At 42.6% G+C, this 72,089-nt stretch overlaps 2 protein-coding genes across 2 annotated transcripts; both read right to left on the bottom strand.

Annotated features, from left to right (window-relative positions):
* Nucleotides 1–20,167: 20,167 nt before the first annotated feature.
* Nucleotides 20,168–30,317, bottom strand: Bcas2 (BCAS2 pre-mRNA processing factor). The gene is made up of 7 exons (XM_051198949.1): nt 30,151–30,317; nt 29,976–30,068; nt 27,434–27,504; nt 26,742–26,903; nt 23,700–23,750; nt 22,021–22,101; nt 20,168–20,621 (listed from the first exon to the last, which is right to left on the bottom strand). Exons 1-7 carry the CDS (start codon nt 30,241–30,243, stop codon nt 20,495–20,497), a joined length of 678 nt encoding a protein of 225 aa, XP_051054906.1. The 5' UTR covers nt 30,244–30,317; the 3' UTR covers nt 20,168–20,494.
* A 3,369-nt stretch (nt 30,318–33,686) lies between these two features.
* Dennd2c (DENN domain containing 2C) lies at nt 33,687–71,828 on the bottom strand. Its single transcript, XM_051198803.1, has 18 exons — nt 70,836–71,828; nt 69,590–69,720; nt 69,085–69,197; nt 68,163–68,333; nt 64,344–64,440; nt 56,741–56,785; nt 54,326–54,513; nt 50,789–50,898; nt 47,579–47,648; nt 46,722–46,799; nt 45,045–45,185; nt 43,922–44,070; nt 42,568–42,745; nt 39,271–39,312; nt 38,263–38,368; nt 35,856–36,092; nt 35,034–35,120; nt 33,687–33,929 (listed from the first exon to the last, which is right to left on the bottom strand). Exons 1-18 carry the CDS (start codon nt 71,642–71,644, stop codon nt 33,898–33,900), a joined length of 2,784 nt encoding a protein of 927 aa, XP_051054760.1. The 5' UTR covers nt 71,645–71,828; the 3' UTR covers nt 33,687–33,897.
* Nucleotides 71,829–72,089: the final 261 nt, after the last annotated feature.

Here is a 72,089-nt window from a genome sequence, read left to right as displayed (position 1 = left end):
CGTCAAAGACAATAACTGCCTCTGACGATCTGCAGGACATTCAGGTGAGTGTAAGCTGTCAGCACTGGACAAAAGATGCAGAGAGTGAGTCACTGACACCTGTGGGAATGGACAACCCAGGTTAGCTGACCCAAGACAGAGCCTTAGGGGACCCCGCCACTCAAGCAGTGAGTAAATGAGAAGTAGCCTATAGCAATCCATAGACCGGTAAAACAGGTAGGAGATCATTAAAACATAAAGTCCAAAGCAATAAACACCACACAAGAAGTTCAAAGTCACATGGGAGTTCAGAGGAAGACCTCCACTTAATAGATGTGAGTCTTGGTTAACTCATCTGTAACATTTGGCTGAACTAGATGATCTCTGAGATCCCTTTTGTCTCTAAACTTCTCAATCTATTCAGTTTGACCTGTACTTTTCAACATGACAGATGCCATGAGACACAAGGGACAACTTCTTTTCTAGGAGCCTAGACTCACACACACACACACACACACACACACACACCACATACGCACACACAAAACACATACATGTACACATATGCACATACACACATGTGCATATGCACACACACACATTCACATACACACACACATTCACACAAAACACATACACACATGTGTATATGCACACACATACACCCCCTACATACACATGCATGCACACTCACACACATATGCACATGCATATGCACACATGAGCATGCACACACTCGCACCCTGCTGGAGATAGAGATAATTTGTGACAGAGGGATGAATTTAGAGACACAATCTGTAGACAGCAAATCCAGAGACAAAGGCAGAATACTGAGCATATGATGATTCCATGGAGGAGAGAGTGGACATGGGCTGAGGTGACAGAAGCAAAGGTCTGAGTTTACTTACTGACTGAACTTGAAGGTCTTAGCTAGGAATTCATGAGAAGTTAGCCAGGTAAAGCCTGTCTATCTTGTGAGCCAGAAAATGGGATGGTTAAGTCTCAAACCTGGGACAAATGGCAGAGATGCCTATTTAACACATCAAAGTAGACCTGGTTGCCAGGTTCTCCCAGCATCCCACAGGCCCTACTTGCTACAGGGTATGGCTGGCACATCCTGCCCTCTACCTGAATTCTGCAGCCCAGGGGCTGGGCTTCCCTCCCCCCCCCCCAGAGGCTCTTCCCTATATAATCCAGACATTTTGGTTACCTGCCCCTTTTTGTACCTATGGCTCCTGGCTGTGGCACCAGGTTCCCCGCTCTCCCTTCTCCGTCCCCTCTCCTCTCCCCACATGGTCCAGCTCAGCCTGGCCACGTCCACTCTGGACTCTCCCAGATGTCCCTGCCTCTACTACGCTCTCCCTTTTATCTACAGTAAACTTTCTCCTCCACCAAACCTAGGAGCAGTCACACCCTTTTCTTTCCTTCTGATTTCTTTTTTCCAGATGAAGAGCACTAAAGAATCTCTGGCTGGGTGGTATGATTATGCCATAGGACACAGTATTATTTATTTGTTTACTGGTCTTCCGGATGAGTCTTTTACATGCCAACCACAGCTTCTGCCACTGAGTAATAACACAGCACTGGGATATAGTTATTTTTAATGTTATCATTACTGGACGGAGATATTGAGACAAAACCTCACTCTGTAACCCAGGCTGGCCTTGGCTTGGCAGTGATCTTCTTCCCCAATGCTGGGATGACACATAAGTGCCACCATTCCCTGCTATTACTATTACAGTGTTGGTGACTGAGTCCAGGGCCTTGTATGTGCCTGGCAGTGCTCAATCACAGAGCTACAAGCCTGTCACTGATTATTTTGTTTTTGCTCTTATTTTAGCCCAACAGGGTTTCATGTAGTCTAGGCTGGCCCTGAACTCTTGATCTCTTTGCCTTCACCTCTCACATGTTAGGATTACAGACCCTCAGCTACCACATATATATATATATATATATATATATATATATATATATATATATATTTTTTTTTTTTTTTTTTTTTTTTTTTTTAAAGACAGGGTCTCTCTACACGTCCTAGCTGTCTGGAACTCACTGTGTAGACCATACTGACCTTGAATTTACAGAGACCTAACTGCCTCTGCTGCCAAGGGCTAGGATTAAAGATGTTAAAGATGTTTGCCACCCAGGCCTATAGCAGGCACAATTTACAGAAAGCAGGATTGTTAAACCCCTGGACTTTCCTCTTCAGTGGGAGGGGTGTGCATGCCTGTTTTCCATCCAGAAGGCTGTGAATGGAAGTGTATATATCTGCTGATCTTTTGCTGTTCTATGGAGCCAGCTTTCACCTGAATCTCTGCAAATCCTGAGCAATCCTGTCAGTCAGTAGAACCCATCTTTAGATTTATTACAAATCCTTCCTCTCTAGCACTCATCCTGAACACTGCTTCTCAGTGAGGGGAACTCATTCTTATGTTAAAGGTCACAGGTGCTTGGCTAAAGAGAAGCACTTTGCAAGAGAATTTCCTTGTAGGCATGCCTAAAGCTTTGTGGGGATAATTGTCATGTAGAAACTCTTTCCAAAGTTTTACTGTGGTTTTTGTTTTTGTTTGGTTTTTCAAGACAAGGTTTCTCTATGTAGCCTTGGCTGTCCTGGATTTCAGTTATTAGACCAGGCTGGCCTGAAACTCACAGAAATAGGCCTGCCTCTGCTTAAATGTGTAAGAAAACTAAACTGCTTGGTCAGACTCCAAATGATCTTGACCAAGCACTGGCTGTGTGGTTTCATTTTTACCTTACCCATGGCACTTGCAGGGAACATCACAATGCCTGGCTTTAATTATGTGTGTTTGACCCATGTCAGAGTATGTGTGTAGAGGTCAGAAGACAACTTGTGGGAGCAGGTTCTCTCTTCTCACCATGCGGATTCCAGAGATTGAATTCAGGTCGCCATATTTGGTGGCAAACACCCTAATCCTTTAAGTCATTCTCAACCCAGCTTTCTTTGACACATTGATTTTTATTTTATTTTATGTGTACGTACATGTATATACCACATGTGTACATCATGTCCATAGAGGCCAGAAGAGGGTGTGGGATCTCTTGGGATTGGAGTTCTATACGGTTGTAAGCTACCATGGGTGCTGGGAACTGAACCCAGGTCCTCTGAAAGAGCAGCCAGTGCTGCTAACTGCTGAGCCATCTCTCCAGCCCTCACATTCCCCAGTTGTTTTTAGTGCTCCAAATGTCTTACTGTTGTTACCCCTGCCATCACTTCCAGGTTCACCAGCAGTGGCTGCTTTGGGTGTGGAATATTTACTAGCCTCCAGACCTGAGGCGTTCATGGCCCCAGTTTCCCTGACTGAGATGAGTCCTTAGCAGACTGGTCCTCGGCAGAAGAAAATCACCTTGCTGCCCTCCAGCTGCTTCACAATCTGCATTCAATGACTGGTCAATGAGTGGGCCAAGGCCCAGCCTCCCCACCCCAGGGAGAACCCAAAGCATTCTCCCAGCTCCAAGGCTACTTGGAGGGATTGTAGAGGGCCTTCCACAAGCACAGTTCACATTAGCTTCTGCTCACTCTACCTTCTCTGTGTCTCACAGTGCCCACTGAAGAGCATTCTCTACCAATAAACTTCCTGCATTCCATAGTTCTACCTCAGAGTTTGTTTCCTGGGGAATGAATTTAAAGCTCACATAACAATCATAATTTTCACTTAACTTTCACTGATGCTATTTAACAGTTTAGCTATAGAAACATTTTATATTTGTTTAAAGCAATGTTCCTCAATAAATTTTGACATCTGTAGTTCTAGACTCCAAGATCTACTTTTTTGCCATTGCTTGGTTATATGCTTATCTTGTTGCTTTCTTAATGCTGGAGATTAAATCTAGGGTCCTCCCACATCCTGGGACCCATCTACCACTTGTGCTGTGAGAGTCAAAGTTATATTTTGAGTTTTAATTACTATGCCTAAGAGATCCATGAAACAAAAATGTCACTGATCTTTGGAGCCCCTTTCCCAAGAGCAGACAGTTCCTGAAATGCTGGAGACTATTGTTTAAGGGAGATAAGAAGCCACATGTTTTTCACTTCCCTAAACAAACCTGTTTGCCCCATATGCACCAGATGTACTCAATCACACTGTGGGCAGGAGTTTCACGGGCAGGAAATATGTCAGATGTACACTTGCCCCTGATTGGATAGGCTGAAGGTACTTCAGGATGTATGCTTGCCCCAATTGGACCTGATAGGAAATGCAATGAATTATGGGTTTTCCTTCTTAAACTTCTACAAACTATGACTCAGGGCCATTTCCCAGGAACCTGAGTATAACCGGGCCAGAGCCCATCCACCTGGCTAGTATTTAAAGCTTGCTTCAGTTTTGGCTTTAAACTGCAGTAGTGGTCTTATTCTCCATCGCTGGAATTAACAGTAGCCTCATCCCCGAAAGATCACCATATCTAAGATTGCATATACCCATTTTGGCAAGACACATCAAGCTACATGTGTGTAGAGGAGTAGCCACAATCATTGAAGCATTCATAATACATGCCAATCAAAAGAAAATAATGAATTGGTAACTATAGCTTGGGAGGATATACCCTTGATTAACAGAGTATATTGCTGGGTATTTGTATAGCAATCACCTGAAGGTACTTGTAAATGTACACTAAGAGAGAGTTTATAATTGGACTCACAAAATTGGAAATTTCAAATAGTTTTGTTTAGGGTCCAAAGGAATTGTGACATCATTTTCTTTTTATTTTGTAGTTAGTTTTGGTTTGAGACAGGGTTTCTTGTAGCCTAGGCTGGCCTTGAATTGGCTATGTAGCTAAGAATGACCTTGAACCTCTGCTATTCTTTGGCTCCTACCTTCTGAGGCCTAGAATTACAGACATGCGCCAACACAGCCAGTTAGTGGTGGGCATTGAACCAGGGCTTTATGCTCGCCAGGCAAGCATGCCATTGAGGTATAGTTCCAGCCCCTGCATATCTCAATTATACACACTTTGCACTTAGCACTTGGAAAATCACTGACTGTTGCAGTAGCAGACAGCGCTCACCTTAGGACACTACTCAGTTTTGCTTTAAACATGTCTTAAAAGCTGGCAGTGGTGTTGCAGGCACACCTGTCACCCTAGCGCTCAAGACACCAAAGCATGAGGGTCACAGGCTTGCTTGGAGGGTCCAGCCTGGGCTACCAAGAAAAACCCAGGAACAAAGTTCTGAAATAAAAACAGGCCTTTGCCAGATAACAGGTGGTAGTTTTTCAGAGAGAAAGGGGATGGGAGTAGCAAAAGTGGTCATCAATGATTATTTTTCTTGGTTTCTAAAATGCCCTGTCCTCCAAAACACAGACGGATGCAATTGGAGGGCAATAGCATCCCGTGCTCACTGAAATCATCACACTTCTTTATTTTTACTTTATTTTCTTTTTTGAGACAGGGTTTCTCTGTATAGCTGACTGTCCTAGAACTCACTCTGTTCCTTGAATTCACAGAGATCCACCTGCCTCTGCCTCCCGAGTGCTGTGGTTAAAGGCGTGCACCACTATACCTGGCTTTTATGACCATTTCTAACACTGAAGTAGATGTGCTTACATTTCATTTTTTATATTATATACACATTGTATAAAGGGAAACATACTGAAAATGCTGGCTCTTCCACTGACATGCAGCCAAAGAAGAGATTATGTTTTATGCTGTAATTATGTATTCAGCAGTAATGAACCCTAGAAGAAGAGAGCAAAGTAATAATTATATGAATTATAATCGATTAGCTACATTAACAAAAAAAAAAGTTCTCATTGTATTACACTTATATGCCACAAGAAAGATCTGACATGGGGATGGAGAGATGGCCCAGTGGTTAAGAGTGCATAATGCTCTTAAAGAGGACTGGAATTTGGCTCCCAACACCACTATTAGGTGGCTCACAACTGCTTGTAATTGTAGCTCTTAGGAAATTCGGTGCCCTCTTCTGGACTCTATAAGTAACTGCAGTCACATATGCACATATCCATATGTAGCCATACACATATACATTTAATCAAAATTAAAACAGCCTTTTCTTTTCTTTTCTTTTTTTTTTTTTTTTTTTTTTTTTTTTTTTGGTTTTTCAAGACAGGTTTGTTTTTTTCTTGGGACTTACCTTCACTCATCATAGAAACAGTGACTTTTCTTTCTTTTTTAAATTTTATTTTTTACTTATTTACTTTTTATTTTTTAAAAACAGGGTCTCTCTATAGCCCTGGCTGTACTGGAACTCACTCTATAGATCAGGCTGGCCTCAAACTCAGAGATCTACCTGCCTCTGCCTCCCAAGTGCTGGGATTACAGGAGTTTGCTGCCATGCCCAGTCTAAAATAAATCTTTAAAAAAAAAAAAAAAACACTGATATTTGATCTTTAAAAATAAAATGTAATCTGGTAATGGTGGTTGGATCTATGCAGAAAGTTCTAGGACAGCCAGGGCTACACAGAAAAAGCCTGTCTTGAAAACCCCCCAAACAACAATAACAGTAATAATAAAGTCTTGTGAGTGATGAGATTCAGTGACTTTAGGAGGAAATTGGGAACTAGAGTGATTATTTGTGATGTCTATATGCATATATTCCATAGCATGAATGTGGGGTCAGAGGACAACTTTCTGGAGTTAGCTCTGTCTTCCGTGGCTTCCCAGCATTCTCTTCAGCACAGCATCCCCCTTTGTTATCCTCCTGTGACTCTGGTAGTGTGAGTGAGTGGTGCCATTAACACAGGCAGACATGGTTTTGTATTTTCACAACTCATTGTTGTTCCATAGATTGACATTATGGATTTTATTGCTATTCAGTAAATTCATGGCTGGAGAGATGGTTCAACAGTTAAGGGCATGTACTGCTCTTTCAGAACCCATTTTATTTCCAGAATTCACATCAGGAGGCTCACAACCGCTTGTGAGACCCAGAGGGGTCTGTCTCTTTTGACCTCTGCAAGCACCTGCACTCTAGAGCACAAACCTGAATGCAGACACACACTTACTTATACGTAATTTAAAATAATACAGAATTAATTTTAAGGGGGGAGCAATCATTGGTCAGCAGTTAAAGGCCCTTACTACCAGTCTTCAAGTTACTATTGCTGTGATGAAACCATGACCAAAGCAGCTTGGGGAGGAAAGGGTTAATTTGGCTCACACTTCCACATCACTGTTCATCATCAAAGGAAGTCAGGAACTCAAACAGGGCAGGAACCTAGAGGCAGGAGCTGATGCAGAGGCCATGAAGGGGTGCTGCTTCCTGGCTTGTTCCCCATGGCTTGCTTTGCCTGGTTTCTTAAAAACCCTTAACTTCTTAAACTACCTGCCCAGGGATGGTACCATCTACAATGGACTGGGCCCATCCCCATCACTTAGAAAATGTTCTACAGGCTTGCCTGCAGCCCAGTCTGATGGGGCATTTTGTTTGTTGAGGCTCCCTCCTCTCAGATGACTTTAGTTTGGTTCAAACTGACATAAAACTAGCCAACACACTACTCTTCCGGAGGACCCAGGTTCTGTTCCCAACACCCACGTGGCAGTTCATACCTATCTGTAACTCCAGTTCCAGAGGAACAAATGCCTCTTCCAACCTCCTCAGATGTATGCATGCATATGGTACATATACACACACACATACAAAATAAAATAAATGTTAAAACATTAATTCACAAGGTATATCAACTTCATTGCCAATCCCTCTCCACCGAGGATTGAACACAAGACCCTGCACATACCCAGCAAATGACCCTCCATTGGGCTACACTTCCACTCCTTTTCAAAGTCCCAGGCCGGGTCTTATTAAATTACCCAGGTTGCCATGCAACTTGGAATCCTGCTTGAGCCTCCCAAGTAGCCAGGATTATAGGGGTGTACCATCACATAGAATGCTTTATGGGATATAACTCATCAAGTACTCTAGATTTGGCTTGGCAATCTTGATCCCAGCAATTCATTTCCTTTATTCCATTCAAATTTTAAATACTAGCATCAAAATCTTTCATATTACATATTATACTTTATCCAATTTTATAGAACATTAGAGTTAAAGAGTGCACAGGGTCCATGGGCCCTCCTAGAAGGTAGAGACAGGTAGCTGATACAGGTGTAAAGCAAGTCACTGCAGGTGGTTAGATAAGGACAGATTTAAGGAGCCCATCACAGAGGTTATGGCCAGAGAAGTCAAGCTGTAGCTGAGGCTGAATCAACTGGCATATGGGGCTGAGCTGAAGCCCTGGGGCAGAACTGTGAGTTGATGTGGTGATTCATGAACCAGGTGGTCTGGAGAGCTGCCACACCTGTCAGCTGTCCTAGTATATGATCCAGGTGGTGAGGCTGTATCAGTCACTGGACCAGTGTGTTTACTCACAGGCCTGGTTTCTCTGATATGATATTGGCATACACATGCACCTGTATGTTCTTGATTTCTTTTTTATTTCATTTTATTTTTTGTTTTTTTGAGACAGGGTTTCTCTGCATTGCTTTGGAGCCTGTCCTGGAATTTACTCTGTAAACCAGGCTGGCCTGGAACTCACAGAGATCCACCTGCCTCTGCCTCCCAAGTGCTGGGATTAAAGGGGTGTGTCACCAATGTCCAGCCAGTGGTGATTTTTTAATTGCATTAATAATTTTTTTTGGGGGGGGGTTAAAGACAGGGTTTCTCTGTGTAGTCCTGGCTCTCATGGAGCTTACTGTATAGACCAGACTGGCCTCAAACTCGGAGATCCGCCTGCCTCTGCCTCTGCCTCCTGGGGGCTGGGATCAAAGGCATGCACCACTGCTGCCCCGCCCATTAATAAATTGTTTACCAGTGTGTTCTTCATGGTACGTGCATGAACAAGCTGCAGAGTTGAATAGGGCTGGAGAGATGGCTCAGAGGTTATGAGCATTGATTTCTTTTCCAGAAGCCCTGGGTTTGATTCTCAGAACCCATATGAGGGCTCACATCAGTCTATAACTTCAGTCCCAGAGGTTAGGTATTGCCTATAAATGGTATAAGTACGTGCAAGTAAAACAGACATACACACAAAATAAAATAATTGAAAAGATACAGAGTTCCTTCACCTTAGCACTGGTATTTAGCACATGAGTACTGCAAACTGCTGCTTTATAAAATTGAGTCACATGGGGCAAGACACAGCCTGTGCCAGCCACTGTTCTACACATCATGAAGTCACTCTGAGTCAGGGCACAGCCTGACCTGTGCTTGGTAGTGATTCACTGTATTGTAAGTCGTCACTATCCGAGCACAAGACTCCTGAATGGTGGAGTGTGGGGACTGAAGGTGCAGTCTGTCTGTACTATATGCAGATTCAGGGCCTTTATAAAGGATTCAGTCTAGTCTCATGCCTAAGTAAATAGCTGGATGGGAAACTAAGAGGTTAGGTGTGTGATAGTATTTTGTTTGTGCTATAACAAATAAAGCTCGCCTGAAGATCAGAGGGTGGAGCTAGCCGTTATTTAATGATGGGGGTCTGGAGGTCTGTACAGACAGGAGACAAAAAGTGACAGGGTTGGGTGGAGAAAGGAGCTCATCCCTTTCAGTCTGAGGAGTCCTGAAGGATGTTCCTTACTGCTCTGATCTTTCAGCATTTACCCTCATATTTGACTCTGCGTTTTCATTATTAATGCCAATTAGAATTCACACTATATAGGTGAGACTGATTAAAGTTTTATTATCACAGACAGAGATGTATGTATACACATGTAGGAGCCTTGGGAGATGGTTCAGTGGTTAAAAACACTGGTTATTCTTAGAGGACCTGGGTTCAATTTCCACGTGGTAACTCACAACCATCTGTAACTCTAGTTCCAGAGAATCTGAAGACACTGTTTGAGCAAAAGGTTCACATACATATATTCAGGCAAATCAATTATACACATAAAGTAAACAAGCAAAGCACAGATAATAAATAAAATAAGAATCCCAGCACTCAAGAGGCAGAAGCAGGTGGATCTCTGTGAGTTCAAGGCCAGCCTGATATAAGTAGTAAGTTCCAGGTCAGCCAGGACTATGTAGAGAGACCCGTTTCAAAAACAACCAAAGATAAATATTTTTTCTTTTAAAAAGAAAAGTCACTGTTTCTATAAATGGATGAAGGTAAATCCCCAGGACAGAAACAAGTTGAACAAAGTAGGTCATGGTCTGCTTTAGTTTCACTGTTGGTTACACAGATTATCTTGAATGAAGTCAGAGGAAAAGGCCATACCCGAGTCCTGGGAAACAAAGGGCATAGTATATTCTGAAGCCTCTGGCAAGGCTGGCAGGCAGGGTGGTTCTCCACCTTTGGTAGGAAGAGGTCCTGAATAACTCGAGCTGCTCTACTTTGTAACACACCAAGAATAAAACTGAGCAGATCACTTCCAGCAGGTGGAAGGGAGACCAGGAACGTTGCCAAGGCAGGGCCGCAGTGAGGCAGGCGGACTAGGCTTACCTGGTCTACGTCTCAGTGTAAAGGATGGTACAATGGTGTAGCGCCCGCGCTACCATCTCTTCCAGGACTCGGGCGAAGGCCTAGAGATTGAAATAAAGACAAGACAACGGGTCATTCGTTCAATGGCAATGTCGGAATGCCAAATGCTTAATGCCGTTTATTGAGGGGCAAGAACGGGCTTAAATACCGACTTATAGCACAGTGGAAAATTACAGGAATTTTTAGGCTTAGCTCCTTCCTACCAGGTGTTTGTCGTCATGAGGTGTGTGTCACGAGGTGTATGTCATCAAAAAGGGAATAGTACCAACAAAAGCCTTAGGGCAAGGAGTTCTGGCCAACAGCTTCAGGCTAGCTCAAGGTGCCTCAGGGGTCCATGCAGGGCCCTACACATTGGTAGTGGGCACCCTTGTGATAGCAGCTCTCACTCTTCCGGTCTGAACCAGCTGTCTCCTGGAAGTAAGATGACTGGCAGAGACAGGAAGTGAGGTGGCTGGACGGAGAGAGAATGTAAGTGGGAAGAAACAGCAACTCACTCTTTTCTCTGGGAAGAGAGGTAAAGGTGGCTATGGCTTGCTCCTTCTCTCTGATCTCTCAGCATTTTCCTCTATGTTTGACTCTGGGTTTTTATTATTTAGACCAATTAAAACTCCATTTACATTTTGGTGCCCAACATGGCCAGAACACTAATGGCAGAACAGGTGTGTGTCACCCTGCATGGGCCCCAGTCTGCCCCAGAAAGCTGCCAGCTGCATGCTCAGGCCAGCAGGCCACGCCTGCCTGACTCCTTGCTCCTCCCCTCCGCCCAGTGCCAGTGGCTTACACTATCCTTTGAACATTTTTCTTTGAATTCAGTGGTTTGACCGGGCCTTTATTTAGACTAAAGGGGCACACTCCCAGACTTTGAGACTTCCCGGAGCCAGCAGGTCTACAGCTTCAGCCCAGCACACATGGCTCCAGCCCATGCCTGGGCTCGCCTATGTGGTTTAATGGCTCCAACTTCCTGCACTGTGTAGCCATTCTGCTCTGCTGTCCGGATCAGCAACTGGCAATCAGCATGCACAGGTTGCTCCTTTTTTTCCTTTCTCTGTAACAAAAATCCATCAGGCTTGGTTTGTTTGAGTTTCTGTTCAGAATCCAAAGGTTGGACAATACAGGGACAAGTCAGACTGAAGCGGCAGTGTCTTTGGAGTTGCTTTGGCAGCATACCTGCGACATCTGCTGCCCAAACATCATCATTGCAAATTAAAATTAAGAGGCACGGATATTTTTGTGTTTTAAGCTGGTTAATTAATTAACTAATTAATTAAAAGTTTTAACAATTTGTTAGCTACTGCTACACCAATGGTGGATAATATCACCATCCAGGAATTTAAAAACCTTTTTGCTTCTACTATGGATGGAAATTTAAAAGAGGTATACAATCTACCTGGGATGTACACGCTCTTTGCCATAACTAACATTAGCTTGGTAATCTATAACATATCCTTAAAGAAATGGTTTGATAATAGATGTAAAAATGAGCAACTTACAGAAATGATAGGCTTTACAGACTGGTAATGAGAGCTTAGCAAAAAAGATTCATACAGTTAAAAATGGCAATCATAATCTGACAAACAATTCACAAAATGGAACATGGAAATGAACTCTTAACAGGAAAAAATTCATTCCATGGAAGTAATGACAAGCTTGTAGATAAAATGCTGCACCTGCATGGCCAGGGTACCGAGCTTGGCGGAGGGTGTTGAGATTAAAACACTCAACAGACCACCACGAGAAGTGAAGAAGAAGCTGCTGCCACTGCCACTGCCACTGTTTATTACAGAGAGTAATGGGCGTATATATCCATGCCAGGGGATGGACTAAGCATAGGAGGAAGCCATGCACCACCCACTCCTGGGGTCAAGGTATGGGCACTGCACACTGGAAAGTTCTGAAAACAACATTGTTTGCTCAACCTTGTTTACACGGAAATTCTACAGCTGGGTGGGGAGGAAGAGAGCTGTAAGGGACAAGTACTTAAATTTCCCAACAATAAAACAATGTTTTTGGAAGGCAATCTGCATGCTATACAAATAATCTCTAAGGATTAGAATATTAAATCCCTGGAATAACATGCAAATGATAAGAACAAGAAACTGATTTGATGAAATCATTGGAAATGGTTATAGTTCAGGAGATTAAAATGCTTCAAAAAAAAATGGTGAATAGATTACAGGCCTTAGAATATCTTCTTAAAACCAGGAGTTAAGGTACAAAACAAAAGAGAATAGAAAAGATTTAACACAGCCAGAACATTTCAGAGTCAAGGATAACTTATCAAAGGTCATATCATCATCATCATCACCTGCTATGGTCTATCCTGTTACTATTACTCAAAAGCCAGCAAAAGATAGACACCCAGAAGGATTTACAGAATGCAAATGGAAGCCTAAACATATGAAAGATTTAAAAGAAATTAAGGAAGTAGTAGTTTGGCATATATTCACCATATGTGAGGGCAGTTAGCAAAGGCATGGGCTACAAGAAATAGAATTACTCCAAATGACTGGCTTCAGTTAGTCTCAGCAGTGTTAGAACTAGGCCCACAGCTACAGTGGAGATCATATTGGAGGGAAGATGTCAAGGCCCTTGAACATCAAGGTAGAATCAAAGGTTATGAGGATTCCCAAGATCAAATTCTTGGTTAGGGCTGTTATGCTGATGCAGATATTTAAGTGACATACAATGAACACATCTTGTCCCTATGCCATACAGTGGCCTTGAATGCTTGGAACAAGATTCAAGAACCAGGAAAAAGAATTGAGTCTTATACCAAGGTTACACAAAGCCCAAAAGAATCTTTTAGTGACTTTTTGCAAAGAGTGACTAAAACTGTATACATAGGGGTAGCAGATCCAAAAGCTAGATGAATATTCCTTGAATCTACGGCTTTTGATAAAGCTAATTTAGAATGCAAAAAGGTACTTGGGCCCTTAAAAATCAGATCAGCACTAATGGATGAATGAATCCCGCAAACAGCCAATGTCGAGTCTTTTGATGTAACAGAGGCTTGGGAAGGAGAAGTGATCTCCAAAGGTATGAGGAGACATCAAAATACCAAATATTTTAATTTTGGTAGAATAGGCCATCTGAGAAGAAATTGTAGACAAGGCATTTCTAGAAATAATGCTTCTTCTGGGAATGACCCAAATAGAAGGCCCCAACCTTCTGTATTATGTGGAAGATATGGCAAAAGCCAACATTAGACCAATGAATGTAGATCAACAAGAGACAAACAAGGCAATACTTCACCATCAGGAACTTCCTTGGGGGGCTTTCACAGGCCCCTATGTTGAACATCCCAGTCCCTGTGGAGGACTATCCTCCCCAGATCAAGAAAGAAGAGATAATGGAGTATTTTCTTTGAATTTGTTAAATGCTAATGAACTAGACATCGTTGATGTACTTATTGCCTGTATATATTGTATACAGTTATTATATATATTGTGTACAGTTTTTCTTATATTAGTTGTAACTTTTTTATTTTTAGACAAAAAGGAGAATAAGTGGTGATATCTTACTTGTACAAATAAAGTTTGTCTGAAGATTAGATGATGAAACTTGACACTATCTGATATAGAGGTCTGAGACAGGAAGTGAGATGATGGCTGGGTGGAGAGAGAGGATATAAGCAGGAAGAAACAGGACCTCATGCTCTTTTCCACTGGGAAGCTAGTGAAATAAAGGTGGCTTTGGTTTTCTCCTTCTCTATGATTTCTCAGCATTTTCCTGTGTATCTGACTCTAGGTTTTTATTATTTAGACCACTTAGAACTCCATTTACACTTACAGTTATTTTTGTTACAGAATACTGTATGTTTCTATGCTTGTTTAAGGTATTGTACTTATGCACCTCATTTTTTAAAAATGTAATATAAAGTTAGTTCTTGAAAGCTATTATTATAAACCATTTAGAATAATCAAGAAATGCAGGTTAGTAGTTAGCATTTATAACAATGAAACTTTTAGTAATGATGGGTATGTTTTCAAGTTGAAATACAAACATATTTTAAAACAGTACAGAGATCTACAGAATATGGCATTTAAGATGTTTTAATAAACTAAGGCTTTTCATGACAGTCAGATATGCCTGCTTCTAGCAACACCAATCTATTTCAAAAAAGGATGATGAGCATCAAGGACCCTCCATATGAAGCTTTTATTGTGGCAAAGTTAGCCACTGGGCAAGAAACTGCCCTTGCCTTGATTGCTGACAGTATGCTGTCTAAACTGAACAAGCAGGGCAGAAACAAAGGCAAAGACAAAGTAGGCAAGTCCTTCAAAATTCCTGCTTCACAGAAAAGTCTGGCAGATATTCTAGGCCTGTAGGCTGAAGATAGATGCCCCAGTGTTGTACCTTGGGTGACTGTCCAGCCAGTCAGATGTCTCTGTTATTTCTATAGTTTTAGAAGTTGTTTGCACTGCACTTCCTGTTTACTTGAGTAATATTTTATTATTCTTGAGTCTCTGATGGGGTTACCAAATTCAGAAAAGAAACTTACAAAAGAGATGTAAAGTAGTGGTGGTATATATGCCTGTAATCTGGCACTTGGGAGCCAGAGGCAGGCAGATCTCTATGAATTTGAGGCCAGCCTAGTCTGCAGAGTGAGTTCCAGGAAAGCTAGGGCTGTTATACAGAGAAACCCTGTCTCAAAAAACCAAGTAAAAGAAGAAAAGGAAAAAACAAAAAACAAAAAGGAAGAAAAAGGAAGGAAGGAAGGGAGGGAGGGAGACTGTGTGTCATCATCTAACCCAGGATAACCTTCAACTTTGGATCTTCCTGAATCAACTTATAAGATTGCCTGACCCTTGATCCCTCCTACATAACAGACTCTCCACTTACTGAAAGCGTGTAAAATCTTCTATTGTGCTTAGTATTCTGAAAAATCGAACAACTATGTTTTGGAACACTTCTATTTTCATTTACTATACTGGGGGGATCTTTTAAATCTGAAGATTCATGGTGGAATGTTTGTAAAATTCCCAGAAAAAGCCATACCTATGTTCAAGATTCTCCAAGACTGAATGACTCACTAGAACTCGGAGACTGTGGATGTTGCAGATCTAGAATCAAACCACTTGACTGCTTTGGGTTCTTTTTATAGCAACCCACTGTCTACCTCTGTCTGACCTAATGTCCTTTCAACTATTCGGCAAAATTTTGGAATGTATTACCAGACCACATGCTTCTACCAACCCCAAAGTCCAGCATGTCATTGGGTCAGGTCGCTTCTAATACATCTTGGGTTTTTCCACTTCATGGCAACTCACTTATGTGACGTTCACACCAATGCATGTAGTAAATTACCTGATTATGACCTTTTTGCTCTGCCACCATAAGAACTTCATGTAGCCACTTCCTCATTGGAACATTCTAGCCAACTTGAATCCATGTTTCTGGTCCATTCTCACTAATGTTTGATTCAGAAAAATACTTATTTATTACCTTGAAGTTAGACCTGTTTTGCATCAAGACATTTTGAAACAGTCTTGTTTATGAGTTCTTCTCTACGCTTGCTCTTTTCTGGACCCCAGAGTCTTTTGGATATTTATATTCTAGATTTGACCCTATTTTCTTATCTTTGATCTGTCCCCCCTCCCTTTTATTTTTAATTTTGATTCCATTTTTGGAAGTCTGTTAAGGTTTTTCTTTTTTAATTATTTATTATGTATACAGTGTTCTGCTGGTATGTATGCCTGCAGGCCAGAAGAGGGTATCAGATCTCATAGATGGTTGTGAGCCACCATGTGGTTGTTCGGAATTGAACTCAGGACCTCTGGAAGAACAGCCAGTGCTCTTAACCCCTGAGCTATCTCTCCAGCCCTTGTCTGTTAAGTTTTCTGTTGTGTGTTTGAGACAAGATCTTACTTTTAGCTAAAGCTAGCCTGGAACTCCCAATTGTATGGTTTCAGTCTCCAAAGTGTTTGAATTATACCCCTTCATCTGTGTTTTTAGACAGAGTCTTGCTGACATAGGAGAATGAGACAGAGAGTGAGGTCCCGAAGGACTGACACGAAGTCTGCAAAGTTAGCCCAAGATATGATGCTTTGTGCTCAAGTACCTTTTAAGTTGCTATCTGGAATTATGGCTAACAGATCTTAATATCCACATTGAGCACAAACCCCTAATGACCTAATGCTTATATAGTAGGTTTTGACCACTAAACGTTCTGCCAGCCCTTGGGAGCATAAGAATGAGCCTCTGATACGTGGATTTCTGGAGGGGACATTCAAGATTCAAACTACAGTATTGAGTCTGGCTCCAAAGGCTCACGCCCATTTCACAATGTAAAATGCATTCAGTTCATCTCCAAGATTCCCGAGAGTCTGAAAAGTTCCCTTATTTCAAAGTCCAGGTTCGAAGTCCCCTCTGGCAGTTCTGAAACACTGTAAAAATCAGAAGTTACATAGGTCCAAAATACAGCAGCATAGGCCAAACATTCCCACTCCCAATAGGGATAGGAGCCCAGAAAGGGAGGATTTAAGTAGAAACCTCAGAAATATAAACTCAGTGGCACTAACATTAACTCATTGCTTAGTGACTAGTAATGGAGGATCCAGTGGTGTGACATGACTAGGTTAGTCGCACACCTCTGGCTTTGTTTGTAGCAGGCCACACGGCCAGTCTCAGACTGGTTCTGCTATCTATCTCCATTCGGCAGGCATTTCTCCACTACAGTTTTGGCCTCACTCCCAGCTTCTCGCTTCACCGCCAGGGGCTGCTGTGGGACATGGCCCAGGCACAGTGGGCCTCCCTTTCATTTGAAATTTCATGCTAAGTCTCTATAAGCCCTAACTCTTGCATTCTTTAGCAAAACTGGCATCACAAGGACAAGAGCGAGTGGCAGCGGCACTGGGGGTTGCTGGTGTGGCTAGTGGACTGGCCCATCTCAACCTCACAGTCTCTGAACGCCTTAATGGCTGAAGATGGAGGAAAATCCCAGAGAAACATTTCCCTAGATGACTCAGTGCAATCAGGGTGCCGCAGGATCTCTGAAACTAATTTATGGGAAATCGGTTCAAAGTTTTTTTGTTTGTTTTTTCCTATTGTCCTTTTCTAAGCACTTCCTTTGAAGACAGGGTCTCAACTCTGTAGTCTAGGCTGTTCTTAAACTCACACCGAACCCTGAAATTCTGGGACCTCATGCTGAGCAACCACATACTGACTTTCTTCCTTTGAATAGCAATGGTCTCTTAATAATTGTGCACTTGGTGCTGGAGAGATGGCTCAGTGGATTAAGAACACTGACTATTCTTTCAGAGGTCCTGAGTTCAATTCCCAGCAACCACATGTTGGCTCACAACCAACTGTAATGAGATCTGGTGCCCTCTTCTGGTCTGTAGGAATATATACACACATGTTGTATACATAATAAACAAATAAATCTTTAAAAAAAATGTGCACTATTTGGCAGTATTTGTCAACATGCTTCTTTTCTGGCCAAACTCCAAGGTTTCCCAGTATTTCTGCTCCAGTATGTTGCTCCTGATTCGCATAGGAAAAATATGTCTACAAGGAGCCAGAAACACCCAGGTTAAACCCTGAACACTGTTGCTGTGTCTTTCTCCTACATTAGTCTGCTACCCTCAAACTCAACAAAGCTGCAGGGGTGGCCTCTGGTCCAGTTCCTGAATCCTTATTCCCACTTGGAAACCCCGTGAACATAATCGTTACAGTGCTGTGTAAGCCCTCACCAGGATTGCCCATGGAGCTCTACTTCCAGGGTTCTAATCCCTTTCTTGACTGTTTTTCCATATGGTCCCCAATTCCTATTGTGTTGGAGGAGTGCAATAAAGAAACTATCACAAACCAATTCCAGGGTCTGAATAGTGCCTATTGTCAAGGAGTCATTGTCATCTCACTTCACAACTTTCTAGGGGCCTTGCAAACAAGTCGACATCAAAGATGAATCAAAACATTTGCTGATCAAGAAAGTGCTCAAGTCCTCTGTTCTCCCTCATTCCAGAGACAGCAGTGTTTTCTTGTGTAATCTAGCCTAGTCCTTGAGACACGATGGTGAAGATAGAAATGACTAGATTTGGCTGTATTGGGTTATTAGGGCTGCCTTCAACTCTTGGCAAAGTGGATATTGTTGCCATCAATGACCCCTACATTGACTACAAACACATAGTATGTATGTTCCAGTACAATTCTATCCATGGCAAATTCCACAGCACGGTTTAAGTTCAGAATGGGAAGCTTGTCATCAACAGAAAGGCCATCTCCCATCTTCCAGCAGTGAGATCCCACTATCAAATGCTGTATTTTGTGGGGTTTCTGGCATCTATACCACCATGGAGAACAAGGCCCACTTGAAGGGTAGAGCCCCTTCTGATTATACCCCTCATGTTTGTGATGTGTGTGACCCATAAGAACTACGATGACTAGCTTGACACTGTCAACAATGCCTCTTGCATCACCAACTGTTTAGCTGCCTGTGAAGGTTATCTGTAACAATTATAGCACCATCAAGGATCTTGCCATCACCACCACCCAGAGGACTGCAGATAGCCTCTCTGGAAAACAGAGAGCTGCCTAAAACACCATCCTTGTACCCACTAGCACTGCCAAGGCCATGGGCATGGTCATCTCAGACTTAAATGGGAAACTCATTAGTACAGCCTTCTGTGTTCCTACCCCAATGTGTCCATTGTGGAGCTGACATGCCACCTGAAGCTGCCAAGTATGATGACATCAATAAGGTGGTGAAACAAGATAAAGGGCATCTTGGGCTACATTGAGGACCAGGTTGTCTCCTCCAACTTTAACAGCAATGCCGACTTTTCCACTACTTTTTGTTTTTTGAAGATAGGGTTTCTTTGTGTAGATCTGGTTGGCTGGCCTCCAACTCAAAGAGATCCACCTGCGTCTGCCTCCCAAGTGCTGGGATCAAAGGTGTGCACCACCACTGCCAGGCACTTTTCCAGTTTTGGTGCTGTGTGTAGTGGGAATCTGGTAGTCATTCTATCTAGGGTAAACATTGGATGAAATGGTTGCTTCTCATTGTATCCAGGGCAATATTAGAATGAAATAGTTGTTTGTTGGAGGTACTTAGACCTTGAAGAAACCATAGTAGAGAACAGTGATTGTTTTCTATGTTTCAGAGTTGTTTTTTCTGAAGGACTTTTCCATTCACTGCATGACTCTGGTCATAAGACTATCCTAGCACACCTGTATGTAGTATCTTGTATGCTGGGTACTGCAAACACTACAAATTAAAGACCGAAGTTGCAGGGGTGTGACCTTTTTCTTCAGAGAACATATAGATCAAAGAGGTTTTGGTTAAAGGAATTTGTTTTACAATCAAAAATTCACTTCTGAATGGCTGGAGGTTCAGTCCATCAGAGGCTGGACCTCCCTCTGTGCTGCCAAGGAGCCTGAATTACATTCTGGAGTGGCCCTTTCTTTGATTGTCCTGTGCAACACAGAACACCAGCAGCTGGGGCTGCATTGCTTCAGCGCCTCTGTCAACCTCAGTTCTTTGTGTGACAATGAATAAGGCTATAGTCACAGGGTGGTGAACCTCACAGCCTACATGGCCTTAAGAAGGAGTATGAAGCTCTAAACCACACACCACAGCAAGAAGAGAGGAAGACAGGCCCTCGGCTGCTGAGGAGTGTCTATCCCAGCTCAGCCCCCAACACCGAGCCATGGCCTGTTTCTAACATAGAACCCCAAAAAGGAGCCGCACTCTCAATAACACCACCAATACAGTTTACTGTACCCACCCACAAAAATGCTTAGAACTGTACTTTATTCAACAAAAACATAAACTCAAAGTTCGCACCTTCCCAAACATGTTGGAAGTCTTAAATAAAGAAGCTTAGTTACAAAATCTGAAGCCTTCAAAAAAGAACTTCTGCTACAAAATATGACAAGATAATTGTAAAGTCATACTCACTTTAAAAACTCAGATTTTTATAGCTACAAAAATAGCAACATGTTGAAAATCTTCATTTTGCTAATACACACATAAAGCAACACAACAGTCCACATTCCACAGTCTCTAAACATGCTCTGACAAAGCCCAGGGGCCTGAGGTGTCTCTTCCCTTCTGCCCAAGGTCAGAAGTCTTGGCGGATGTTTTCCTTGTTTGCCTCCCCATGCTGCTGCTTGATTTGATAGATCTCGTTCTCCAGCTGCACAATAGTCCTTTCAATCTCATAGTTCTTACTTACCAGGGATACCCAACTAGGAAAGGGAGAAAGATAAGTTAAAAAAAAAACAAAAAACAAAAAAGCTTGATATAAAATTTCAGAGTTTATCTTAAACATATAGTTTCATTCAGGGCACTAACATTTTAACTTTCTGTTAAAAAAAAAAAAAACAAAAACATGAAGCACACTCTTGGGAAAGTAGTAAAGGGTATATAGGATCTCTCTGCATTACTTCTTTTTTTCCCAAGACAGGGTTATGTAACATCACTGGCTGTCCTGGAACTCACTCTGTAGACCAGGCAGGCCTCAAATTCATAGAGATCCACCTGCTTCTGCCTCCCGAGTGTTAGGGTTAAAGGTGTGCCCCACCACCACCCAGCTTTTTTTTTCAATTTACTAATTTATGTATACAGTGTTCTGCCTGCATGTAACCCTGTAGGCCAGAAGAAAGCATCAGATCTCATTACAGATGGTTGTGAGCCACCATGTGGTTGCCGGGAATTGAACTCAGACCTTTGGAAAAGCAGCTAGTACTCCTAACCTGAGTCATCTCTCCAGCCCTCTACATTATTTCTTATAATCATAAGTGAATCTACAACTGACTCATAAGTTTTCCTTAGGAAACAGAAGAGAATTAGTGAGACAGAAGAGAAAGGAAGGGGTAATGGAAGACAGCATAAGGTTAACAGAAAACAGGGCAGTCTTAGAAAATGGTGGACAAGATTCTAGAATTGACAAAGGAAAAAAAGAAAAAACAAATACCCAAACCAAACCAAATCCATAAACTTAAGGAAGTCACTAGTTTCTGTAAATAAATCTCAAGGACAAATTTAAAAGAAGCATGAGCTTGAAGAAAAATGTGGAAGGGACCAGACACTGAAGACACTGAAGATGGGAAGAGGGGCAAGGAGAATGGTGTGGGTGATGAAGGGGAAAGTAGAAAAACAGAAATGACATAAAAACCCATCACTAGATATAGGTATTTAATTCTTCCTTTTGAAATTGGGTCTCTTTCACTCTGTAGCCACGGCTGGCCTTAAATTTAAGATCCTTCTTGCTTAACTTCTCACATGCTGGGGCTAAGGTGCTCATAGCCACATACCACTTATAGTTAGGGCTTTCTATAAATGACATATGTAGAATAATATTTTAAAAATAATATGCAATAACAGGGGTAAACAAATTAGGCAAAGTATGAAATTCCCCTTCCTACAAGATTAATGGTCTCAAGTTGGGGGCTGTGACACCAGCACCACTTAGCACTAGCTCAGCCCTTGTCTGCAGCCCCAGCTGTTTCCTAAGGGCCTCCCTCAGCAAGGGCAGGCACATGAACAGCCTTTGATTCCTGTGGCACCCTACGTGAATATTACTGTAATTGTAAATCTGCTCTTAGAACACATGAGACTTAAAACACGGTGAAATTATACACTCACTTTGACTCCATTTCTCTCAATTTAGATCCAGCTGAGAGTTGCATGTTTTTTCGCTGCCAGTTTAAATCTTGAATATGTTTCCTGTAGAAATATTTTGTATAACCCATTGACATTTTAACATATGACAAAAATCAACAGAACAAAATAATACAAGAAATTATCTTTAAGCTCTTTAGGCTCACATACACAATTATAGGTTAATTTCAGGAATTAACTTTCTTCTAATTATTTAATTACACCTTTCAGAGAATATGCTCATTATGGGAGAAAACATCAACCACCCACAAACATGTACGTAGATTACAAATTCCTCCTTCCATTCCCTGGCAATGGCTGTGGGATTTTCAATGAGTACCACGCTTTGAATGCTTACCCTGTCTAGCATTCACCCTGGAGCATAAATGCCGTTATGAGATGCTACGGGGATGGAAGCTGGTCCAGTCACAGTGCTTAGTGGCAGACTTTAAGGTGTAGGTTATGTAAGATTACCAGAACAGAACTCCAAATACAGAATACTAGTTAGAAAACCAGAACACACATGCAGCCTCCTTGTCTTGTCATGTGAATCCATCTACACCGTTGGGATCTGTCCCTAACAGGGTTGTCAACAGATGAACTCCTTCAGCTTCATCGATCTACAACTGTACGCCAAAATAAAGGTCTTTTCCTTCAGACTTCTCTAGTCTGTGGTACTATTAGCAGCAGAATGTGAACTAAGACAGTGGACATCTTTCCAGGTTCTTTCCCATATGTGCATGTGTGCAGTGTGTTACTCTGCAATGTCCTCCCTCACTCCCAAGGTGTTCTTTCTAGTTTGTAGATTTGTGAGTTGTGGAACATGAATTCATTTTCAGGTTTCTAGCTTATTTTTACCTCCACTTAGATACAGCAAACTCAGTGCCAGATGCTGGCCACGGTAGATTACAGTTAGTACATGGCTATTTGTTAAATGATCCATTGTCTAAAACCAAAACCAATTTAAAAACAAAAACCCAAAATGAAGACGATTTCTTGCACTTGTAATACAGTAATATATTAGAGAGCGTGTGAAGGTCTGTTCTATCCTGTCATTTGGTCCTGCCAATCCACAATCCACCAGCCCCTAAACCAATGAGTTGGCTTTCCAATGCAGCATGCCGGGCTCTTTCAAGTTGTAACTATTGTTGTAACTGGTTGGAGGCCAGGTCAGTTTCCAAGGTTTCTCTACTGGATGTTCAACATGATCCCTGCTGACCGGAGTATCCTCAGGTACAAATCCCTTTTTTTGAGACAGTGTCTCACCATATAGCCCAGGCTGTGAGCATCTAAAGCATTAGGGCTACAGCTGTGAGCATCTAAAGCATTAGGGCTACAGCTGTGATCTATACTCCTGGCTCAATCTATGAACTGTTCAGGGTTTCCCAACCCACTTCTCATAAACCAGAAAACATGCAACAAAGTTTCCCTTCAATACATGACACAACATACAAACTCTGACTTTTGCTACTCCTTGCTATCTACTTCTTGGAATTTATGAATTTCTATTTCTCAAAGGCAATTATTTTACACACTGACAGCAATACACAGTTGAAAAATAATTGTTTAAGGAAAGTGGATAGCTATTTACTTTCACAGGACTATAGTCTTAATAGTTTTCTTCCCCCACTCTGTCAGAGCTCAAATAGAAAAAAACAACTTACCTTAACTTCTGAAGCTCCTTCTGTGCATGTTCAATCATGTGAACGAGGTTTCTAAGGAAGAACACATACACTCTGAAATCTGGTAGCACCAATGAAAACTGAACTCTCTATTGTATTATACAAAGTCAGGTTTTTCTGCTAAAATTACTAAATCCTGGGGTCTCTGTGCTTAGTGTGTCAGATAATTCATAAACATTAGCTTGTTTAACCCAGCACTTTACTGACAGCTTGGTTTTGGGTATTTAATGTTACTTCCCACTCCCTACCTCCAGTCAGATCTCTGTAACAGTCCTGGAACTCACTCTGTAGACCAGGCTGGCCTGGAACTCACAGAGATCTGCCTGCCTCTGCCTCCCAAGTGCTGGGATTAAAGGTGTGTGCCACCCTCCACGATGTTACTTTTTAAATTCTCAGGAATCTGTTTTGGAGACGGTGTCCCACTATGATGATTAGGATATCCTTAACCCCTACACTCAGGCAATCCTCTTGCCTCAGTTTATGTTTCACACAACTGCGAAGTTATGGAACATGCCACCACAACCACATGCTGCAACAACAACTTCTGACAGCAGATCACCTTCCGGGTCTCCAGGAGCAACCTTGGTAACCCACTGCCCTGAGCTTCCTGGCTACTAAATTCAGATTTGCTGCTGCTCATCCTCATTTCTCTCCTCTAACGACTGCTTTCATCACACAGCTGCACCTATCCAGGTTTTCCCCCTACTCTTCACTTTCTGAGGCGTCATCACGCCCCACATGCTGAAGGGATCTTTTTGATGCTCTATTCTGCCCTCGTATCATTAAAACAGATTTTTTTTCCTTGTTTGAACTTTCTTCTTGAAGGTTTACTTTGATAACATGTTTCCTGTGAAACAGTATCTGTTGGGTTTGGAGGAGGCAAAATATGCTCTGAATGTCCAACAGAGGTGCTGTGACTAAAGGAAAGTGCTGTGATTACATATGCACAGCAGTTAGTAAGAGAAGAGAGCTGTGGGCAGAATCTGAGTTAAAGGCGACAAGCAGACTAGAAAGTGACCTTCTCCTTTGTCCTCCACACTGCCTGTCTCTCATCTCAGGGAAGGTCCCACCACTCTATAGCATGGCTGACCTTCAGCTTGAGATTCTTTTGTCTCCACCTAATGCTGGGACTTCAGCTGTCTCACTATGCCAACTTTGCTTGCTGATTTATGACTCCAATCTTTTGTCTGTGTGGATGTGTTAGGTATCAAACCCATAGCTGTGTGTGCTTGGTAAACATAGTACCACTGCCACCATCTGATTCCATCATCCTTTTAAAAATCTGAGAGGGGCTGAGAGATGGCTCTGAAGTTAAGAGCCCTGGCTGCTCTTCCAGAGGTCCTGAGTTCAATTCCCAGCAAACACAAGGTGGCTCACAACCATCGGTAATGAGATCTGGTGCCCTCTTCTGGCCTGCAGGCAGACATGCCAGCAGAACACTTTTTAAAAAAAAAAAGAAAAAAAGAAAAATCTATTTGCAAAAGGGTCTCAACCCAGTTCGGCACTGGTCTTCCAAATGCTTGGATTAAAGGTGCTACTAGGTCCAGCTTCTACCATCCTTTTAACTGACTCTTTTTTTTTTTTTTTTTTTTTTTTTTGAGACAGGATCTACTCATGTGAATTAAGCTGATTTGGAACTCACACAGATCTGTCCATCTGCCTCGGCCTCCCAAGTACTGAGCTTATTAGCATATTAAGCGTGAACCACCATACCTGTACTGAGCTTATAGGCATACAGGCAGGTACAACCATACCCGGCTAATGATTCTCATTCTGTTTTGAAATGTACAGTAACATTTGCCCATGTGGAGGCTGAAGGAGGATCTGGGTGTCCTCCATCTCTCTCTAGTTTATCACCAGCAGACTCTCTCATGAAACCTGGAGCTAAACTGGTGGCACCAACACACCAAAACCAGTAGAATCTATAGCTTCGATCCTCATCATTCCCAAATCCTACACTGCAGACTGCCAACCTTGCCTGAACTACTGTTTATATTTGCAGCAGTTCACAAATCGTGCATGGCAGTGAACACTCTGGGTTGCTGGCCTTAGCTAAGGCTACACAAGGGTTGTTCCACCCTTTTTTCTTTTCTTTCTTTTTTGAGACAGGGTTTCCCTGTGTAGCTCTGGCTGTCCTGAAACAAAAGAACAGAGACAAGCAAGGTTTCTTGGTAGCAGCGTTTTTCTCGGTTGGACTCTGCTTTGCGAGAGACAAGCAGATATTCACGCGCTCCTTTAAGAAAAGTTTCCTGACTCAGCATAAGCGGCAAAAAACCGCAAGGCTTTAAAAAAGCACTGCTAACAATTTATTGGTGTGTATGAGAGATGGCAATGGCAGTGACCACATCTCCAAGCCGGCAGCATCCTTGCTGGAGGGCTGTGACTGTAGACCAAGGCAGTCTCTGTAGACCAGGCTGGACTTGAACTCTGAGATATGCCTGACTCTGCCTCCCAAGTTCTGTGATTAAAGGTGTGCATCACCACCATGTAGCTGTTGATTGTTTTTTTTTTTTTTTTTTAAAGGCAAGATCTCACTCTCTAGCCCAAGCTGGCCAAGAACTCATGGAGATCTCCCTACCCTAGCCTCCTGAACATTGCAGGACTACAGCTGAGTAACCATCTGGCCAGGACTTTAAAGATCATGACAGGTGAATATGAAAATCAGACTGCATCCTATAGTACTCTGTTAGTCGCCCTCCAAATTCATTTTCTTATATCGTAGTTATGTGAATGTAGGCTAGGTTAACACTGGTGAACTCTAAGGTAGGACTAAAGCCTTTTGTTGCTGTACTGATACATTCCCAAGTCAAATCCAGCATTATTGTTGTTGTTATTTTGGATATAGGATTTTACTATATAAGCCTAGGATGACTCAATATATAAAACGGGAAGGCCCTGAATTTGTGGTATTTCCTCCTGTCTCAGTTACCCTAGTGCTGGGATTCTAAGTACGTACATACTACCCCTTTAAAAGACAGAAAACTCTGGATGGAAGAGGGCAGGAAGGAGGCCGATGTTTCTTACTCATTATATACTTTCCAGGCATTACACCCGTGCTGTGACATCAGTTCCAGATTCTCAATTCGCACTGCCTGGTGCTCTAACTGGGCCATGGAATTGTTTACACACTCTTGCCATGCAGTAATGTCATTTTTCTGACCCGAGGAAGGGGCTGGAAGTTCATATCTGAAATTATACAACAAATAAATAAACCAACATAGAATCCCCATGGATAGGATATATGCCTCACATACACACACACACACACACACACACACACACACACACACACACACACACACGAAACAAATACCAACCCTTGCCCCACCACAGGAATGTTAACAAAATGACTGACACAGTAAAAGAAACCCATTGCCCTGGAAACTCATTTACAAATAAAACACAACTGTATCCTGGAACAAAAAAATATTTTCATAAATGTAAACTAGTTAAATAGCCTGTAAATGTCACAGAGACTCTGATGTCTCTCATCCCTGTTTGCCTTGGGTAAAATCTGCCTTACCAGCTTTTTAAAAAGTTGCTTAAAAATTAATTAGCGTTGCTAACATTTTTTGTTTAAAGAAAAAAGGCTGTAATCATGTTTATAACTAACAGCACTCTATCTTCTAATCTCGCTGTTCACAGCCTCCACACAGCTGGTAATACTCTTCCCAATGTCAGCCAAGCAACCCCTCCCCAAGCCTAACCTCACTCACCGTTTCATGCTGAGTAATTCAATTGGTTGTCGAGCAGCCAGCCTTTCAAATTCATTTCTCATTATGTCAGTCTGATGCACAAACAACACAAAGAATCAGTAGCAGGATCAAGCTAAAAATAATGTTTACTGAGGTTTTTATACTTTGTACTACATTATAATGGCTCTTTCTGCTTCTCTCAATACCAACCCCACTCTACAGCCCCTTTTAGAGGGTACAGGGTCTTACACATGTGCACCCACTATGCTACATTCCCATCATCCCCCAGTTTGGGTCTAAGCTCAAGTCTCTCTAGGGTTTGAAGAAATAGGCACACACTTTAATTCTATATTCTACCTAGGCACAAAAGGAGGCAAACACAAAAGAACCCATGGGTCAAGGATTAACCCTCAATCAGCAGTTTTCAATGCTGTGGAGCTCTGAAGACAACTTTAACCCCAGCCACACATTACATGGCATTTCACAACACATAAGAGTCTTAATCTGAGCCAAATGTTTCAGGTAGTCTCTGGTGCTGTGTGGCTTGACACAGTGTAAATCCCACATGTCTAGTCACACAATGCAACATGTATCAGCACTGCCAGAACCTTGGATTTGGGACTTGATTTCTGAATTAACCACTTGGATTTATAAGACCCCCACAAAGAGTTACAACAGTTTAAGAACCCGGGCTCCAGATAAGGAAGGTATAACTAACCCCATACAGGGAGCAGTCTCTCAGCCTGAAAGGTCTCTCTCAACCATCTAATTAATGAATGACAGCCACCCAGTTGTTATCACATCTGTGTAGACTGGCTGCCCTGGAACTAGCTCTGTAGACCAGGCTGGCCTCAAACTCACAGAGATCCGCCTGCCTCTGCCTCCTGAGTGCTGGGATTAAATGTGTGGGCCACCAAGCCCAGCAATATCATTAATTTCTATACAGCATTTATCACAAAATCTGAGAATTTTAATTTATTTGCCCATCTCAAAACTAGAATCTAAATTCGGTGAAGATACGGACTGTGCCTATTCTGTTCTACAATATAGTCTGTTAAGTTTGCATAGACAGTATTTATGAGAGGGAGACACTTTATTATAAGCACTTTCTGAATAGGAGTCAAGTAGTCTAGGAAGCATATGTTCAACGCAACAAATTAAAAAGCTTTTTTGATGAGCAGTGGCAGCGCACGCCTTTAATCCCAGCATTCAGCAGAGGCAGGTGGATCTCTGTGAGTCTGAGGTCTGCCTGATCTACAAAACAAGTTCCAGGACAGCCAGGCTATATTACAAAGAAACCCTGGGGAATATGTGTGTGTGTGTGTGTGTGTGTGTGTGTGTGTGTGTGTGTGTGTAAACAAAGGAAACAATTACCAGAGTGAAGAGACCTTACAGAATGGAAATCTTTGCCAGCTATTTATTTTACAGGGGATTAATACCACAATATACAGAGAACAGGAGAAATCTAAATATCAAAGGATAAGTATCAAAATAACCAAACAGGCAAATCAGCTGGACACACAGTTATCAGAAAACGCAAATCAAAATGACATCTGGGAGTGGTGGTCATGCCTTTAATCCCAGCATTTGGAGGTAGAGATAAACGGATTGGCAATCTGCTATCCCAGGCTACATGCAGAGTTCAATGCCAGCCTGAGCTACTTGAGGCTCTATTTAAACACACACACACACACACACACACACACACACCCCTACAGCAAGAGCTGGATGTGGTGCCTTACACTTGTAATTTCAACACTCACAAGCCTGAAGCAGGATTATTCCAACTTCAAAGTTGACCTGTCTAAGTGAGTTGCAGGCCAGCATGAGTTCCAGCCTCCAAAAAGTTAATTGACAAAAGAATAAAAATGAACAGTTATGTAATTCATAGGACCAATTTCTGAGCTAGGAAAAATAGTCAAATACACCATTAGGAACTAGTAAGAAAGGATTAAATTAACCAGACACTAATTATAAAGACAGGAATTACGCTGCTGCATTTTAAAAGGGTAGAAAAAATGTTTTAAATCATTTAAAAGTTTGTAACCGAATACCTGATTAGGACCTAAATGGTATTTTTGTTGTACTTGTAGTATAACAATTTTAAATGATATGCAGTTAGACATGTTTGCTCAGACATTCATACTCCTGCTAACTATCTGAGTTTTGTTACAAAATTCTCCCTCCAGTGGTTGCAAAGAGCACAGGAAGTTAAGATTATAAATATTAAAATCCCGTGATTACTACCTGTTTTTTAGTGGACCTTAGAGAATAAAGGATTTGGGGGAAATTATTAGTGTCTCTTAAAAACAAAAGACCCAAAATATTTTATTAAACAAGTCTACAGAAACCCATAAAGTACTTCTTGTAATACGAACCCAGAGGAAAGCTCATCTGGCTATTTTGAACCAACTGACACCTACATGTCATGCAATATGAGCAGCAAGCAGCAGCTGCTTCCAGCAACCTGGAAGACGTCCATTTTACACAGCTAAAGCCCTCAATCCGAAATCTAAATCGGCAAGAATCCTGGTCGGGACGCGGGACCAGACACCGCACTTACTTCAAAGGCAGAATAATCCGGGGCTGTCAGGTAGCTCAGGTAGTTCTTGGTAGGTCGGTATCTGCGCGTTTCCTCCTCCACCAGGGCCGCAGCCTAAGAAAGAGAACAAGCCGGGGTCGCGGCGAGAACCGGCAGCGTGCCTCGGGCGACCCCTCCGCACACGCCGCGCACTCACCGCTTCCCGCACGCCGGGCGCCTCGTAGCCTTGGTCAAAGTACGGCAAGGCATCCACCACCACCTCCCCGGCTACCAAGCCCGTGCCCGCCATTGCGTGGCACTCCGCTCCACGAGCGCCGTCAGTCTGCGCAGGCTCAGTGCCATTCCACTGCGCCTGCGCCCGGAGATGACGTCATCCGCGGCGCTGCCTATTGGATCGGGCGCGCGCAGAGCGGCTAATTCTGTAGCCGCTAGGCCTTAGAGACTGTTTTGTTTGGGGTGGACGAGGCCTCACGCGCGGATGTCTCAGTAGGCCCAGCACTTTGCCTGTCTTTCCGTGGCTACCGTGTGGTTTTATTCTGAAGCTCCGAGGACAATTTTATTCGAGTTTAAGAGAAAAACAATAGGGCACACAAGAGGCAAGACGAGAGGGAGAGGGAACCGTGTCTTTTGAGTTCGGCGTAGATGCTAGCAATGCAGGTGAGACTAGCAGCCGCATAGCAGAAGGGAGAGGGGTTTAAAAGACAGAAAGCTCCGAGCACTCGGGCCGTGCGAACCTGTTAAGAGGCGGTTGCTGGACTTAAGTGGAGAGGAGAAATATATTTCCCACGCCCTTTAACCTTCCACCTTCTAAACTCGCTTAGTGTGGGGCTTCTAGCACCCCTTACTTTATCCCCATCCACAGCGGGCCCTTTAAGAATGTTCTTTTTATATAAGACAGTAGAAATGGGAGCCTGTTAAAAATGAAAATGATAGTTTTCAGGACTAACAACCTTATTTAAGAAGCTGGGGGTGCGGCTCCGTGGTAAAGCTCCACCTCAATCCCCAGCACTGCAGATGAACACCTCCCCCATTCCAGGACTAGAATTCTATCTACAGATCCCTCGCTTAAAAAGCTCCGCCATGTTTTCGTCTTTGGGGCCTACATAAAATCTAATCATTTTGCCTGTAGGATTTGTGGTAATGGTGATTCTCCTTGACTCCCTTCCCCTCATATGTAGCTAGTTTACATTCTCTGTTAAGTTTCTCCCAGCCTAAGAGGTAAGTGCAAAAAAAGATCGTTGGACTATGTATCCCGCCTAATGGGCATTCAACCAAGGCTTAGAGCTTTGGAAACGTTGGTCTCAGTTGTAAGCCCGGTTAGTCTAAGATGGATAGGAGTTCTTATGATTTTACATTATGTAAAACGTGCTGCCTATAGGTTTAAGTAAAGTGAAAGAGCTTCACAACTTGGGGTTTGATAAGAACTGCCTCACCTACGCTTAGGTATTTGAACACTCGGTCCCTAGTTGGTGGCGCTCTTGGGGTGGTTTAGGAGGTGCAGCCTGGCTGGTGGTGGGCTTTTAGAGTTTAAAGCCTCAAGGCACTTTTGCACTGTGCTTCCCAGTTGCAGTTTGAAGGCGCGAGCTCTCAGTTCCCCAATGCTGCCTCCATGCCTTTGGACTCCCACCCCTTGGAACTGTAAGGCAAATAAGCTTTCTCCTTTAAGTTTCTTGTATTACCACTGCAAAAGAAAAGTAACCAATACACATCTTAAGTAGATTTATTTTAAATTCTCCAAGAGATCTGTGGGATCTTTTTAAATGCCTTTATTCATTAAAAGATCTGTAAACATTTGCTAGAAATCTTGAACAATCCTTTTTACAAACATATCCAGAATTCACAATATTTTACAAAAACAAATTACAACAAACTCAAGGAAAGGAAGCAGCTTTAGATGGTAAGAAGGTAAGACTCTCACACCCAAAACACAGTCTCCCTGCAGACCAGCCACAGTAAACACTCCTATTCCCATCTTATAAACAACCAATGACGAACTGTTCCTTCAGGATTGGGAGTGTAAGAAGAGACCCAATGGGGAGATGTCTGAGAAGAGCGCCCTTGGGGTAAGCGACAGCAACGTTTTAAGACACAGGCTCAGTTCTTTCCCCTGGACCCTCATCTGGGAACTATATTGCACAGCACCAGTCTTACATGGGTTCATTCAGACACTTTTGAATGGGTGATAATGGCAGTAATGTACAAGTCAGTCAATTGTATGCAATACAATGTACAACACTTTCTAAGTCTGAATGAATCTTTTCCATGCTAGGTAATAACATTTGCAAAGCTTAAAGAAAAAAAAAACTGACATTTGCCAGAACATTTATCATTTATCAATAAAAATTGCACCTTCACTGGCAAACATCTTTTCCCAGGCACTACTCATGCTCTAGCTTTTCAGCATCTGGTTGATGAAGAGGCGTAGGCTTAGGAAATACTGAGTCTAGTTAGTATAAAAACTCACAACAATGTAAAGATAATCAGTATGGCAGAGCACACATAAGATCCTGGGTTCTGTTCCCAGCACCAAAGACAAAACACAAAAGAAACAGTGTCTCATCTAGACACCCAGAGTTTGAAGTCCCATCAAAGCGTAGAGGTGCCTCTGGTACACAATTTGGAGAACTTTAAACATTGCTATAACACTAAAGTTTCCGTCTGTAGGACTAACTAGCGTTCTCTGTGTTCATAAGGCAAGTGTTTTTGTTTAATTCTATCTTAAGTGTATAACCGGCCAAATTACTTAGCCTCTCTGAACTCCAGTTTCTTGCAAAATGTGAGGCTGATCCAGAGCTTGAATAAAATGACATTTGTAAATGTACCACAATGCAGCAAATTGTGGACACCAAAAGCCAACAAACAGGTAGCTGATGTCCTTCAAAGGACATTTTCATATTGGCTATAATATCCACAAAGCATAATAATGTTGACAGGTGAGAGACAAGCTATTCCAGCAAGACACATGTTTTGAGGAGGACCAGTATGGTGTCTGCTTTTTTAAGGTACTAACATGAGAGAAATTCATCAAGATCGGTCATAGGACAAAAGGGGGCTATCAATACTGAAAACACTGGAATTTGAAAATACAAACAACCCATGGGTTTAAAGCAACTCAATGCTTTCCTAATGAGAGTCGTGTGTAAGGTACATCACAGTGTTCTCCATCTCTACTGAGCCTCTCTAGTACCCAGAACTCAGCATTTCTCTCATTATTCTCATCTTGGAATTGTTTTTAAAAAAATACAACACCAAGTATTTTCCGGATCTTTTCCTTGTCTAGACAACTGCTTTCATAGACTAAGCACAAAATAGAGCTCCATCAGGGTGTTGGTGACACATGCCTTTAATCCCAGCACTCTGAAGGCAGAGGCGGGAGGATCTCTGTGAGTTTGAGGCCAGCCTGGTTTACAGAGCTCGCTCCAGGGAAGCTTCCAAAGAATTACAGAGAAGCCCTGTCTTGTAAAACAAAAACAAAATAGAGCTCCTTGTAACCACCAATAACTAAAGAGAAAACACCACAGTAAAAATAACTTGGCCTAGTGTGGTGATGCCTTTAATCCCAGCACTTGGGAGGCAGAGGCAGGTGAATCTCTGTGAGTTTGAGGCCAGCCTGATCTACAGAATAAGTTCCAGGCCAGCCAGGGCTACATAGAGAGAGACCCTGTCTCAAAAAAAAAAAAAAAAACCCAAACCAACCAACCAACCAACCAACCAACCAACCAACCAAACCAGCCAAACCAGCCAAACCAAAAGTCCCCAAAGGAGAAGCAGAAGAGAGTGCATTGGTTCTAGACTGCTCTGGGTTGGTTTGCAGTGACAGGAGAGTCCTCCTCTGACAGCCTTTCTCCTTAGAATTCAAGGACTCTGTAGGACTCTTGAAGGCATCCACACCCTTGGAGAAATGCTCTTTGGCACTTTCAGTTATGTGTAGAAGAAGATAGACTCACTTCTTGTGGAGGAATCTCATTTTGCTTCCTGGAAGGAGGAAAAGAGCTTGAGTGTTCATTTACTTCACCTGCTGTACCTCTGAGGAAAAGGTACTAACGACCTAGCCATTCAGAACCACTCGTAAAAGCTTGGTCCCCAGCTTTGGAAAGTAATGGAACCTTAAAGAGGGAAAAGGTCTGGTCCTGACTGTGCCCTTGTAGATATTTGGCCCCTTTCCGTCTCTACTTCCTGGCAGCCATGACCACGCAGCTTCTTCTACCCATGTCTTGTCATGATGCATTACCTTGCCACAGGCCCAAAAGCATCAGAGCCCATCAGTCATGAGCTGAAAATCCCCAAACTAGGAGCCCAAATAAGCCTCTGGAGTCTAAAGCCCCATCCTTATCTCAGGCATTCTGTTGCACTAATGGGAAGTTATCAGTAGATGTGTTTAGCCACAAAAAAAAAAAAAAGTGTCTTATTGCAGAAGTGGAAAAGAACTCAAGACATAATCTAATACAAGTGATTTTCAACTCAAACTGAGTTTCAAATTACCTGGCTCACCCCTAGAGATTCTCAGAGCACAAGGGAAACTTTTTTAAAAAGTCCCTAAAGATGATCATCTGATCTAATCCAACCCCAAGGTGCAGATGGAATCATAACCTGCAGCATAATTGGCTGTGGTCTCAGCTAGGTAAGGACAGGGTCTAATCAGAAGCATATATCCTGAAGCTCAGAGTTAAAGTCATTGTTTTGGATAGGCACATCACTGTTCCCATGTCATACTGGAATTTAAAAATCATAAGAAATGCAAAATTAGAGTGAGGCATTCTCTCTGCTCTTCATTCCTCCAGGTCAGGTATTTTTTAAGTCTAAAGTCCATGGGTCCACAAGTCAGGGGTCCATGGACACCCTAAAATTGTGTGTAAAATTTATTGTGTATATATTTTTCTGCTAAACAGGATCATTAAAGGATGTACCTAGAAAAACTTTGTGACCATGGCATGGAAACTTTTACCATAAGGTTAATTAGGGGCTTCACTAAGAGAGACAGCTCAGAGCCCACCCTGAGTATGAGTCTTTGGGATGAGGTTTGTTTTCTGTGACGCTCTTTTACAGCCATTTATCTAACAGGAGAGCAAAGTAACTCACCAAGACTCCGCAAAATTCTATTTACCCCACTGGGTTCCGACTCAGGAATTGTTTCCAAATATTGGAGGGCCCGGACTTCAAATAAACCTATGAAGAAGACATTGGGGAGATTGTCCAACACTATCCTGAAAATGAATTAAATAAAACCTTTTCCTTTCATTTTTTGGCAGTGCTGTGAGCAGACTCAGGTCTTTGCACATGCTAGGTGCAATGTACTACAGAGCTATGCCCCAAATATAAGATGGGTCAATTTTTAATGCCTTTTTTTTACTTATTTACTTAATTATGTGTATGTTTCTGGGGTTGGCATGTGCAAGCCACAGCACACATAGAGGTCAGAGGTTAGCTTGTGGGTATCTGTTCTTTCCATCTATCACACTGAACCAGGGATGGAATTCACATTGTCAGGGTTGTTAACAATAAGCCTTTACCAGATAACCCATCTTCCTAGCCCTGATCCTGTTTTCTTTAATTAATTAATTAATTAATTTTTTATTTAAGATTTTACTTATTTTGTATACAGTGTTCTGGCTACATGTATGCTTGCACTCCAGAAGAGGGCATCATATCTCATTACAGATGGTTGTGAGCCACCATATGAGTGCTGGGAATTGAACTTAGGACCTCTGTAAGAGCAACCAGGGCTCTTAACCTCTGAGCCATTTCTCCAACCCCCAATCATGTATTATTGTACAGTTAAACAGTTTACAGACAATTCCCACAGTAACTCAGATGTGCCCTTTAAGTCCACACATTTTGTCTATTATTCAATCCTTCTAAGTATTCACCAAAAAGAAGGGACTGGTTTATGGTAGAACCCACCTTTAACTCCGCTCTGCCGAAGCTCCCGGTCCTGGACAAATCCTGCAAACATCTGTGTCTCCATGAAGAGATCTAGAAAGTGGCGGACACTCCGGGAAGTGTGGGACTTTCGGAATGGCTCCCTCTGGAACACACGCTCCCCACGCTCTGTGACAGTCATATTCAGAGAATAATGTCCCACAAGTTCCACAAAGAACCTTACAAATGCTTCAGACACCAGAGAATTGAGTGTCACATCTGTTTCAAAATGAAATAAAGAGAAAAACTTAAGCTTTGTGAATGTGGGAATATTGATACTAGTTATACAAGCCATGTCTAAAGAGTCATGAAAAACCAAGAATAAATGTAGGAATGTTCAATATTACCTTGCTGCACAGCTCATGGCATGCAAAAAGCAAATGACTTCCATTTTGACCTATGCTTTCCTCCCATGATACTATTTATTTATTTATTTTTGGTTTTTAGAGACAGGGTTTCTCTGTAGCTTTGGAGCCTCTCTTGGAGCTTTACTCTGTAGACCAGGCTGGCCTTGAACTCAGAGATCTGCCTGCCTCTGCCTCCCGAGTGCTGGGATTAAAGGCTTGCGCCACCGACGCCAGGCTCCACGGTACTTTTATTGCATCTTGCAGCCTGGCTTCCACACTATGGTTTCATTACACATGCAAGTACAACCTGTTTTTCTACTTGTCCCTCTTCTCCCTTCAGTGCTCGCTGCCTCAGTGCCCTCAGTGCTCCCCTGGTCTCCTGATTCCTGTCTAGCCCTGAGAATAATGACAATTTGGTTTTCTCTTGCCACTTCATCCCCTGAGGGTGGTCCTGGACCACTTCTTTTCAGCAGTCTACTCCTTAGAAAGCTAGTTGGCAGCCAGGTGTGGTGGCTCACACCTGTAATCCTAGTATATAGGAGATGCAGGCAAGAGAATCAAGAGTTCAAGGTCATCCTCAGCTAGTTAGATGGTGAGCTTCGAGGCCAGTTTGGATGGTATGAGATCCTGTCTCAAACAGCAGCAGCAGCCAACAAACACAGCCAACTGGCACAGAGACAGAGCTGGCTGTGCAATTCCAAGTCTTAAATCTCCAGACCAGTATTTCACCTTTTCTGCTCTCAGGCTGTCTATGGCTGTCATTGTTTGGCTGTCCCATTATAAATTGCCTAACTGATAAAGTGCATAAATTCCATTTGTCTGGAAGTCACCATATTAGATACCTTACAAAACTTGGTAGGCTATGAGCCAATTAAAATAAAATATGTCAAAACACAAATGCACTATATTTTTCTACAAATCACTTGCCTCCTCAACTTTCTCACCTCATATTGTACTATGATTTATTCTAATAAGAATAATTTACTGAGTATGAAGTACATGTCAGGCAATATACCAAGTATTCTTCAATGACAATAATTAGACATGCTTCCATTGCTTTCTATCTGCCTGTCCTTCCATCCATCCATTTTGACCCCAACACACACCTCTCTCTTTAGGATCTTTTTATGTCTCCCAGGCTGGTCTCAAACTTAGGATCTTTTACTACCTCCCAAGTGCTGAGACCACAGTAATGAACTACTGTGCCTGGCAAAACAATACTTCAGTTTATTGTGGGCTTTGTTCTTTTAAAGACAAGGTCTCTCCAGGCTGGCCTGGAACTCACCCTGTAGGCCCACCCACCAATGCTGGGATTGAAAGCACACAGTGCCACACCCTGCCTCACAACAACACTTTATCACTCCTCTAGCTCTCTTCCTTTCATCAGGTTCCTATCAATAAACAGCCTTGGCTTCCGATCTGAAATGGGGATGATGGCACTGCTTTTTGTTTTGTTTTTTAAGACAGAGTCTCTCAGTGTAGCCTTTGCTGGTTTGGAAATCATTGTGTAGACCAGGCTGGCCTCACACTTATAAAGATCCAAGGACTCTGCATCTCAAGTGCTAAGATTAAAGGCATGTGTAAAACTGCCTACTGACACATGCATTTTTACTTGAGAAGACAGAGTTTCTCTGTGTAGCTTTGAAGCCTGCTCTTGTAGACCAGGCAGGCCTCACATTCACAGAGATCCACCTGTCTCTGCCTCCTGAGTATTTGGATTAAAAGTGAGCATCACCACCACCCATCTGACACATGCTTTATAGAGTCATGGGGAGGGGAGGGGAAGAAGTCAGTAAATACTGGTGACAAGGGAACATCTTTTTAAAAGACAGGATGAAGAACTCAAAGAGAAAATGACCTATGAGACAGGCCTATAGGAAGAAAGCATTCTATAAATGTAACTTTTCCAAGGTCCTATGACAGATCAGTAAGGAAGGGTGTGAGATTTTCAAGGTGCACTACTTAGCACATCCCTTGGCTGAGTGTTGGATTATTAGTGTGGTCACTGCTTTAACCTTAAGCCCTCAGCCCAAGTCTCACACCTTGTGAAAACTGCTGTTCCTGGGCCAAGACTTCAGTTCGATCTTCTAAAATCTGTACCAAGGCAGCTTGAAGTTTAGGTGGCAGGATTTCACCCTCATCGGATACCTTGAGAGAAGCACATGGCATGAGCCTTCTGAGAGTCCAAATGTGCAGTAGCTAACAGCCCCATCCCACAGGTGGCTCTGTGGATACTCTGCCTGGAGCGTCCTTCGAAATGCTGCCACCTACGCAGTCAGAGTGCATGGTGCTTACTGTGTATTTTAACTTCACTTTTAAAAACTAAGCAACACCTTGTAAAATTCTCTCATCTACAAGTTTCATTCTTTGTCTCCAAAGCCATCCCCCAATAAATGGTAGTTCAAATGTGAGAAGCAAACTGATTTAGAAGAGATCTGGTTTCCATGCTCAGTTTACACCCAGAGAGCTGCTCTGAGACTCATCACCCTCACCCCTCCCCATTGAGCATCCATCAGAAGGACCACTTCTTTCTGCCCCAGGATGCCTTGTTGGGATTGCTAGTAAATCATCTCTAAAGTATTATAGAAATGCCCACTGTCCCCAGTCTCCTGTCGTTCTCATCTTTAGATTATAAGTGCATAACTGAGCATCTACAAATAACCAGAGCTAAGTGTTTTTCTCTTCCTTCTGTGATGCTGACTTGGATCGAGACAGGTACTCTACACTGAGCTGCATCCTCAGCCCAATAATTTCATGCACTTAGAGGTGTATATGCCCACCTTTCTGGAGTTGAAGGTGTGGCTACTTCTTTTAGAATAACATTTATGCTGTTTCCTCCTTCCTCCTTTGGGAAGGACACCTTTAAACTCAAGCCAAAAATTTCAGGCCAGTCTTGTATGGCTAACTCCCGTGTCAGCCCAGAGATGGGTATGAACTAGACATCCTTTCTGAGTCATCCTCTCTGAGCACTTTCACATATTTTCTGTCTAATTGCCTCCAGAGACACCGATATCCCCAAACATTATGTAAGCATCTCCTTTGTCACTCACCTCCTGTAGGAACTTGTCTGCACAGAGATCAACGATCAGCACCTGAGGAATAAAGGAGACAGGCAGGTTCAGCCAGAGACATCCACAGACACAGCAGGCACTGCTGGATCGGGATGGGCACTTTGATTCTTTCAGGCCATGGGAATAGTTTCAAAGAAAATTAACTCAAAGTTGCAGTCAATTTAAAAGTTAATCCATTGAAACAACAAATGACTTGGAAAAATAAAAAGATGTGCACAATTACATATTACAGAGATTTGCCAGATCAGTGTGGTAGAGCAGTGCGGGAGAAGATCCTTTTCAATAAGAGGTGGGTAGCTACAAAGAGGGAAAATCCCCAAATGATCTCTACACCACACTATATGCAAACAGAAGAAAGTCAAAAATACAGGGAGACAACAGAGGAGGATATCTTCCTCTTAATAAATTAATGTGAGAAATGTAAGCAGCTCATGAAAACATCAGTCAATAAATGAAAAGATTGGCATCTTAACCACATTAAAAATGAACAACTCTCCTGCACTAAAAAGTGTCATTTTAGGTTGGGTGTGTTGATGCACGATAAAATACTAGCAGTCTGGAGGCTATGACAGGATAGTTGCCAAGTCCCAGCTGGAGACGGAGTAAGACCCTGTATCAAGAACATACGACCTTCACCCCCAACAAAACATACACACCCCAGAAAACAAGTTCAGAACATGGTTTTGGAAAAAGAAAGGCCAAGCAAGCCTCAAGGATGGAGAGGTAGGTAGCCCAGTTGGCAGAGTGCTTGTCTCAAATGAACAAAGCCCACAGTTTGGTCCTTTGTGCTGAATAAATCAGGTGTGCTGCTATACACCTGTAACTCCAGAACTATAGGGATGGAGGTGGACAATAAGAAGTTCAAACTTCATACATAGCTACAAAGTGAGTTTGGGGTCAGCCCAAGCTTCCCGAGGCCCTATCCCTCAAAAAAGAGCACCCCAAAAGAATTAATAAAACAAACAAAAAGACCAAAAAAACCTTTGAGTTGGGCTGTGGTTCAGGGTTAGAGCACTCTTTTAGGTAGGTACACGGGTTTGATCGCCAGCACCATAGAAATAAAAGTAAACAAAAAAACAGGACATCTTACAAATCATAGAAGAGAAATAATCCAGGGTAAAGATAGGATATGATATTCAATGGCCAATAAACACACTTAAAAAGCAATCAAGAAAAACAAATTCAACTATAATGAGCATACATACAGCTCCACAGTCCCCAGCCAGGGCAGCTAAACCACACAAGCTGATGGAGCTTGTGACATGTGGAGCAACAGTTCCTCTCCTGTACTGTTGGGAGAAGTTTAAATAAGCATTACTTTGAAAAAGTTTAATTTAATTTACTAGAGTTGAAGATGTGCTTATCCTATTGCTCAGAATTCTATTTTGAAGCATGTACCCACAGAACTCAAGATTGTAGGGATCAAGTATGGTGGGTAAAAGTATTTACAGCAGGATTATTCATAAAAACCTCAAGCCGGAGACAGCTCAAACATTTACCAACAGAAGGGGTAAGAAACTTGAGGCACACTCATACAATGGCATATTCTAGGGGATCAGAATCATCCAACTATTGGTAAACCTACCCAGATGAATCTTAATGCACATGCCTAACAAAGAAAACTAGAGAAAAGTTACACTATTCTTTTATATCAAGCTTCAAAACTAACAACACTGGATAACACTGTTTAAAAGTGTTATTATTTATTTATTACTTGTGTGTGTGTCTGTGTGTGTGTGATGCACAAAGCCATGGTATGCCGTCTACAGAGGACAACTTGTAGAAGTCAGTTTTCTTCTGTACCTTTGGTTGGATCTCAGGATGTCAGGTTTGGGAAGCACATTCACCTGCTGAGCCACCATACATATTTGAAGATAAAATTATTACAACAAAATACAAACAGATGGCTACAACAAGTGCCAAGACAGTGGTGACCTTTCCTGGGAGTGGAGAAGGGACCATGAGATTAGAGACTATAATCTTTTGATGTAATATCCCATTATGATCTAATACTGAATTATATAAACATTTGCTTTGTAATACTTCACTAGGGTGTATATTGTTTGTTTGGGGCACTTATCTATACATGTGCTATATTTGGAATAACTTCTTTTTTTTATTTTTTGTTTTTTTGAGACAGGGTTTCTCTGTATTGCTTTGGAGCCTGTCCTGGAACTCGCTCTGTAGACCAGGCTGGCTTCGAACTCACAGAGATCTGCCTGCCTCTGCCTCCCGAGAACTGGGATTAAAGGTGTGTACCACCAATGCCCAGCAACAACTTGATTTTAGTCAACCCTGAGAAATTCTGTGTTGATTTAAAAAAGAAAACATGGGCCAGAAAGATCAAGCTAGATGACCTGCACCCCATCCCTGTTGCTCACAGAAAAATAAAGGAGAGGGGCTGCAGAGATGGCTCAGAGATTAAGAGCACCAGCTGCTCTTCTAGAGGTACCAGGTTCAATTCCCAGCACACACATGACAGCTTACAACTGTCCATAACTCTAGTTCCAAGAGATCTGACACCCTCACACAGGTATACATGCAGGCAAAACACCTGCAAATAAATAAAATTTTAAAAAATAGGAATCATTAAAAAAAATCTATTTTAAAGTGAAGGAGAGAACTGACACACATACACACATTACACACACACACTGTTTTGCTTTTTTAAAGAAAACCAAGCCATACCATGGTGGCTCATGCCTTTAATCCCAGCACTCAGGAGGCAGAGGCAGGTGGATCTCTGAGTTCCAGGCCAGCCTGGTCTACAGAGAGAGGTCCAGGACAGATAGGGCTACACAATGAAACCCTGTCTCAAAAAAGAAAACCTCCTTTTCATATATAGATGAGTCTACTGTTCACTACTGTAAAAAAAAAAAAAAAAAAAAAAAAAAGGATTAGATGCAAATGTAATATGGAATTATTTTTACTTTAAGAAAGTTCTAAAACATGATAGTGTAATAAATTATCAATTATATTCTAAAAATATTTAGATTTATTTAATTTCATGAGTAGGAGTGTTTTGCTCATATGTATGTCTGTTATCATTTGCATCCTGGAATTGGAGTCATGGGTAGTTGTGTATCTCCAAGAGGGTACTGGGAATGGAATCTGGGTCCTCTGCAAGAACAAGAGATCTTAACTGCTGAGCCATTTCTGAAGCCCAAATGATAAAATCATTATATTAATAAGAGTTTTACCCCTCTTAAAAGATCACTTGGTTTCCTTTGCCAATGCTCTAGTATCTCCTTGAGGGTATAATTTATTCCATCTTACCTCTTCAATGGGAAGGTCCTGCAGCTGGGGTAAAGAACAAGACAGGATTCCAATAAGGAATGGAGTAGGTGAGCACACTATGTCAATCATGGAGGCTGGCAACACTGGGATGTAGGTGTGCTGCCAGGTGAACGGATACAGTGTAGCTACCACCGCATGGCCACATTTTGACAGGGTGCTAGACAGAGGAGAAAGGACATGTCACATCCAGAGCAGCACACAGAACATATTTCAAATATGCTAAAGAATTACACAGTGACTTCACTGATCTTCACAGACCAACAACCCTGTGAACATGTAAACATGTATCAACTGCTAGCAGACTCATCTCAGTCTGATTCACCACAATTTATCCTGTTTAAAAAAAACAACAAAAAACAAATCCCAATGTTCACCAGGTGGTGGTGGTGCATACTTTTAATCCCAGCACTTGGGAGGCTGAGGCAGAGGGATCTCTGTGAACTCAAGGCCAGCCTGTTCTACAAAGCGCATTCTAGGACATCCACAACAACACCTTTGCCAGTTTCAGGGCAACACAGAGAAATGCTGTCTCAAAAAAAAAAAAAAAAAAGGGGGGGGGGAAATATCACTGTGCTGCCTAGGCTGTCCTTGATTTCCTGGGCTCAAGTGATTTCTTTTGCCTCCAGCCTTCTCAGTAGGTGGGACACAACTGTAACCCTTCAGCCTTGAGTAATACCATTTTTTTTTTTTTAAACTTCTTTCTGTTTTGTTGATTACTTGGTTGGTTTTTTGTTTGTTTGTTTGAGACAGGGTCTCTGTAGCCTTGGCTGGTCTTGAACTCAGAGATCTGCCTGCCTCTGCCTCCTGAGTATTGGGATTAAAGGTGTGTATCACTATTAACTAGCCATCTTTCTAATTTTACGCACAAGTCTTTACAATTTCTGTCATCTTTAGGTGCTAGGAACTGAACCTGGGTCCTTTGCAAGAGCAATAAGTGCCTTAATCACTGAGCCAGCTCTCCAGCTCCAGTTCTAGATATTTTAAATATAGCCCCATTGTAAAAAAGTAAACACAAGCCAAACACCAGCACAAAATAACATATTCCACTATCGTGGTTTATAAGGATCAAGATAAACAATTAGGCCGAACAGATGTTTATTCAGGGAGAAATAACTCACAACATCGACAGGTGAACACCAGCAGGTTCCTGCTTCCAAGAATTCCTCTGGAAGTCCTCCTGTCCCAGTGGGGCTTGCAAGAGGGCATTCTCCAGCACCTCCTCTGACCTACTTCCCCAGGTCACTTCTGCCCCTGGCTCCACCCCCAATGGGCGTGGTCAGTGCCACAGAAGGAGACAAAGTGAATATCCCACTACATTCCACTTACTTCTTACCTTAGGCTGTTGGCAACAAAGATTACCCTCCGCTCTAAAAGGAGGGAGGCACAGACCCGGATGAGATGACACACGCTCAAGCACTTGAAAAGACATTCAAAGTCCACATGTTCCAGTCGTGAATCGAGTGGTCGGCAGAGCTCAATGGACTGAAATGCAAGAGAAAATCAGAAGAGCAGATGCTGGACAGCACCCAGTGGCAACATTTACAGAAGTCTTGCTCCTTCTCTAGTCTGAAAAAGGTCTGCTACTTGGGTCAGGTGTAATCCTAGTACTAGGGAGATAGAAGCAGATGGATCTCTATGAGTTCAAGGCCAACCTGGTCTACATAGAGAGTTCCAGGTCAGCCAGGGTAACATAGCGATTACCCTGTCTGGGGAAAAAAAAAAGTCTGCTACAAGGAGTTTATAAAGCTGCTGTAAAGTTCAGGTAAAGTAATTCCAGCTGGTAAATATATACACACATACATTATGTATATACATATCCACACGTGTGCACGCGCATGCACACACACACATCTGTGGTTTACTGTATTGAGACTGCCACGATAGAGGGACCCATTCTATGTCAGGTAGAAAACCTGAGCCTGAGAATCAACTACCTCACATATTCATTCAATGTTTCTTCAGAATTTCAAGGAAATAAAGCATATTACCTTGAAAAGGTAAAACTATTCCTCCCTACATATGGGCTTCTGGAAATTGTGCCTTGCTGTGGGGTATTTTACACTGTGTGAAGATATATTGCTGTGATTGGTTTAATAAGAGCTAAACTGCCAATAGCTAGACAAGAGGTACAGGCAAGACTTCTGAATAGAGAGAGAGAGGAAGTAGGAGATGAGTCCAAGTGTGCAAAGGAGCCAGGAGATAGGAGAGACAACAGGAGGTACAAGATGGAAGAGAGGTAACACTACATGTTAGAATGAGTTAATTTACATTATAAGAGCTAGTAAGGCCTAAGCCTAAGCTACAGGCTGAGCTTTCATAATTAATGATAAGTCTCTGTGTCATTATTTGTGAGCAGGTAAACCCCCACCCCCTCCAAATTCTGTACACAGGGCCTGTAGTAGTATAAGGCTTGCTTTTAGGTGGCTACTAAACCTCAGTGCGATGAATTAACTTACCCCATCTCCAGCCCCAGGGAGGTAGCTTTTAACTGTGATGGTGCGCCCGGGAGCTGGGAAAGGGGCTTCCATGACACTTCGCATGAATGGGTAAACAAGGGCTGGAGACATTTCTCTTCTCTTCTCTACTTCATCGAGAATCTGCATGGGAACAAAACACCAACAAACATACAGACAAACTCCACAGTAATTTACTAAGGCCTCAGTCCAGAAACTGATAAAAGCTCAAAGCACACATCCCAAGGCTATCTTTATGTGAGTCAACTTACGTTTAGAATCTACTTTTTTAAAAAACAATTTTTACTCTCTCTCTCTCTCTCTCTCTCTCTCTCTCTCTCTCTCTCTGTGTGTGTGTGTGTGTGTGTGTGTAGGTGTGGGCATGCCATGGCTCAAGTGGAAGTCAGAAAATTTGTGGGAGCTGTTAGTTCTCTTCTTCTCCTGGGTGGGTCCTAGGAATTGAACACTGGTTTTCAGGCTTGGCGGCAAGTGCCTTTACCATTTAGCCATTATACCAACCCCTAGAGACCATTTTCATTTCACAAAAGGGCAATATACACATTGTACACACACACACACACACACACACACACACACACACACACACACACACACAAATACTGACAATGGCATCCTGCAAGTTGGGTCTAGAAAAAAACAAGAGGCAAGATATGCTTCAGGATATATTCTTTTAAAACTGTGGGGGTTGGAGAGTTGACTCAGTGGTTAAGAGCACTTGTTACTAGTATAGACCTAGGTTCAGCTCCCAGCACCTACACAGCACCTCACAACCAGTTATAACTCCACTTCCAGGGGATTTGATGCCTTCTTCTGTCTCCCATGGGTACCATGTATACATGTTGTATACAGACATGTACACATGCAAAACACCATACACACAAAATAAAGATAAATAAACCTTTAAAAGGAAAAACCTAAACCTAGGAGTTTTAGCAAACCAAAACCATAATAGAACAGCATTGGCAACGTGATCAGTTCAGGGTCTAAGTTTAAGCCTTCACACCTATTGGGTTTTGTTTTTGTTTGTTTTTGTTTTTTCATTTTAAATTCATTGGGGGGATGACTGTGTATGAGACACCTTGAAAGACCATGACTCAGTGCAATGAACATTTTGTAGGCGGGCTGATTGGACAAAAGGGTTTACTGTATGACTCCCCGGTGGCCAATGCCACTAGGATGGATGAAGGGGTGCTGGAAAGGCAGAGGAGTGAGGAGGGGGGTTTGTTGTTTTGTTTCATTTTTAATTAATCTGGGGGGTTATTTTGGGGGAGGCCCTGCAGGGGTGAGAGGGGGATACGGAAGGACTAAGAGATGAGCAGGACTGGGGTATATGATGTGAAATTCTCTATGAATCAATAAAGAACTGTGTTTTAAAAATCCATTTGGGCAGAGTCATGCAAATGTCACAGCACAGATATGCAGGCCAGAGGACAACCTGTGGGGCTCGTTCTCTCCTTCCCCCATGTGAGTTCCAAGGGTCAAATTCAGGTCATCAGCCTTTACCTGCTGAGCCCTCCTGAGAGTCTGAGGTCCTTACCTACTCTTGGGAGTTTTCCCAAGCAGTATGTTAAAGTCGATGCCACTCAATATTCTCCAGTGAAACCACCAAGAATCGCCTGGGACTTATAAGCTCTTGCCCAGCATTCCCGTTTCACTCACCTTTGAGAAGAGATTGAAGCAGCCTAAGCGACTGACCATGCAGTACACCTCAGGGAACCGCTTTCCTTTGCCTTCTGGCTGGAAAAACAAACCAAGCAGAGCAAGGATTTACTAATTTTAACTATTAATATTTAATCAGCTCCTTGTATGTGGCCAATGCTTGCCCCAGAGTTCAGGCTCAAGCAATGCTCTTCAGACACCAGAGCTGGTGGACTACAGGTGTGCATGGGCTTCTCTCCTATCTTTCAGGCAGCAGGAGCGAGGCTTTCCTCCTCAGTGAGCACGTGAACGAGGGGATGGGAGGATGGGAGTGGGGGTGTCCACCCGAAACAGGTGGTGAGGAACTCAGACCCCTCCACTGGCTCTCTGGACTGCATTTGTCTAACGTGCCACAGTGACAGTCTCTACGTCATGAGTGCCTTTCTCTACTGCAAAGAAACAATGGAGTGAAACCCACAGTCTGCCTATGCCACCTCGCTCTTGCTATGGAAACTAACATGGCTTCTTTTCAAAAACTTTATTGTTGTTTTATGTGTCTAGGTGTTTTGCCTGCAGGTATGTCCAGGCACCATGTGTGTGCAGTGCCCGTAAAGTGCCAGAAGAGGGCATCAAATCCCCTGGGACTGGAGTTACAGTCAGCGTTGAGCCACATTCCCCATGGGTGCTGGGAGTCGAACCTGGGTCTTCTGGAAGGCCAACCACTGTTATTAACCACTGAGCCTTGCCAGCCCTAATGCAGCTTCTTGGATGTTTACATAATTAAGTAGCCCCTAAAGTTATGTAGAGACAGTGCTTCTCAAGTCCCTTGTCAGCCTTCCTTGTTCCGTGACTGACTCTGGCACCAATCTGGTACTCACCAAAAGCTTCTTACAGTAACCAAACCACCGACTTCCATCTTCACCAGTCAACACGAAGGAAAATGTTTCACTGAAAACAAAAGGAAACAAAAAACAGCTGTGCAAGACATTACTCACAGAACAAGTTAGAGGAGTCACTCAGTGATCTAAGAGGAAGCAGAAACATTTATTTGTTTCATGTCACATTCCCATAGTACCCTAGGCCTTGTCCTGGGATAAGTGAGTGGGTATGGGATAGGCTGTTGGTATTGCTGTTCCCTTTTGTTCAGCATCTAATTTAGCCAAACAAACAGGCAATTGAGCTATACAGGATTCTATACCATTTCTCCCTTGCAGATTCTTCTGTGTTTGGTTCTGAGAGGCCATGTAGAACAGTGATAGAAGAAAGACTACTCTGGGCTGGGGAGATGACGTGTAAGCATGACCTGGATACAGACCCATAGGTCTACACAAAGCTGGATGCAATAGCATGCATCTGAATCCTAGCATCTCTACAGTGAGATGGGAGGCAGAGACAGGAGAACCCCACTAGTTCTGAGGCCAAGCTTGGCACAAACAGTGGAAAATAAGAGACCCTGTCTCAGACAAGGCAGAGGCAAGAACTGAACCATGTTGTCCTTTAACTTCCTCACGTGAACATGCATGACAATTCTTTGTCTCATACATACACAGATAGGAAAAGGATTATACCCTTTTTGCTGTTGTTTGAGACAGGACTTGCCTGTGTAGCCCCGGCTGTCCTGGAACTTACTCTGTAGATCAGACTCACCACTACTGCTCAGCCAGATTAATCCTTAATATATACAAATCAACAGGAAAAATATTAACTTATTATAAACATGGGCCAAAAGTAAACATCACAGCTGGGTGTGGTGGCTTTTAATCCCAGCACTTGAGAGGCAGAGGCGGGCGGATCTCTGTGAGTTCCAGGCCAGCCTGGTCTATAAAATGAGTTTTAGGACAACCTCCAAAACTACAAAGAGAAACCCTGTCTCAAAAAACAAAAAGAAACTCACTTAATAACCAAAAACTCTCACATTTGAATAATGAATCAATATTTAAGTGTGTTTTTACTTTCTGGGTATGAGTGTTTGGCCTGCATACATGTCTGTGTACCACTGGGTACAGTGTCCACAGACACCAAAGGCGCCTCAGGTCCTCTGAGACTGGGATGTTAGCTGGCTGTGGGCTGTGGGTGCTGGAGTCAAACCTAGGTCCCGTGCAAGTGCTCTTTTTCCTCTAAGCCATCTATGCAGCACTGAGGAATCTGTATTCAAATATGGTCAAAAAAACGATTGGAGAGGAGTGTTTACAGTGCTGACTCCTGAGCAATCACATCATCTTTGCTTTTTATTTACTCTTCTGCATTTCCTAAATACTCTAGAACATACACTATGCAGGAGGAAGCAGCCAACCATGGAGCAGGCCGATAGGTGAGACTGTACCCCAGCTAGCAGTGCAAGTGACAACACAGACACCGACAGCTGAGAGAATCAGGCTCAACTGGTTATGGGAGGCAGCGGCTAAGTGTGGAGGTGAGGCACGGCTGTTAGAGCAATAGCTGAGAGCATCATCTAATAGGTCATCAACCCATGACATGGTTCAGTTACACAAGATTCTTCACCTAAAAGGCATAATTAATAATTACAATGTAGTTTTCCTTGCTTATTTATATTTTTTGTTTTATGTATATTGATGTTTTGCCTAGATGAGAGTCTGTGCACCACATCTGTGCAGTGACCGTGGAGGCCAGGAGAGGGCATCATCGGCTCCTCTGGACTTAGCATTACAGCTGTTTGCAAACTGCTATGTGGGTGCTGAGAATACCTTTGTCCTCTGGAAAAGCAGCCAGAGGACACTGAGCCATCTTTTCTACCCCTTGCTTGCTTGGATTTTACACAGAGTCTCACTGTTTCCCCGTCTGGACTTCAACTCTTGGGCTCAAGACAACTCCCTTGTCTTATGATCCCTGAGTAACTAAGAGTACAGAGTTATTTTACTATACCTACATTATGGTGTGAATAAAGAAGACACCTATTTATGAAAGTGGGATTTGAGGCTGGCGTGGTGACACACACCTCTAGTGCCAGCATTCGGGTGGCATAAGCCAATGGATCTCTGTGAGTTTGAAGCCACCCTCGTTTATATATAAAGTTCTGGGCCAGGCAGGGCTACATTTTCAGTCTCAAAAAACAAACAAACTGTAGGTGTTTTGTTTGTGAACCTGGAACAGTGGCCACACCCTTTGGGGTGTGGCTTCAGGTGGACTGAAGCGGAAGGAGGGAAGCTAAAGGCGTGGGTTTCCTTTGTGGTCTTTCTGGTGGGTCAGCTGATCAGATAGGAAGGCAGAGAAATGCTCCCCAGATTCTTTGTGTTTTTCTAGGTAAGTGTTCCTCAATAAACACTCATTTATCATTTATATTGGGTCTAGTGAAGTCATTACATTCTCGTCCTCAATAAACAAACAAAAGCAGGATTTGGGGGATAATGGTTTTAGAAACTAAAATTGGTATTTTCCTCTAGATACTTTAAATAAATTCCTTTTTAAAGATTTATTTTTACTATTTTTTTAATATACACACACGTGAGTTTGGGTGCCCTTAGAGAATAGAGGCGCAGGACCCTCCTGGAGCTGGGGTCACAGGCAGTGGGGCACTGGACCACAGGTACTGAGAACCAAACTCAGGTCTTCTGCAAGAGTACTACTTGGTCTTACTGAGCCATCCCTCCAGCCCCACACAATTCTCTAATGCTTCAGTTACCCACACCTATCAAACTGGAGCCTCCCTCTGTACAAGGACCATAAGGAAGCACCGAATCCAGGCTGTGGCTTCTGTCAACTTGAAGAAGAAATAAGATGATGACAATTGTTCTGTTTTGCTGTTTCTAGGTTTTCTAGGTTTAACCCCCAAGGTACCAGCGTGGTGTTCTCCCTCCCCTCTGCCGCTGAATTCAGGCTTTTTTTTTTTTTAACTGCAGGTGATATGGACCCATTTTGCTCTACAGAACTGGTGAACTAAGAAGATGCACAAACTGTGTTCCTCCTTCCTGAGCCCTCATAGGAAACGCTAATTCTGCCCCAGCCCAGCGTACTGCAGCTCCATCTGCTCATGGTCATTCACGGAGCTCTACTCTGACTCTACCCATCTATAACAAACTCTGATTCTATATGCAGTTCCAGCAAACTGAAATCAGAAGGAGCCTGCTTACCTCTTGAGTTCCATGGTTGGCACCCAGTCTTTTGAATCAGGAAAACAAAATTTGGGGATGACTTTGAGCCTCTCCTCAGTGTCTTTGGATTGCTTATAGCCATGATCACCCTGAAAAGGATAACATCACAGAACATCATCTATGAAAACAGGGAACAGAATTTAAAAAAAACAAAAACAAAAAAACCTCAGTCTGGTCTTGGGGAAGCTTGATGGATCCTGTAGAGGTTTCCCTCAGTGTGGCTTCATTCTGAACAGTACGCAAGGGAAAGACTGAAAATCATGTCTGTGCATTGAGGGCAGGCGCTGAGAACAAAGAATCCCATTTGACATGACACAGACTCCAACTGGTGAGGCCCCTGTAATCCATAGTCAGAGAGGCAATGCCAAAGAGCTTTTCACCCACAGGATGATCTAGACTCAGGATTGTCAAACTGGTGGGAGTCCAGCGTTTTATGAATCATGGAAATTAAGATAAACAAAAATCCCTTCTATTATATAGCTCAAAGCATTCTCTGATTAACAATCAAGGATGCTTTAAAAAGGCAGCTGAGTGTTATTTAGAAAAGATACTATTTTTAAATGTTACCCTGTATATAATCATTCCCTTAGCTTTGGTACCTAATTATAGGTTTGCAACTTCCTGTAAAAAAGTTACCATGAAAAACTCTTACAAAAGTGTGGTGTAAGTCAGTCATGGTGTCATCCAGCTATAACCTCAGTTTTTGGGAGGTGGGGGCAGGGGAATTAGGAGTTCAAGGCCAACCTTGGCTACATAGAGAACTCAAGGTCAGCTTGGGCTACAAAAGACCCAGCTTCAAAATAGTAACTAACAAAATGCAGGGCATTGGTGGTGCACGTGCCTTTAGTACCAGCTCTCGGGAGGCAGAGGCAGGCAGATTTTTGTGAGTTTGAGGCCAACCTGGTCTATACAGAGAGTTCCAGGACAGGCTCCAAAACAATACAGAGAAACCCTGTCTCAAAAAAACAAAAACAAAAACAAACAAAAAAAAAAAGAACAAACAAAAAGTGGTATTATTTTTCAAAATGTAATCTAAATTTAGTTAAATGAAGACAGGCACCTCAGAAATGAGCAGGACTATCTGTGAAACAGCACATTAGCATATTTCTTTTTAGAGAACTAACCAAGTCCTCTTATATTTCCTTCTTTAAAAAATATGCACCTGCAGGGCGTTGCAGGCACATGCCTTTGATCCCAGCACTCAGGAGGCTGAGGCAGGTGGATCTCTGTGAGTTCGAGGCCAGCCTGATCTACAGAGCGAGTTCCAGGACAGGCTCCAAAGCTATAGAGAAATCCTCTCTCAGGAAAAAAAGATGCACCAGGGCGGACAGATGGCGCAGCCATTAAAGGCTCACAACCAAACACATAAAATTATGCACTTAAGCCAGACAATGGTGGCTCACACCTTTAATCCCAGCACCTGGGAAGCAGAGAGAGGTGGATCTCTGTGAGTTCGAGGTCAGCCTGGTCTACAATGTAAGGCCTAGGACAGCCAGGACTGCACAAAGAAACCCTGTCTTGAAAAACAAAACAAAACAACAACAACAAAACGCACCTATTCTACGTCACTGGGATGCTCCACTCTGAAAACAACAGGACAACATCAGGACAGGGAGCTCAGCTCCAGAGCATCTGCCCTTGATCCCAGCCCTGGATGTGAATAAAGTACCTAACACATTTTGTTAGTTGTAACATGGTGTATTCACAATCATCTTCAGTCAAGGTGTTCCACACCAATCCAGACAGGGCCCCACAGGGCTCACCTCATCCCCACAATTGATGGGCATCAGAGGCACAAAAATAGCAAGCTATTTACTTAGAGGCTTTCTCTTTTTTAATTTATTTATTTTACTTTTAATTATGGGTATGCCTGTGTATCCCTGTGTGGGTACGTGCATATGACTGCAGTTGTCTGTAGAGGCCAGAAGACAGCACTGGACCCTTGGGTACTGGAATGACAGGCATCTGACACAGGTGCTGGGAACTGAACTCTGGTCCTATGCAAGAGCAGAAGTTACTTTTAACCACTGTGCCACATTCCCAGCCCCATTGGAGGCATTCTTGATCTGTTGAGGTAAGTATGTCCTTCTCTGGTACTACAACTATTAATTCAAGCTTAGCTTTGCTGTAAAATTCATTAAAACTCACTCTTCCCTCCTCCGTGTGTGTGTGTGTGTGTGTGTGTGTGTGTGTGTGTGTGTGTGTGTGTGTTCCTAATACTTGGGAGATTGAGGCAGAGAGTCATGAGGTCAGAGCCAGCCTAAGCTACACATTTGAGCTGAAGGCTAACCTAGACTACAGTGTGAGAATGTTTAAAAGAAAAAAAAACAAAACAAAAAGTTCCTCTAGATAGATTACTCAAGGATATTTATTCAGACTTTGAGTTTTCACCAGGAATTGCTCAAATAGCACTAATAGGTGACCCTGAAGAATTTTATGAGAAATTTTATTTTTAACATCTCACTGTAGGGATGTTTCTAAGGTTCTCCCCTCCCCTGGTTCTTCTCTGAAACACAGTCTCACTACACAGCCCAGGCTGGCCTCGAACTCCTGATGTCCCTGCCTCTGCCTCCTAAGAGCTGGAACTGCCGGCCTGTTAGCACCTCCTGGCTGTGTTGAGGCCATTTAAAAACGGGACTCGTCTCTTGGATTCCAGGATAGTTGTGTTTCATTGGCTCTGGTGAATCACGAAATTCAGGGTTACAGATCCACAGTCCTGGAGTGGCTCAGTGCTTACCCCAAATAAGAGGTATTATCTGGCCGCAGTGGCTCATGGGAGGTTGAGGCATGAGGCCAGCCTAAGCTACATAGTGAGTTCCAGGCCAGCCTACTTGGTCTCAAAAGAACCTAAGAAGTGACATGGTGCAAATAACAAAACAGAAAGTGAGTGAGTCCTCAGGGCCCCCGTGCTGAATACATAATTCACAGAGAATAGGGTTCTTTGTACATGAGTGAGGGAAATTAAACATAAAAAATAAATGCAGGGGCCAGTGAGACGGCTCGGCAGGTAAAGGTATTTACTGCCAAGCCTGATGACATGAATTTGATCCCTAGAAACCACATGATAGAACTCTCATCTCAAAAATAACTGGACAATAAAAAGTTAAGGCAAACAAACAAAAGAAAACTAAACAGACTAAAAAAAGAATACCGAATATAAAAAATTAAAATGTAAACCTTTTCCCCTTCATATGTAGTCTGTGAACCTGCAATGTTTTTATTTGCTATTTAATGTCACACTGCCCAGAGTTCCCAGGAGTCAAGTGCAGACCCACAGACAGTAATGCTGTACCGCTCACTAAGTGGAGTGCCTTTGTGAGACAGGCAGAGCAAACCCAAGAACAGTGGGAGAAACAGCTAGGCTGGGCCTGCTGACTCCCAGCACTTGGGAAGCTGAAGCAGGAGGATTACCCAAGGAAAACTTGGGTAAGATCCTCCCTCAATGTTGGTAAAAACTGGCAGAGACAACAGGAAGCAAGAGGGGCCTTCTGGGCTTGCTGGCCACCTTGGACCTACCTTGCTAGGGAACTGCTGTATGACCTGGGGGATGTAGTTTGTCCCTGATGGCTTCTTCTGCAGAGAAACCACCACGAAGAGTTCAAAGAGCTGCTGCTCCTGCAGTTCGATAAGATCCCGCTCCAAGGTCTGGTAGTGAGGGTTCCTCTTGGAGGGTTGCAGAAGCTGTGCTAAGCGCTTGTGGCGATCTGCAAGGAGGTCACACATCAGGTTCCCTGTGCCCTTCCCTCTAGCCCCATAAGTCATGGCACTCTCGGGGAGACTCCTTTGTGGTCATTTGTTAGATGAATGCAGGTAAGTACACAAATATTCCTGTTTGGCTATGACGAGTGATAGGACAGTCATGGGATCCTATTCCACCTCTTAGCAAGCAGTGGGACTGACATCCATGTCCTAATTGATGTGCTGTATACCTATAGCACACACTCTATGTATGTGTTACATAGATCCTACATGGCAGTGCACCAGGACACAAACAAATGTCTAGAGAAAAATGCATCTGACAATAGATGCCATTTCTTGTGATGCCATGAAAGCTTGGAAGAGGGGAGGTTCTAACAGAAAAGTGGGTCCTACACAGAGACTAAGTACAGGCAGGCAAATCAAAACAAAAGTCAAGCTCACATTAAAGAACCATCCTTTTACAATCTCCCTGGCATGCATTACTAATAAGAGACAGCTCAGTGGTTAAGAGGACCAGAGTTTGTTTCCACCAACACATCAGGTGGCTTAAAACTTCCTGTAGTGCCAGCTCCAGGAGTATCTGACACCTCTGGCCTCTGCAGGCACCTGAACTCTCACATGCACATACTCCCACACTGATAACACATAGTTAAAAATAATAAAATAAATCTAAATCTAAAATAAAGTTTAAAAACTAATCATGTAAACCTCTGGAACACAAGGTCTAACAATAAAGCCAGGAAACTACAGCTACCTGACTTTTGACAAAGGCATCAAAATACACAAGTGGGGGGGTTAGCCTCTTTAATAAAAGATGCTGGGAAAACTGGATATACATCACATAAGAAAGGCCAAAACTAGACCCCTACCACTCCGTAAAAACCTATCCAAATGGATCAAAGATCTTAACGCACGACAGAATTTGAACCTGCTAGATGAAGTCACGGGGGAAACACGTCAAGACACAGACAGTGACTTTTGAATAGGACACGGATGGCTAAGGAAGTAAGAGCAAGAACGGATAAAGGGGACTGCAAGAAATTAAAAAGTGAGTAGCAAAAGAAGAGAAGACAGTCACTGAACAGAAAAGCTCTGCCAGATTTCCATCTGATGGAAGAGTAACAGCTAGGACACACGAAAAGCAACAAAGTGGGTAATGGCTCACCTGTTAAGCAGGCAACAGACCAAACAGATACTTTTCAAACCAAGAGATACCTCTGGCCAAAATAAAGTATGTGAAAGAATGCTCAACCTTCTTGGCCATCAGAAAATGAAATCACAACCATATTGAGACTGTCATCTCCTCCCCCAGACATGAGAACTTTTGCCACTAAATAAGTTACACTTTGAATCAAAATGTTAAGAACTCATTAAAAAATACAACCAGGAACAGTTCCCTAGAAATACCCAATTTCCTGGATGTTCTGGGAAAAGGTGTGCTGCCCCTCCAAAGGGCCGAGTTCAAGGCAAGACACACTGGGTCTTGCTTCTCATTAGCAACTGCAATAACTTACTCATCCCTACACATCAGTGTTGAACCCCATGACGTTCTAAGTTTCATCTTTAGTCAGGCTACAAAATCCAAAACCTGGAGCAATTTAGGCCAGCGGAGAAGCACAAGGCTATTACTCATGAGATTAGTGTCAGGGCTGCCCTCCACTTGGCATTGATAACCTGTGACTCCTGCTCTTCATGGTGCTGTCTGTCAGCCAGTAAAACGAGAGCTAAAACAAAACCTGCTGTGACGACTCATTAAGAGCCAGAAGTGCACGGATTCTGAACCCTGAAGTGAACCTCATACTTTGGACTAGAAGTACCTACATGTAAATATCTCCTTTCTTAATGGCAGAGATAGAAAATGCACTTAAGAGTTACACTTGGGTTACTAGAGGAAAATCAGCTATTTTGGGCTAAGTACTTGTCGATGAGGGTGACTCACACACTCTTGGCTGCTACAAACTGCACATGTCTGGACATGTGATGCTGCCCTGTTCCCTCCAGAACTCGTCCACAGAGCCATCCTGGTTTACCTCACTCCACTAAGAGAGATCTGTCATGTTGTCAAACAGCTGAATGTACTATTTAGCTCTGCAAATCTCAACAGGGCCTGAGAATGAAGCAATGGCCTACAAAGTGAACTTCACATGGGGAAAAGCAGTTTAATCACAAAGGCAGGCATTGCTCCACCCAAAGCCAGGGTGATGGAAGGGAGCAGCCCGTTGACTCACTCACTCTTTGGCAGGTACTCGCCATCACTCTCGTTCCCACTGGTTTCACCTGGAAAAAAGGAAGAGAGGGTGAGTTTCCGTTTGTATTGTCTACGAGTAGGAAGCAGGTGAAGATGCGCACAAAGGGAAACTGCCACAGTCTGGGACCTGGACTGAGCGGTGAGGGTTAAGTTAATAAAGGGTCAACGAGAGCACAGGACAAAACAGGAGAGCCTCGGTCTGCGGAGGAGCTGAGACAGTACTGAATCCTACATAGCTGCGGGGATTCTGCTGTGTGAGTCTGTGAGAGCATTTATAAATTAAGCACAGTAAGAGGTTAATAACCAATGTCAAAATACAGCAATTGTAATAACACATAAGTGAAAGGTATGCGAGTGTGGCTCTCTCTCCCATCAACACTGTGCTTAACCTGGTTCTTGGGAAGACACCTGGGCCTGGAGCTTATGTGCTGGGATGAAGTGAAGGAACCACGAAGGCACTGATGCACCAGGCTACTGTGTAAGGGAGGCTTGCACAAAGCACCGATTCAGTGAGGTTCATCTGCAGTTCAGTGAGGTGGCTACTGACAGGTGGGTGGCACACAGCAGAGAGACAGGACAAAGGCTGCGTCAGTCCTGGGCAAGACGGAGCAGGGCTCATGGCAACTCCACCATGCCGCTCAGAACAGTGCCCTACCTAAAGCTTTTGAGAGTTTTTCTGGAACTTTCCATTTGCTGCTTTCAAATCTCAGCGGACCACAGATAACTGCAGCTGCAGAAAGTGGCCCTGGAAGAGAAGCAGTGAGGAGGGACTGACTTAAAAGGCTCATGAAAGAACTCCCCTCTCTCTCCTTCCTGGCTTGCCTCAGCCACTCTTAGCCTTAGCTCTAGGATTAGCCAGCTTCCCAGAAAATCTCAGTTGAGTTCAGAGTGAGGTCTAGGTTTCATTCAAATAACTGCACAGCTTTAAATAAAATTCTAACAGGAGGATGAAGAGCAAGAGTCTGAATACCATGAATTTAGAATATGAAATGTGGTCACTGTGAGAGATGACCAAGGGAGTTTAGGAAATGACACACTACCTTTTCTATGGTTCTGCTAAATACTGTCATCACTGCTTGCACTTTTGCTCTCAAATCTATAGTAATAGCACACTACTTTGAACTGTTATTTTCCCCCCTCATATTTTGGGGCTTCTGAGGATAGGAGCTAAACTCTGTTCACAAGGGAGTGTGTCTGTGTGTTACAAATGATTGAATGTAGGGGCTGTGTACCCTGGCTGACAATGGAGTGTCATATACCATAATTCTAAATATATAACTAACCAAAAGATAGAAAATTGAAAAAGATTTTTAGAAAAGACAAGGGACTCAGAAGTAGAGAACTCTCAAAAATGGCTTTTATATGAGCAAATTAAAATTGGGTATGATGGTTCTTGCCCTTAGTCCTAGCAGACTAAGGCAGGAGCAGGTAGATCTCTGTGAATTTGAGGCCAGCCTAATCTACATAAAGAGTTTCAGGCCAGGCAGGGGGCTACATAGTGAGGTTTCACAAAAAGATAAAAATGGAAAGAAAGGCTGTTGAGTTTAATCCTAGAGCCATACAGACAACCAACTCTCAGAAACTGTCCTCTGACTTCTAAATTCACACCATGGTGCCTACACCTCCCACCCACCCAACCCACACCTACCAATGCGCGCGCGCGCGCATGCGCGCGCGCACACACACACACACACACACACACACACACACACGCACACACACGCACATACACACACAACCAAATAAAATGTAATAAATAGGTCTTTTAAAGGAACTTCTAGATTAGGTCTAAAAAATTAAAGCCAACTAAAAATTGCAAATCAAGAGAAAAATCTTTAAATGTATCAGGAAACTAAGAGCCTAACATTCATAAATAAAAAATATTTGTAAATTTGATTACATAACATTCTGGAATTTAGTCGGGCCTGATGGCCACACCTATAACCTAGTATTTGACAGTACAAGAGGATCAAGGGTTTAATGCCAGCTTCAGGTATACATAGTGAGTTCTAGGACAGCCTGAGCTACACAACATCCTGTTCCAGAAACCAGAAAGAAAATAACTGAAATTTTCTATCTAATAAAACATTCAGGGGGCTGGAGAGATGGCTCAGAGGTGAAGAGCACTGACTGCTCTTCCAGAGGTCCTGAGTTCAATTCCCAGCATCCACATGGTGGCTCAGAACATGTGTAATGAGAGCTGATGTCGTTCTCTTCTGTCCTGCAGGCATGCATGCAAATAAAACACTTCTTACAGAGAAGGAAAAAAATCAAAAAAAAAAAAAAAAAACCCAAACTCAGTAGCAAACTCAAAAACTAGAAAACAAATTGGGAAAATGTTTTAAGTGTATGGAAGACACAAGACCTTTGTTCCTCTTTACTGGGTTTTTTAAGCCAGGGTCTCATTCTGTAGCTCAGGCTAGCATGGAACTTTACTGTGTAACACAAGCTGGTCTTAAACTTGAAGCAATCCTCCTGCTTCAGCCTTCCAAATGCTGGGATTAAGATATGGACCACCATGTCCAGCAGCTTAAAACTAAATTTCTTTCTTCTTTTGTCTTCCTTCCTTCCTTCCTTCCTTCCTTCCTTCCTTCCTTCCATTTTGTTGTTGTTGTTTTGAGCCAGGGTATGTCTGTTCTGTGTAGACCATTCTAGACATTCTGCTTTCTGAACACTGGGATTAAAAGCATCCGCCATTATGTTTGCATCAAAATCTCTTAATATTTGACTAGCTATTACAAATCAAATGGAAAAGAGAAAATGGACGAGGAAGATAGCTCAGTTCATAAAATTCATGCAATACAAAATGAGGGGAGCTGAGTTTGAGTCCCAGAATCCACTAAAAAGCCAGCTACAGTGGTATGTGCTTATAATCCCACCCCTGGAACTCACTTGCCAACCAGCACAGCCTACTCAGTGAGGCCTAGGTAGATTGGACCACCTGGCCAACACATCTATGTACACAAATGTTCATACACACACACACACACACAGAGCATGCATGCATGTATGCACACATATTACAGAATATTATTTTAACTAGGCTAAGATGTGTTACATTTGTTTATGCTGTATTTGTTTAACAATATAAGGATGTGTGTTTAATTATGTAAAGATGTGTTGCATTTATTTCACACTGCCTGCCTAAGGCACCTGATTGGCTTAATAAAGAGCTGAACCACCAACAGCTAGACAGAGAAGGGATAGGAATGGCTGCAGGCAGAGAGAATAAATAGGAGGAGAAATCTAGGCTCAGCAAGAATGAGCAACAGCAGGAGAGAATGAGGGGCCAGCCAGGCAGCTGCCAGGCAGCAGACAGAGAAGCGGTGAAAGTAAGATAAGAAGGAAAGAAAAGTGAAACATCTTGAGGCAAAAGGTAGATAAAGAAAAACAGGTTAGTTTAAGTTAAAAGAGCTAACCAGAAATGAGCCTAAGCTAGGGCAAGCATTCAAAACTAATAGTAAGACTCTGTGTAATGATTTTGGAGCTGGTTGATGACCCAAAAGAAAAGAAAGTCTGGTTCATATACACATATAAGAAAAAGAGCACATAGCAAAAAAAGTGGTAAGAGGTTAGGAATAAGCAATTCACATAAAAGATATATAAATTATGATAAATATGAAAACTTCCCCAAGTTTGATGGGAGATGTCATTCTGTAAATATGTTTCTCTTATTGGTTAATGAATAAAGCACTGTTGGCCAATTAGAAAGCAAGATAGGTGGGATTAGGACACAAGGAAGATTTGGGGATAGATAAGGACCAAGAGAAAAGAACTCCGGACCCTCTCTCCAGTAAGATAAGACCACGTGGAGATACTTAGATTGATAGAAATGGGTCAATATTTAAGACAGAGCTAGCCAATAAGTAATACTAGTAACCGGCCAACAGCTTTATATGTAATACAGCGTCTCTGTGTGTTATTTGAGGCTGGTGCAACTGTGGGACCAGGCTGGGGAAAAACCTGCTTGTAACATAAGTTCATAATAAAAACTAAATAAATTAAAACAATAATACATTTAATCATTAGCAAAAATTATTAATCTACTTGATGTTGTTTGCAGAAACAGGCTATTACCAGCTGTCTTTAAGACAATTTGGCAATAGCTATAAAAATGTTTTATTTTAGTTTTTTTGAGACAGAGTCTCACTCTGTAGCTGAGGCTGTTCTGGAACTCACTACCTAATCCAGGGTGGCCTTGAATTCACACAATCCTCTTGCCTCAGTATCTCCAGTACTAGAATTGTTCTATGTCCATAGAGTCCATCAAGTGAATCTACTACAAGGAACTTACTTTACAAATAAATAAAATACACAAAAGTAAGTAAAAGAATGAGCACTGCAACATTATTTGAATATACATGTGTATATATCTTTATAGTTTATCTCCATCGGTTAAGTATGTTAGAAACAACCAAAATGTCTACCGACCAGATTTGGAAAACTGAGGTACTGGGATAGAATGAGGGGTCTCACTGACCAGCATAACCATCCACAGTTGAGACTTTCATTTCTATATATGTCCAGGACAGTGTCAGGGTCTCTATGTGTGGCTACTGAAAGAGTTTTGAGGTGCATTAATTAAGTCTTTTTAAAAGGAAACCACAGGATAGAAGCCTGAATAATATAAAACTACTTATACAGAAAAAATCATTAGGGGCTTGAGAGATTGCTCAATGGTTAAGAGCACTTTCTGCTCTTCCACAGGAGTTTGATTCGATTCCAAGTACCCATGTCAGGTGACTCACAATCACCTATAACTCCAGCTCTGGCATCTTTAGGCACCTGAACATATGTGGCACACCCACCCACCCACCCACCCACCCCCCACCCCACACACATGTATATAATCAAAAATAAAATCTTTTTTGTTTGTTTGTTTTTGTTTTTTTGAGACAGGGTCTCACTATGTAGCCTTAGTTGTGCGGGAGCTCACTCTGTAGACCAGGCTGGCCTCAAACTCACAGAGATCTGCCTGCCTCTGTCCTCCCTAGTGCTAGAATTAAAGGTGTATATCTCGTCACTCAGTTTAAAAAGAAATTTTGTTGAGACTCTGCAGAACTATAAAACGCCCTGGGTTGTCAACACACAAAATTATAATGACGAAGTTGAAGAAAAACAGTTAGTTTCCTTTTGCAACAACCAAGACTGGAAGTTAAGAAATGCTCAGGTTGGAGGTACCAGTACTCAGTACACAGTACTCAGTGCTGAAGTACAAGACAGGCACATGTAATTATCTAGGCCCATTAGGCATTGCTGACACACAGACAAAAACACAGAGAGATGAAACTGAGTACTGTGCTGACCGAGTTAGGAGCTCCTCACACAGGATCCAAACTCTTCGGTTCCACTGGAGGGGCTGTCTCAGAAGCTGGGGGAATCCTAACTCCTTCAAGCTACAAAGGAAGTCAAGCTTGACACGGAAACTCCAGGGACCGTTCCTTTTTGATATTTGTGTGTGTGTGTGTGTGTGTGCGCGCGTGTGTGTGTGCGCGCGCGCATGGTAAAAGTCAGCAACTTAAGCTGCTGAAGAAATTTTCTTCCAAACATAATTTTTTAAAAGGCAAAATGTGACTCCTTAGAACCTTGTCCTGAGCAGGTATGGGGTGTGTGTAGTCTGGAACATTCTAGAGGCCACACAAGATATATTATATAAGCCTAAGAGTTTGAGGTCAGCTTGGTCAACACAAAGAGATACATCTCAAAGCATAAATGTTACCTGAACAGTCAAAATTTACTAAAATCTCAAATCAGAAGCATAAAAACATAACCTACTTGGAGTGTTATCTGCAGAAAGTGGTTACCAATTTTAGGCTGTTGTTATTCTGAATGGCAGTTATTTTATACTTTTTTATACTCCAATTAAAAACTTGTTTTGGGGTGAGTTTGTATGCTGCAGTACACATGGGGTGGTCATGAGTAAGTGTTTGTGAACTGTTTCTCTTTCTGCCTTTTGCTTTTGGTTTTGTTTTTTTTTTTTTTTTTTTTTTTTTTTTTTTTTTGAGACAGGGTCTTGCTGTTTGTGACAGCGCTGTGTTCTCCAGGCTAGCTAGGTGGTCTGGGAGTGCTGCCCAATTTTCCTGTCTCCCCACTTCCCATCTCACAGTAAGGATGCTGGGACTCAAAGGCGGGGAAGATCATAGCGGAAAGTCATCATCTCGGGGCCTCCACCCTTGCACACTCAGGAGGCAGAGGTAGGAGGATCACTGAGTTCGAGGCCAGCCTGGTCTTCAAAGACAGTTCCAGGACAGTCTCCAAAACTACAGAGAAACCCTGCTTCAAAACAAACAAACAAACAAACAAAACAAAAAACAAATAAACAAAACAAAACAAAACAAAAAAACCCAGCCTTTGGAACCCAGGGAATTTCATTTTTACATAACTGTTTCAACACAGAGTCTACTTGTAAGTGAAATTAAGACATTTTTCCTTGTGAATCTGTAAAAATAAGAAACACTATCCTCTGACAGGACTTTCTCGCTTAGGAACTTTATATTTCTCTTAGACAACTGAGCTAAGCTCTCATGAGGCTGTCCTATTGTAGTACTGAAGCTGGACACAGGGCCGTACAGTGAGGCAGGCAGGCACGTAAAAAATGACATCTCCCCAGAGAGCCTGGGCTGGCCTGGAACTTCAATCTTCCTGCCTCAGCCTCCCTAGTGCTAGGACTGGAAATGTGCATCACCACACCCAGCCCTTCTCACATGAGTTATTATAAAAACACATAATATGTTGTGACTACTCCAAATCTCTTAGTTTTATCTAGCCATTCACATGATAAACGACGGAGCTTCAGAGATGTGGTACAAGTTGGGGACTGCATGTCTGCTGGCCATGGTGGTGCATGTCTGTACCCGGCACCTGGGAGGCTGAGGCAGGGGGATTCCTGGCCAGCCTGGCTAAAAAGAAGACCCTATCTCAAAAAAGGACAAACCAAGAGATTAAAGTGGAATTACAAAATAATTACTCAGACTTTAAGAAAAGTACTCTTACTGGTTTATTATTGTTTTATTTATTTATTCACATAATATTTTTTTTACTTTGGATTAAATAAGATGTCCCTTGAACAGCTGAATGCGGATGTACTGGCTTATGTCTGTAATTCCACAAGCTGGATGGCTGAAAGAAAAGACTCATCACAAGCTCATGGCCAGTCTGGGATACATAGTGAGTTCTAGGCCAAATGGAACTAGAGTGAGGCTCTGTCTACTCAGACAGTAAGTTATGAAACAATGCTCCCTTCATGTTCTAGTGTGGTTTGAATGTAAGATGTCCCCCAGATGCTCATGGTTTGAATGCTTGCTTCCAGCTGCTGGCACTATACTGGGCAGCTGTGGAAACTTTAGGAGGTCAGGTCTGGTTGACAGAAGTAGGTTATAACTCCAGCCCTGGCTTCTTCCTAGCTGCTTCCTAATCTGCTGCATGCTCCTGCCACCATGAATTGACATGACGGACAAGCCCTCTGAAATTGTGAGCCAAACAAATCTCCCCATCCGTAAGTCATGCCTACCAGATACGTTGGTCGCAGCAGTAGGAATCTAACATATATAGTAACACCAGAAACAAATGAGTAAATATGGCTCTTACCTTTAGAGGGGGGTGCTTCTTTTCCAGTGTAAGGCTGTAACTTTACTCTCTTCTTCCCTCTCTTAGATTCAAATGTATCATTTATTTTCAAGACGAGCTAAAAAGCAAAAGACGAGAAAATTACAAAAATGGTCTAATTACAACATTATAAAGATGGTGGTCAATGCCCTACCACCAAGGTTCTCTGTGAGGGTGGCTTTAATACAGAAATGTTTTTTTTTAATGTAAAATTCCTTTGAGTAATAAAAACCTTCACATTTTTTCCATTTTGGATTAAAACAGTATCATTAGATGATGTGTGCTCTTAGAGTGTCTACAAACCAGGGAAGGAAAGTGTTGAGGACCCTGCCCTTCCAGAAGAGCCCAGTACAGCGTCTTGAGGAGTCTGTGTCATTCCGTGTCACAACATGCAGGGAATGTACTCCTGCACGCCCCACGGTGATTAAGATTTTGCTCAAGTTTTCACTTGCTCAGAGCAGGCAGGGGAAGAGTCAGCCACTGCAGGGTGGGGCTTAGTTATTTCTGCTCCCAGTTTCTCCCAAGAGGAGATGATCACGCTTATGGAGCTTTTGTCAAAAGGAGCACACTCTTTGCCATGGGACTTATTTTAGAGATGTCATAAAAATGCGAGACTCTCAAATTACTCCATACAAAACTATGCTTTCCTCCCACTCCACTCATCAATCTGTACCTCAAGCAACTGCAATCGGATCATTTATTTTGAAATCATTTTATAGCTGCTTCTATTCAGTAAGCAGTACTCAGAATTCTTTCCTAATCTTGGGGGAAAGGTGAGAGAGTAAGACAGAGAGGCACACGGACTGAAGTGGAAGAAAGGGTCAGAGCTGTGACATCAACAGACATTACACTACAAGGAGCTGATCAGGTTTTCTGTGCCCACTTTTCTCTTTTCTTATGGTTCCAAGCTTAAGTATTCACCCTGCCTACAAAGAACTGTTAAGCACACTGTATCAGAGTCAAGACTGTTGAAGGCAGTGCTCATGTTTTCATGTGCCCTTGTAGCCTTAGCAATGCCAAAGGCAACAAGCTGAGTCAAGCAAAAGCACTCGAGAGACACGAGCAGGTTTCCACATCTCTAGACAAACTTGCTCTCTTCGAGGATTCCTGTAGCTGTGTTCTTCAGTGTGGCCTTTACAAGAAAGCAAGCAGGAGAACCCAAAAGAGAAAAGAATTTCAATGGACTACAGAAAAGACTTACGGAGTCAAACAAGCTGTAGGTGCCAGACACCTAAGATCTGGAAAACGTTCCCATGGATTTCCAGAGTAGAATCAAAAGTATGTCCACATATTCTGAAGGAAACTACTGTTCTGGGAATATCAGATTAAGTGGCAACTTAAAATTCTGGTGATGAGCTCGAACGAGGAGCCTACAGCTACTGTGCAGCTGCAGCAATCACTGCAGAATGACAGAAATGACGGGAGAGCATGCTTCCCTTGCCGGCCACAAACACTAAAGCACCAGGGAAGGCGCTAGCAATCCCAGGCAGGCTTCCACAGCAGGGAAAGGAAGGAAGGGTGGGGACCCCGCATATGGGCTAGATCAGAAAGAAAGCAATTTCCCTTCCAGGGACAGCTGGAGTCATCAAAGGGGACATAAATGAAAACTGCTTTTCTTATGGAATGTCCCTGAAGATACTAAAAAACAAAACAAAAACCCCAAAACTTATATTGCATCTGGGACATCCTAAAAGGACTTAATATCTTCTTGTAATGTTTATTTTTATTATTTTTAAATGTATGTGTGCAAGCACTTGTGGGTCTGTGCATGTGAGTGCAGTTGCCTGAGGAGGCCAGAGGTATTAAATCCTCCCAAGTAGAATTAATTACACATGGTTGTGAACTGCCCAATGCAGGTGCTGGGAAGTGAACTTGGGTCCTCTGAAAGAACAATATGGCTCCTAATACCTGAGCCCTCTCTCCAACCCCTTAAAGGGGTTTACTCTAGAGAGACATGGGTAGTGTTAATGGCTTGTTTCCACCCAGAAATACAGTACATCACCAGCTTGGGGACAGGGGCAGACATCTGCCTACAATCTCACCAATGAACTAAGAAGGCCAAAGCACGAGGTGGCAGCTCAAACCAGCCTGGGTCACACAGTGAAAATGACTTAAAAAACAAAACAAAACCGCCGTTTCCTTTTTCCTTTATTTTCTAAAAACTTTCAGGGAAATTCTGTAACACCGATCTAGGGATATAGCCAGGCGGTAGTGGTGCACACCTTTGTGTCAGGGATATGCAGAGAAACCTGTTCTGAAAAAGCAAAAACCCCCACTCCCTAAAAAAAAGTATCAAGGTCATTTTCAGCTACATAGTGTGGTTTCAATACCAGCCTGAGATACATGAGACTTTGTCTCAACTTCTTTTATTTTATTTTATTTATTTATTTTAAGTAAGAAGCGTGGTGGCACACACCTTTAATCCCAGCACTCAGGAGGCAAAGGATGGCAGATCTCTGTGAGTTCAAGGCCAGCCTGGTCTACAGATCAAGTTCCAGTACAGCCAGGGTTGTTACACAGAGAAAAACAAAACAAAAAAGAAAGACAGTGAATCAGCTTCTGGTATCAGACTCCACAGCTCATCAAACAGCACAATCGGAAGGTGACTGAAGGAAGAAGGAGCCACACCGAAGACTCATCAGCTTTCTTCCTGCTTGCTCTTTTGTGAGGCAGAGCACTGAATCCAAGGCCCCACGCAAGTGGGACAACTGCTTTAACCCTGAGCCACACCCCAGCTCTCCTGTCCGAAATTCCCGAACAGCTGCCAAAGCCATTTCAAGGGTTAGAAATCTTAACAGAGTCCCTTAGGAGTCCGTATCCTTGCTCTATGAGCAAGATCTGCTGTTCTGGAGTCACATGGGAGGTGTTTGTGTGTGTGTGTGTGTGGGGATGTGTGTGCCAGAAACATCTTTCTGCTCCTGCAGGATGCCTGCCCGAGAGCAAGGGCAGGAAACAGACCAGAAGAATTAAATTAATTCTGGTACACAAGATTTTCCAAGGAACCAATCAGTAGTCACTAACCAAGAAATAGCTGTGACTTCTAGTTAATGTTAAAGTCAGGTACAAAATGCATGTGTTAAATGAATATATGAGCTAATTCACCTGGCATTATGGAAAGAAAAATATTTCAATGATCTGATTTCTTCGTTATGAATAGTATCTGCTACTGTATGTGTCAATCCTGAGAACATCTTAAACAGAGTTTAAAATATTTTCACATAACCTCATAAATGTCTCTCCCAAAAGAAGATATGGCTATAAGTAATCTCATTAAAAAATTATTTTGCTTATAAACAGTACCAGTCAAAATGGCACCTACTGCCTTTCCCCTCCCTTGAGGGCAAGGTCATTTATTTCATGTTTTTTGATAATGTCTAGTACCAAGTAATAGTCTGGTTTCCTTTTCCCCACCTCTGAATGGACATTGCGATCCTAATAAATGGCATATACTTCATCATTACTGAAAATCTGTAAACTCTGGCACAAGAAATGAATGGGAACAAATAGACTCCCCTTTTGTTTGAATCTGGCATTTCCTTGAGATAGGCAGCTGATCTTCAACAAGAGTCAAGGTAAGTGAAGTGAAGCCCTCCATCTGATGTCAAGTCTAACCCACAAAGAACATCCAAAGCCATTTGTGTAATTTCTTGCATGTGCAAAAACTGAAAACTCAAATCTGCCCTTCCAGATCTAATTCCAGTAGGTAAGGTCTAGCCTATTATTCCATCCATTTGAACACTTATTTATTCTCCTTTGCTAAAATTCGGGGGTAAATTTCAAGGATGAATGTACTGGACTTACCCTGGGGAGATTTCTCTTTTTCCTGTTAGCCACTTCTCCAGCTCGGAAAAGCTTCCATTCGGTTAATGTGACAGGCAAAGTGGTGTCCTTCGTGAGCTTTGATCGCAAGTAAGCTTGAGAGTTCTTCAGTTCCATGGTCTTCCGCTGAAGGAACTGGGGTTTGGGAGGAAGCTAAAACAGGAGACACACAGATAAAATGAGGTCGTCTCTAGAAAGTCAAAGCTACCCTGGAAATGCCTATCTTTCCTTTAAACCTGTTCCAAACGGGGATTCTGTGATTCCTTCTCAGCTTAATAAATCAGCTTCTCCATTTCCTAATCAAAGCTCCACCCCTGTGGCATAACCAGATTCCCAAGGGATAACATGGAGTGGGTAGGTAACTGAGGCCACAGGCTGACAGGAACTTCAAACAGCACCGGGAGCCACAGAGAACTGAAAAGCTCATGGCCTGTGTGAAGCACAGCTGCTCAAACCATGGGTCCTGACTTGATGATGTGGCTTGATGGGGGAGCCATTAAAAACTCAGCAACAGTACAAGGTTTCTGAACACCAACAACCACAAATTAATTGAAATCCAGGCCATGAAGAATCTGATGTGGGTTTTGGCAGTGTACGCGTGTGCTGCATGGTGTAACTTCCCTGCAGCCTTGGCTCCGAACACACAGTACATGCCCTTTGCACACACATTCTGTCATTTTTGAGATACTAAGATTAGCAAAGCAAAGAAATTTTAAAAAGAAACTTGCATTCCTAATCTTAAAAAAAAAAAAAAAAAAAAAAAAACACCAAACACTCCCACGGACAACAAAATCTACATTTTAGTGCCTCACAGTTTGGGCCCCTGTTAAACCACCACAACCTTTTATATGGACCATACACAGGAAGGAGTCTAGCGTGATCTTCAGTGAAGCCTCTGTTGTACCTTGGGTGCTCTGAAGGCGGTCTTAGCAGGTGGCAGCCTCCATGCTGAAGGGGATCGCCAAACGGGGAATGGCTGCACTGGAATATCTTCATAGGGATTCTCCTTGGCTGGATCTTTAAAAATCATATGAACACTGCTTAGAGGGACAAAATTCAGTGGGAACAGAGGCCATCACTAAAGAACAGAATGATTTTCTTCTCCATTCTTGTGGGGATGTAAGGTGGTAAGAGCAATGGCATTTTAAGTTTATACATCACTCCAATGTTCAAGCAAGGCAAAGAACTTTCAAAATGCTATCCTGTAAACATTTACTTCTCAAATGAGTCATCCATTCTCCTAGTTGTACAACTCATTAATAATGAAAAAACTTTATACACCAAATGTTTCCACATTAGAAAAACAAAGTTAAAACAATATATGTCTGGTAGTAAAAGAAAAGACCATTGTATAATGAGGGGCATCACCAAATATGCATCAAATTTAACTGCAAAGCATGGACACCTACATATAATATCCTCATAGATATTATCCTCAGACTGTGTGTAATAAAGTGCTGAACCAGCACTTCTTCCAAGTTCTTCATGAATCTTCCGTGAGTTCCGAAAGTGCTGAATATCTTCAAATTCAAAGGATTTCCTTAAAAAAGGAGATACATTTTAAAGTTACACCTTCAAAAACTTTGATCTCTAAATGATAACAGAAGACAGGAGTTGAAAAGACTTGTCTGTAAAATTACAAAAATGGTCAGGTGTGATGGTGCACACCCTTAATCCCAGAACTCAGAGGCAATCAGAGGCAGGTGACCCTCTATGAGTTCGAGGCCAGACTGGTCTATAGAGCTCCAGTACAGCCAAAGCTATACAGAGAAACCCTGTCTCAAAGAACCCTAATAATTAAATAAATAAATATAATTATTGTACTTTATATATATGTACATGCGTGTCTGTACAACACTTGTGTGCCTAGTGCCATAGATGCCAAAAAAAGGTGTCAGATCCCCTGGAATTGGAGTTACAGATGGTTGTGAGATGCAGTGTGGTTGCTGGGAATAACACCTGGGCTCCCTGGAAGAGCAGCCAGTGTTCTTACCTGCAGAGCCATCTCAGGCCCAAGAATTACTGCCTAATTAAAAGTGAGGACCACCTTGTCCTAAATGAAGTAAAAGAATGGACCTGCTTATCTGAAAGCTCTTTGGTGGTTGGGCAGAAGGGATAAGATAATGTCTCACTATGGAACCCAAGCTGGTTTCTAAGTCACTATGTAGCTCAGGCTAGCCTCAAAATTGTGATCCTCCTACCTCAGCCTTCCTGGTAATGGGAATATAGTATGCACCACTCTACCCAGCCTTATGAATTCTTGAAGACATTACTCAATACGTCTAGGTAGTTCTTTTGTTTGTTTGAGACAGGGTTTCTCTGGCTTTGGAGGCAGTCCTGGAACTTTGAAGGCTGTCTCTGTAGACCAGGCCTGCCTTGAATTCACAGAGATCCTCCTCTCCTGCCTCTGCCTCCTGAGTGCTGGGATTAAAGCACCATCACTGTTTGGCCATGCTCCTAGATAGTTTAATGTCATGAATGTCACCTGTATTTCTACACTTCTGCTCTCCCTCCTACTCCCCCACCTCCATGCTATCAGCCATCCCTGTGCTCATCTGAAGCCTGGATTCCACGGTGGGAACGGAAACTTGGATTGCTGGGGAAAACAGCTCAGCAATCAGGTACTACAAAGCATGGCCTGTAAGACAGACTTACCTTTTGGATCTCCCTCTGATCTTCCCACCACATTTCTTTGGCTCAGGGTCCTGAGAAGAGGCCACAGATGATTCCGCACAGGGACTTTTTTCACAGTACTTTTGGTCACAGTTTCTTTCTTTACATGGCACACCACCAGATTCAGATAAATACCTGAATGTCCTACGGGGTTTGGGCAAAGGATTTATGGAGGGTCCACATTCTTGCCCCTCAGGTTCACAATAAATATTTTCCAGGCTCTTGGTTATTCCATAAGAACTATCCAGAACTCGGAAATTCGGTTCTTTTTCTGCAGAGTCACAAGGTGCTAAAGCCAAATTTAAGACTTTATCTGGGGGAAGTGCTTCTATCCTTTTCCACAGTATCTGTGAGGTATAGAAGTTTCCTGGAGGTAACGAAGCCTCTGGATCCACAGCGACATCTCTCAGGCTTTCAATCTGTTTGACCCGAGCACACACCCAGTTGGAGTCTAGTCCAGTTTCCGAGGGGTGAGTGTCTTTATACTCTTGCTGCTCGGCTTCATGTTCACTTTGATCATGGCTTTTGGCATCTGCACTCCATGGTAAAACCCCATTCTGACAGTTGCTCCTTTCATCACCAGGGGGACGTTTATGAAGAGGAACCTCTTGGTGGCAGTTATTATAACTCACTCCAAAGTCCTTTGGGTGAAACCTAGCTGGCTTAGTCACACCATTAGCCCTTCCTTCCCACTGGGAAATCTTTTGTTTGATGTTTTTGCAGTGGCTTCGGGACAGGGTCTGAACAGAAGACCGAGTAAAGCCAACATCCATGTTCCCACGGGGGTGCATGACAAGTGACAAATCTCAGAAAGGTGCCATTGCACGTTAGCTGGAAAATGCTGTATTCTTTATTTTGTCAGAACAGAAATGATTCCAGTATTTTCCTTGCATGTTTAACTTGGAGGTATCTTGTTAAAAATAACAATTTTCATCACTGATCTTTGTTGAAAACAGCTACAGCTGTACCGTGAATGATCCTATTAAAATAAGACAGGAATATTAACATAGTTTTATGATTTCTTACTTTAAACTCCACTGAACATTGCCCACCTAGTACTAAGTAATTAATTTATATTGCATTTGTTTAAAAAAAAAAAAGTGCCTGTAATTCAACTCCATGAAGCCAATCCTACTTTAAAAAATACCCCTCTGGTGCCATTTCTTAAGCTGTCAGCTTTAATAATCTGCTATATTTAATACTTTGAAAATACATATGGTATTCTGTAATGAGTTA

This window comes from Phodopus roborovskii, unplaced genomic scaffold, assembly GCF_943737965.1.
Source record: "Phodopus roborovskii unplaced genomic scaffold, PHOROB, whole genome shotgun sequence".
NCBI classification, from domain to species: Eukaryota; Metazoa; Chordata; class Mammalia; order Rodentia; family Cricetidae; genus Phodopus; species Phodopus roborovskii.
Note: the sequence above shows the minus strand (reverse complement) of the source record. Positions and strands in the feature narration are given on the sequence as shown.

Excerpts from the sequence above, each read along its gene's own strand:
- Dennd2c (XM_051198803.1), bottom strand. The coding sequence starts at position 71,644 with ATGCACCCCCGTGGGAACATGGATGTTGGCTTTACTCGGTCTTCTGTT. Across the intron at positions 46,800-47,578 it reads GTTACTGTAAGAAGCTTTTG|CCAGAAGGCAAAGGAAAGCG; the intron begins GTGAGTACCAGA and ends TTGTTTTTCCAG. Across the intron at positions 45,186-46,721 it reads GCTTCAATCTCTTCTCAAAG|ATTCTCGATGAAGTAGAGAA; the intron begins GTGAGTGAAACG and ends GTTCCCATGCAG.
- Bcas2 (XM_051198949.1), bottom strand. The coding sequence starts at position 30,243 with ATGGCGGGCACGGGCTTGGTAGCCGGGGAGGTGGTGGTGGATGCCTTG. Across the intron at positions 27,505-29,975 it reads CGGATTATTCTGCCTTTGAA|ACTGACATAATGAGAAATGA; the intron begins GTAAGTGCGGTG and ends TTTGTGCATCAG. Across the intron at positions 23,751-26,741 it reads GCCTGGAAAGTATATAATGA|AAACCTCGTTCACATGATTG; the intron begins GTAAGAAACATC and ends GTTCTTCCTTAG.